Raw genomic sequence first — 71,897 nt, forward strand, 5'->3', positions numbered from 1 at the left:
GCTGGTGGTACAAAATCAAAGCTCCCTTCATGTGATGGAGTCACGAGGAGCTCTGCCTTCCTCTCTTCTTCAGCACCATTCCACAGAAGAAAGAAAGAACCCTTTTATAAAACAGGTTTTAGGCAGTAATTTTCAGGTAAAACAAGTTTTCAGTGAAAGGCTTTGTTTTTTCAGCTCTTAAATACTTTCTGAGAGCATTCCAGCCCTGCTGGAACATTTATGCTTGAATGAGAGGCAAAAATGTTTCTATGAAGTTAATACTTTATTTATTTATTTAAACAATAATTTCATTCAACTCTTGCTTTTTAGCCTGAAATAACTTGTTTCATGATGTCCTTTTCTTAGGTATGAAAATATTTAGGAAAAGTCTTTAATAAACTGAAAGAGATACATACATTTTTTTTAACTTCTGCCTATTAAACATATATTTAGGTTGATTAAAAACATAGTGGTCATGGGAAGTTTTTTTTAGTTTAACTTCCACAAAAAGCACCAAACAATGAGTTTGAACAGGGTTGGCCACAGTATGCTATTTGGAAAACTCCTGGGGATTTAGCATTTCAGAAAACAGGTAGGGAAGTCCCTAATTTCTGACTTATGAAGTCACTCCCAGGGCTGAGATAACATGAAGCAGGAGGCTGGCACAGAGATTTACAGCTCATGGCAGGAAGGAAGTTTGGAAAAAGGTGTTTCAGAATTTCTGTTAGTAAATCTGAGACAAGTCAGTCTTTTTAGCCTACAACCCAAGAGGTTGAGAGAATTGAGATTGTTCAGTCTGGAGAAGAGAAGCTTTGGGGTGACCTAACTGTGGCTTTGCAGTGCCTGAAGGAGCTACAAGAAAGATGGAGAGAGACTATTTACAGGGGCCTGGAGTGACAGGAAAATGGGGGATGGCTTCAAACTGACAGAGGCTGGGAATAGATTAGAGATTAGAAGGAAATTGTTCCCTGTGAGGGTGGGGAGGCCCTGGCACAGGCTGCCCAGAGAAGCTGTGGCTGCCCCATTCCTGGAAGTGTCCAAGGCCAGGTTGGACGGGGCTTGGAGCAACCTGGGCTAGTGGCAGGTGTCCCTGCCCATGGCAGGGGGTCCTTTCCAACCCAGAGCATTCTGTGATTCCATGAAAGCAGGTCAGGAGGACCCAGGTGGGAGTGGGACCAGCCTGGGGGGTCATGGCTGGTCAGTGATGGGCAGCAGCAGCCTCAGAGGGGTCAGGACAAGGCAAGTCACAGGCAAAAGGCCCTTGGCAGCAAACACACCTTGTACAAGTATTAAAGAAGAGGAAAAAGTAGCTACAAAGTCACGTCTGGCACCGGCTTCATTCCCTATTGTCAGAGTTCATGTTTTTCTGAAGAGAAACGTGCACTGCTGGTACAACACATTCCCCTCCTGTGCTGGTCAGACAATGCACAAAGTGCTCTTGTTCTTCCACAATGATTCCAAAACCCTTTCCCCCATACTTTGCATCTTCGTGATGTCGTTTATTGAGGAGAGTATTTTATTTCAGTTTATTCCAGCAGTGAATTTTCCCATGTGTTTGTTGCAGCACATGAGTCTGGCATATGTTTGGATCGATTGACTGAGAGGAGAAAAAGAAAATTACACCCCAGCTTTTATTAAAGGGAGGTGTAATTAACGACTTCAGATTAATTGAAAATGTTTGCTCTAAGAGTAGCAATTGAGCTCTATCCTGATTAACTGCTTTCTCTCAGGCTTTGTAACCTTGCAGAACGTGCTGTTCAGCAGGCAGTGGAGGGGAAAAGACCATGTAATATCTCTGCAGAACCTTTATAAAAGAAACCGGTCATTTTCCCAGTCTGAAATGTTCTGTGCTGCTATAATCACATTATAGAAAGGAGTTTCTTGGGATTGTTTAATTTAAAAAGAAAATCGTAGTTCCTTGAGGGCTGAGGACTCTAAGAGGGAATAGGTCAGTACTAGAAATCCGATTCTGAGTGAATTAGTTGCTATTTTATTTTAACCAAATGACTTGAGATAGGTGTCAAAGAAACATGTTTCTTATGATTTCTTTTTCCAGTTTATAAAAAATTTCCATCCTCTCATGCTGGACGTAGAATACTCTGAGAGCATTGAAAGACAATCTTTTATTAAATATTCCTGCAGAAGATCTGGGCTTAGCCAGGCCCTGTTACATTATTGACCTGTGTTAAGTTAACATTCTTTCCAAGAATAGGACTGAGTTTTTAATCAGTTAAAAGGATAAAAATCTGTTTATATTAGCACATAGTGACCTTCCATTTAATTTCTTTTGCCTTAAGTAATCTGAGAGAGTTAATTCCTAATCCTTTCTCTCCCACTTGTTTGCTGTTGGGGTCTCTCTTGGGTCCATTTGGTTCAGTGATTCTGAGTTTAAAAGCTCTTGACTGTGGGGCTGCCAGAACCAGCTCTGAGGCACAACTGAGCTCCGTGTCTGGGATGTTGGCAACCTGCTACAAGGTGAATGTGTTGGCCAGCTCTGCACTGTGATGTTTTCCTCAGCTTGCCTGTGCCTTCCAGCCTGAATTTGCCTCTTTTGGCAGGTAAATCAGTCCAGCTCCTCAGTGGGGGTCCATAACTACACCAGCTGAAAGAGCAGGTGGGATTTATAGCTGTGGGTGTGCTGGGCTGAGCCAGGGACCACCCTCAGCCCAGAGTGATCCATTGGCATCTCTTCTGCACTGAACTTCTCAACTTCCTGTGTTTTTATTAAAAAGCTGCCTCTAGACCAGCAGAGGAAGGAGACCCATCATCAAACCCAAATGTTTCAATTCCTGTCACCCCTTCAAACCTGTGCTTTGCAGGAGATACTTCATAGCTTTGGATTTTCCCTTTTGCCTCCGTTTGGAGGAAAAAGAAATGTCAAAATATGAAGAGTCCACCTTCCAGCCATGTCTATTCAGAACTTTTAGTCTCCAAATTGATTTCAATATGGGTTTGTGATGTAATAGAAGCCACCTTATTTCAGTGGGAAAACTGAGGCATATTTTCCCTGTAGCTGCTGAACAATTTTTGTCATAGCCAGGGTTAGATTTCAGGATTGTCTTACTGGAAATTCCCTCTTCTAATCACTAGACTCTCTTCTCCAGTACAAATAGCAAAGGCAAAGTTTAAAATGTTCCTTGTCTTTACAGGAATCTTGTACATTAAGCTGCAGGTGCCTTTGTGCTTTCATCCAATATGAACATATTCATGCTGGAGTTTGAAGACACGTTAAAGATTGTTGCTGTGTGTAAAAACACTACTGGGAAAATTGAGCACTGTGTTTGCAGTTCCTCAGGCAAACTTCATTATATTTAGCACAAAATTTGTTTGGGCAACTAACATGTTGGGTGTTCAGGTAGTTTCAATGTACAGTAATAAATCATATTTTCAATATTCATGGCTTGGTGATTTCAGGAAGTCCCAAGAACATAAATATCAGTTCAGGAAAAGCAAACAAACAACTTCTACTTTTTTTGTCTTTTCACAGAGCTGCCATAAGGAAGCAAAGCATCATTATTGTTTCTTTCAGTTCTCAGCATAAAAGGAAGTAACACCTAATAAAAGCCATTGGCTGCAAGATTTCATAAGAGAGAGAAGCAGAGAGAGAGAACGAGCAGCGTGGTGTGGAAAAGCAGGTGTGATTCATGAATAAACTGTACTTTGCAACCCTGTAGGATACTGATGAAACAAATAGAATTTGCACAGACATGGATAATACAAGAACACAAGACACTTTTTCACAGGTAAAGGCAGAAACTGTTATGGCTTGTGTGAAAGTGCTATTTGTTGTGTGTAACTGGAGAAGGCATTTCAGAACCTGAAAATGACTTTGTACTTTACTGGCAAGGAATTTGCAGTAGATTGTTTGATGTAATTGATTATTATGTGATGTGAGCGCAGATTGGTCGAATACTTCAGAAAGTGTTTGCAGAAGATGTGTATGAGACAATATTTTTCTGTGCTTTATTCTTAAGAAAGCTGAAACTTGTGAGGTTTTCCTGATACAAAAAAAGGGACAGAGAGATAAAATCAGTCTTTCTATTGCCATGCTAGAGAGGATTTATTAATACTATATTTTATCTGTGCTGAGAATTTCCATAAAGTAATTGGAGGGGAGAAAAAAAGTGGTTTATATTATAGGCAAAAGCAGTCTTTTGATAATCATAGTGGAATCTGAAGTGATTGATATGCCAGAATTGAATATACATCAGCTTACAGCACTACTGGATTTGTCTGAGTGCCTTCCAGACACAGTCTTGTAGCATTCTACTTGTTTCCAATACTTGGGTGTTTAGAAGTCTGTTATCTGGAGAACTGAGTAGTGGAAAGCTCCTAAGTCTAAATAAGACAGCTGATGGGATGTACTGGCAGAGGTTCCCTGGTGTGTGATTTGGAGGAAAGAGCAATTAGGAAAAAGGATGATTGTGATGCACGTGGGCTGAGAAGGTGATGGAGGGGTCTGAGTTATCCTGGGCAGCCACCAAGGGTGGGGGCTGGGGAGGATCCAACCCTGTTTGCATGATTCCCCTTCTTCCCTGAGTGTGGGATGTCAATTGGACAGGTTTTCTAGGCAAGAAAAATTGCTCTGGACAAACCCAGAGCAATTGAAGGGAGAAAATAAGTTTCTCCTATTTGTTGCTCTTCAGTTTGTCAAGGAGGAGGAAGGGACAGGTGGTCCCCTTTGGTTACCTCCACACAACATCAACCTCCTTGGCCTTGGAAGGTTTATGCAGGGCAGGGTAACAGGTGATGCAAACACTGAATCCTTGAGCCTGGTAGAAAGGAATTGCTGAACCTGAAGTAGCAATACCTGAAGTGTTGTAAAATTGCAGGTCCCACCTGGCTCTGTTCAGTGTAATGAGGTGCTGAGGTTCTGGGATCTATTTGGAGAAGCTGTTGATGACAGTGGGGTTGGAAAGGCACAAATCCAGCCTGGGAGTGTTTTCCATTTCTTTGCTCTCAGCAGCCTCTGTGTTTATTGCTTGGCACCAACACACAGGCACGAGTGGCAGTGATGAATCATTGCTCTTATTTCTTACCTCAGGTACTGCTGGGGAGGTTGGGGACAGCACAGATGTGGAAATAACCAAATGTTTGCTACCAGAAAGGGCTTTACATGAATGAGAATCTGCAAACAGGAAACCACAACCAGATGGTGCCACTTCTCGCTCTCTTTCACTCCCAAGGCCTGCAACAAAGCACATGTACAAAGGTCAGGTTGTACAATCACTAAAACATTTGCAAAGCTGAACTGTGCCTGAGAAAAACGTGTGTTTTAAACTTTTTGTGTACTCCTTTCAGAACTTGACTGTATGTCTTCCTGAGGTTTTTCATGTAAGTCTTCTGAGAGCCGGGAAGATCAAGGTGCAAGGTGGAATGGCTGTCAGACCTTTCACTTTCCACCCTGCCTTACTTTAATCAACTAAAATACTTTATCCCCATGGCTTTCCCCTACAATTTTAGTTAGACTTTTTTGTTAAAGGCCACCTCTCTTAGATGATTGATTTTTTTTTCCCCAATTTTTATTTCTGTGATCTCTTCCAAGGTACCTTAAAGCAGATTTTCACTGTATCCTTACCAAGGGATCAATTCCATTTAAATAAGGCCAAATGATCCCATATCTTCAGATATGTATATTCATGAGTGTGTAGCCAGCCTTGGGAGCAGCTCTTGTACCCTTTGAGATGGGCTATTTTTGAAGGACTACAAACCAGAAATGTGATGCTCTGCTGATCTCTTGGGGCTTCTGATGGTTTGACTGTCCAGAATCTGCTCCTTGCAGTTAACATCAAATGTCAAACAGTGTCTTTTTGTAGGCAAGTATTCAGAACATAACATTTATACAGACAAGGATCATACTCTGCTAAATCTGTTGGAGACTGGGAAAGAGAAATAGCCCATTTTACCTAAATATTTTGCTAGGATGATTTATTAACAAACCAGAATCCTGGGAAAAGAAAAAGTTAGGTCAGAGATGATACATGAGCAGGTGGATGCTCACTGGGGATTTTCCATGAGCTCTCAGACCGTGTTTTGATCAGAGCATAATGAAAGGTTTGTTCATTAAATGTTCCATCTAATTAATGTAAAATTCATGGAGACCCTGGATCCTCAGTTAAACGTGCATGAAATCAGTGTTACATTCTCTGTGTTGCACTTCACACATTTTGCTTAGCAGGTGTTAACTAAAATGATCTAATAAACCTCGAGTATAATGAAATGAGTCTTGTTCAGCATTTAATAATTTTATCAACCTGGTTTCTGCTTGATATGAATTTTCTTTTACAAGACATTAGGGCACGAGATGAGATTGTAAGCCTGTGAGCAGAAAGATGCATGTTTTCCTCCAAGATGATTAGATGTTGCTGTTAAATTGTCCAAGATTAATTTGACTATCACGCTAATAAGCAAATATGATAATCCTCAATAGTTCTTATCACTGTGGATTATTTTAATTACTGTGGCTAAAGGCATAGAACCTTATTATTTTAGTAACTAACTGAAATATTTCTATGTGATCCACCTTCTTTACTCTATTTCAGTGTATTTTGTAGCACAGCATTTGAATTATACCTCAATATACGTGCCTGCAGGCTGTGCCTGCCCCAGCCTTCTCTGGGCTCTGAAATCCAATCCTTCCTCTTTTCAATTGCAAATCACGTTTTCCCAAAGCTCTGATTATTCTCATTGTCCTGAGCTGGACTCCTCCAACTCTTTTCTGGGGGTACAGAAAACTTCACACCCCATTCCAGCAAAATCCTTTCTCAGTGCTAAGTGCTGCAGGATGACTCATGTTTTGGATGTGCTGCTGTCTGGAACCTCCCTGAGGGATATTCCCTTTTACTCCAACAGCATGACGTTGGTAACTGGTGTCACTTTGCAAGCTGCTCTAACTTCTGGGTCTTTTTCTGTAGAAAATATGTGCTTCAGCCAGTGCTCGTGAAGCTGGTAATTCCTGCTGAACATCAGGATGTTTTTTCCCCTGCTTGCTGAATTATATATTATTGCTTCTCTCATTTGTCAAGGTTGTTTTGGATTTGAATCCCCCTCGCAACCTGACTGCAATTCTTTTCCACCTTCGTGTCAAAGCCTGCGAATTTAACAACCAAAATCTCCAGTCAACCACTGGATCACTAATGAAATACTGAGTAGTACAAAACAGAGTCAGTCTCCTGTGCAACACCACTCAATCTATCCTCTGAGTTTCCACAGTGAAACTCCAGTAATTACTTTCTGAGTGTCATTTCCTGACAAGTTCTCAGCTCTGCTGGAGCAGGAGTGTCCATGCTGGTCTGTTAAGTGGTGATCGAGGGAGAATTCGAAGTGTTTTCTTTATGTGAGACCTATAAAACGTCAGTTTTTCAGGGGGGAAATGTTAAGGCTTTGAGATTCTTCAATATGGTGATGTTTACAATATTAAAAGTAGGTGAAGTAGTTGGTATTGTGCACTGTGCTGTGGACACCAGTTTACATTTTAAGTTCCTAAATATTTTCGAGAATAGCTCTTTGAGATTTCTTTATGTTGTTATAATCACTCTATACCTTTATACCAATAAGAAATGAATTACAGGAAAATGTCTTCAGGCTCCTCCAGCTCCTACTGGAAGTGACAGAATTTCCAGTGGTTTCAAGGAAATCAAGCCACTGTTTGATGAATACCTTCTTCTTTGGATAAATGTTGACAGATACTATTCAGCCAGATATAGACCTGAACAAATAATGCAAAACATTATTACAGATGGATAATTTATGTGATGAATAGCAGCTCTGCTTGACAAATAATTTTAGTCTATCTCTAGGACAGGCTACAAAAGATGGTATTGCCACATCAAAATATCACATCAGTCACCTGTACTGACATCTCATGTAAATGGCAAATTAAGACCTTTCAGATACCAAGTCATAGGGAACAGCCACTCCCCCCTAAATAAATGGGAGCACTCTGCACTCTGGGCCAAGTCCAAACCTGATGAAAGTGAATATATTAGGAGATGAAAGTTGGTAACACCAAACTGGAACTTTGAGACAATCCAAGTTGTGTCCATTGTTGTTACAATCACTTCAACATGTAGGCAGAGTGAGTTCAGCATAAACTATTTTAAACTAAGTCAGTGCCTTTGATTTAACAAAAAATAAAAAGTGTTTTCTTTGTAAGCACATCTTGGAAAAGGAAGTTGCTACTCTAAATTTCATCACAGGTCAATCACTGCATTACATCCCAACACTTACTTTTAAGCTTTTCTACTCTACTTGCTTTGCAGAAAGTGCTGTGCACTGTAGCTGGGAGGCACTGAGTCAACAGAAAATCCCCAGGAGGCTTTACCTCACAGACATTTTATCCTGCTATTCTGGATAGAAACCAAAATTTTCTATTATTGAAAGCTGTATTGAAAAAACAGACTCCAAAATGAATGAAAACATGACCTGGCGCTGGTTAAAAGATGTGAGGTGTGTATGCTAATCCAGGATATTTCTGGCTGTGTGGACAACGCTAGCATTCAGATCTATGCCCAGAAGTTCATGAGATCTCTGTAAAGCAACATGTAGCCACTACTTGACCTTTTTCTCTTGTATTGAGCCCCCTTGGAGCACTGACCCAAGAAGGGCTAAAAGGGAGATGCTGTGGAGCACAGAGCATGAGGAACAGGCTCCCTCAGTCCAGCCCTCCCTTCTGGGACCCTGCACAGCCAGGAGCTGCTGTGTCTGTTGCTCCTTGCAGCGAGCAGATGAGGATGTTCAACACTCTTAATGTTTAATCAGGACAAGTGTAAGGAATCCTTAACAGCAAAAAGCTTCACTAGACTTGAATAAAAATCACTCCTCATTTGTACAGGCAGCAGGATTTCTGCATGACTTGGTTTTGTTGTCACAGGAAATGATAGAGCTGGGTGCACATGAGCTGTGATCTTCTCCTAAGTGAAGCTGAAATAATGCCTCACGAGCTGTGCCGGTGTTTGCAATAACTGTGATCCTGTGCAGGGCTGACTGAACACCACAGTTCTGGCTTTACATCTCCATAGGTGCACGTGCACATCTTCCAGGAGTATTTTTGCTTTAGATTGCTGTCATATTATGATGATTCAGTCAGGCTGGTCCACAGAACAAGAATAAGCTGAGTAAAAGCCGTGTAGCTCAAATTCCTCCATAGGTAGCGAAGGGAAAGAGTCATCAGATAACAAGGCAGGTTGAATTGTCCCCCTGGAGAAGCGCAGGTGTCTCAGGTGAGTGCACAGGAGTCACAGCCATCCTGTGGTCACCTGGAGGGTGTGAACCAGGGTGTATTAAAGGCTGAGAGTCAGAAAGAAGAGGCAGAGGAACGTGTTTGCTGTCTTATCCTTGAGCAGTTACCCATGTGCCTTGCTCAATCAGCTGTGAATGGCTCAGATGACATGGCTTTAACCCTTCTTTCTTGATTTAGGCTCAGGAAGGTCAGGGGATCTTTGTGGAGTCATTACAGTGATGTTTCCACAGCGTGGAGACTACATGCAAAACCTTCCAGGATGTCCCCTGAGGGCTCCTGTGAGACTGTGCTGGGTAAATGGAGAGGGGCAGGAACCCTGGAAGGGCTCATGTGCAGTGCTGTGTTGGCAGCTGCCCAAGAACAAGCCAGAAATCTCCTGTCTCACCAGTAAACATGTTTTATACCATGTCTAGGCCAAAAATATAAAAACCTCACCTCTCATTCCAGAGAATGTCTGGAGCCCCACACTCTTCCTTCAATTGTGAGTGTTGATTTTTCTTTTGAACCACTTGCATGGCTGTGCTGAATTTTGGGTGGGTGATGAAAATGTAATCTGTGTTAAACAAGCTACTTTAACCTGGCAGGTAAATGAATGCATTATTAACACAATCTCATGAATTTCCTTAATGTGCCTGCTTTATAATAGAAGCTTTTAATTTTTTTCTAAGTTTTGTGAACCAGCCTTGTATAAAAACATTCTGCTTGGGTGGCCCAGTTACATTCTATCAGGCAACATAGCACAGACTTAGTGGCATTTTGGTGGATAATAGGACAAAAGTTTTTTTCTTTTAGGAAAAAAATATAACCAAAACAAACACAAGAATGAACACTACAAAAATCTTGTCATGCTGAGAGAAAAGCACCACAAATACACAGTGATAAAGGTCAGGATCTCTTACTCAAGTCTTGTTTGCAATTGAAAATACCATGTTAATGTCTGGCTGTCAAAAACCTAAGTGAGCCAAACAGACTTCTGACAAATAATTTTGACAGTTCTCATAAGCTGAAAAGTGCCTTTTTTGCCTCTCTTGTCTTTTGAAATGTTTCCCTCCTGCAGAGAGAAAGAGAGTTAACAGAGGTAGTAAAACAAGAGGGTGCTGTTAAAAACAACCTCCCCCAAGCACTGCCTTGTGTGCTGTCTGGGGAATTGACTCTCTCAGTTCATAACTACCCTCCCTGAATTTGAAATACATAGAACTATTTGTTTCTCTCCTGTAAACATTGTTTTCTTCATCCATTATTAAGGAAATTAAGAGATGTTCCCTGTTGCTTTCATGTCTTGGGCAGAATTTTATTCTAGTCTAAAGGAGACTTTGGTGAAGGTAAGGAGAATGAAGAGTTGAGTACCACATAGAACCAAACATGCCTTCCTTTCTGCAATTTTCTTAAAAGGAAAAATATATTAGAAATAAAATTTGAAAAAAATTGTCATCCTGCTGCAAAAATCTTTGAATCCTTCTCCATGCAAAAAGGCCTAACAGGCAAAAATACTTTACAACTTCCTCTCAAGAGCTGCTATTCTGAATAAACAGGATCTTGCATTTTAAAGCTGGCAGAGCTTAGCCTTAAGGAAACTATATTTTTCAATTCAAATATATCCATACTCCTGTTTACTCACCCAGAGCCTGCTCGGTGGGGAATTATCTTGTTAAGATCTAATCCTACACGGTGCAAGTGAGGTTGTAAATATATGGCCATTTAAAATTCAAATACTGAGTGTGGAGGTCATTGTAGGAGCCTCCTGTGCCTCTGCAAGTGTGAATGAATTATCAGGCTGCTTTCATTCTTCCCTCACTGTTCACATTACTGTTTGCAGCTGGGAGCTATGCCATAAGTTACCTTTAGATTAGCACTGAAAATTCCCAGGCTTTAAAACCAAAATATTTCTTTTACTCCCAGTTTTGTTTGTGGGCTGTAAAAACAGTGGGTCTGTTGGTCAGAAACTGGTTCAGATTTCAGAAATTTGGCAGGTTGTGTGGTTGGCTGCTTAGCAGAGGATGCTCCATCTGTGGAGCGACGTAGGCATAGGCAAAGCAGGGGCAGGTCCCTCACGAGTTCCATCTCTTTCCCAAACCTCCTGCCCTTCCTCTTGCTCCTGCACAGCCTGGGGTGGGCTGTTTGCCTGGATGTCCACCTGGAAGAGTTTGAAAAGAATGATTTGAAAGGAGGACTTTATGGCAGTAACTCTTCTCCTGGTGGTGAAGTCGTTCTCCCTGGGAAGGGAACGTTGGATGTTGTAGCTAATTGAGCAGTGGAGCTACTTGATAAAATATCATAAGTTTCTGAGCTCTGGTGGTAAAACCTACACACTCCTTTCCAATTCCCAGTTCTGCTGCTGTTGAGGAATGGCTGTCACACACGGGAGTCTGTCTCAAAGGAAGGTTTATTCCTGCTGCAAAGTCTGTGAAAGAGCTTTGCCAGTGGTGTGGCAGCTGTAGCTCTGGGTCTCTGGTGACTCCACCTGCCTTTTTAATTTGTTTGATTCCTGTTTGCCATTTGCCTGGTTCTCTCAAGAGTGACAGAAATTTGTGTGTAGGCTGATTGGCAGCACATGAAGCTGTTTTGGTAAAAGAAAGGGGAAGTGTAACACCGGCTTGTTAACGTGGTTCACTAAACTCACGTGACAGCTGCACCTCCTGCTACCAACAACAATTTACCTCCTCTTCACCCTGAAAATTTCAAAATGCTCCTGATTTTTCTTTCAGATTATCTTGTACACAGGACTTCACACTCTGGCTAAGACACAGGAGAGCATGTAAAATCGATGTTTTCACTTCTTGCCAGACTCTCTAACTAAAAAAGGTTTCCCCCTGGCAGTTTTTATCTCCAGGTGTTACCACCCCATCCCCTAAAATTGTAAAAAACCCTGTATATTTGCTATCTTGTGGGTTTTACCAGGTTTCAAAGGGAGATTCTATTTGCTGGGCAGGTTATCGATAGAACATAAAATATGAATGAAATTGTAATTTTATGGCAGACACTGGAGCTGTAACTCTGTGTCCTCCACAGCCTGATGAAAAAGCAGTCTCTAAAAACATTTAATTGACTTTTTATTTTCCAGTTAAGCCAGGAGAAGATCCTCAAAATTATGAACATGGTGAAAAATAAAGAAGTGAGCATTGAGGGGGCTCTGCATTTGGCACAGAAGGAGGTGTATGCTGAGAAGGTAAGGTCACTCCTCTGATCTATTTTGCAAGATATTCAAATGTATGAGCATTAGGAGCCTGTCTGTGTTGTTTTCAAAGATACAATCCCAGCTTGTGCAAACACATGCACTCAAGTTTCTAACAAAATAGGACAGGTACTAATGGCTAATGATACCTGTGTCCTATGTAATGGATATTCCATGTAGATGCTGCAAGAGGGGCAGGAACACCTTCCACTAGACCAGGTTCCTCAGAGCTTCTTCCAACCTGGCCTTGAACACTTCCAGGGATGGAGCAGCCACAGTTTCTCTGTTCCAGGGTCTCACCATGCTCATAGTGAAGAATTTCTTCCCAATATCCCATCTAACCCTACTTCTGTCAATTTGAAGCCATTTCCCCTTGTTCTGTCACTCCATGCCCTTGCAAATAGTCTCTCTCCATCTTTGTTAATGATGATTAAAAAGGCCAGGAGGATGCTGCCATGTATCTCCATGTGGAATTCTTCTCCAAAGCCTCCAGAGCTGTTTAAACACTGTCTACTGAGTGACATTTCACCTGAGAACGTGTTTGGATTTGTGCTGGATGTACTGCTGATTTCTGTTCTGTTTTACAGGATTCCCAAGATTTGTTAACTGGATCACAATTTAACTTCATTATCTACAAACACAAGCACTATCGGTGGCAGAAACGAATTTTGCAGGTAACTTGGAAAATTGTCCCTTTTGGAGCAATACATAAAAAGGTATCATGTTTAAGTTGATGGGTAAATGTTAGGAGATAGCTTAAAAAAATCTTGTGGTTCAGCAGCCCATCAGAGAGGTATAAGATAGTGAAAAAATTCTCTACTTTTTATACCAGAAGTGTTCTGGGGGTAATATCTGACATTCCCTGTACTGAGGCCCCTGGGAGGGCTGTGGAAGGGACCTGATGATCTAAGAGGTTATTTCACCTCTGCAAAACATGAGTTGTCCCCAGGCTGATGGATGATAGTGGGCTCTGCCTGGGAGTTGTTCTTATTAACTACCAAGAGTAAATGCACACAAGTGATGTAAACACACCTAAATATCTGTGCCTTTTGACAGGACATCGCTTCCACTGCACCCCCTAAAACCTTGGGAAGAAATGTTCCTGGGATACTCAGAAGGTGCATTTGGCAGACTGTGCAGCTTGTCTCTGGTTACTCTACCCTGTGAATCGTTTTTTTTGATATCATGAACCCTTAAGGCTTTATTGACTTGCATGATATTAAAGCAAAGTTGTGTTGACAACACCTGATGGTGATTTGATTTCATGAAGTCAGGGACAAAGGGTTCATGTTGTTTCCAGGAACCTGGATTTCACTGCATTTTCCTGGAGTTTTGACAAAATTTAAAAACAAGCAGGTCCAAATCATACATGCTAGAGGGTATTTTTTATTTACTACGTCCGAACTGTAAAAAAGTATAATCTCCTTATTTCCCTCAACATCCACCACATTTTGGAATTAAAAGATTGTTTCTTTAGGCATAAAACTGATGGAAAAAATAGAGAGAGCTGTAGTAGATGTCGAAGTTATCAGTCTGGAAATCGAGAGTCATTTAATTTCAGTTCTCTAGTTACCAGCAGCCTTCAAAAGTCAGAGATAATAATGAGAATGGTTCTGCTGTGAAGGTTTCCAGCTATAAACAGAAGGCAGGGAAAGGCCACAGTGTGGGCATTTGGTTGGTATGGTCAGCACATACAAGTTTTTAATCCTGCAAATACAGATTGTGCAGTGGAATAAGAATGATATCATCTTGAAGCAAACAATTTTTAATTGTTATAGCTATGAAACTGCACTGAAGTAATTTTATTGGCTATTATTACTCCCTTCATCTATTTGTACACATATATATGTATGTAAATAGAGAGAAAGGGATTTTTTTACTTGGGCAGGTAGTACCAGAACACAGGGGAATTGGTTTTAAACTAAAAGAGGAAATTATTTACTCAGAAGGTGATGAGGCCCTGGCACAGGTTGCCCAGAGAAGCTGTGGCTGCCCCATCCCTGCAAGTGTCCAAGGCCAGGTTGGACTGGGCTTGGAGCAACCTGGGATGGGGAAAGTTGTCCCTGTCCATGGCAGGGGGTGGAATGGGATGTTCTTTAAGCTCCTTTCAACCCAAACCATTCTGTGATTCTGTGGCAAAAAACTCTGCTTTAGGTAAGATCTAAATCAAAGCACAGTAATATTTATATCAGAAAGTAATCCCTCAACAGTCTCCTCTTCTCCTGGACTTGGAAGCTGCTGCTATAATCACCTTCACTGCATTTCAGTACTGGGGCAGAGGCTGAAGGAGTTAATTGAACCTCTGCTGAGATGATCCTGCCATTAGTTCGTGCTACCACTGCTGCTGAATGGGAAGATTCTGCACTGGGTTGTATGAAACAAGGGGAATTTAAAAAGAAGTAATATTTCAGAGTGATAAATCAATTCATATTCATCAGAAGACACAGGGAAACACAGCTACAATGAATATCTGTTTTGTAACTAAAGCAAATATTGTACAGTATCTTGATGATGGAATGTCATTTTTTTATCCTATTTATTCTGAGCTTGTCCTTTCCCTAAATGCCTTTGCATGGGGATATTGGGGTGTTTTCTTTGCCTTTCAATTACAAGAAGCGATGGAGTCAAGTAATGAAGAATCTTCTATTCCAGATTGATTTCAACACAAGGACCATTTTTAACATCGAAAAGGGAATTATTAAGAAACAGTTCCCTTTCTCTCAAGTCAAAGCCTGCGAAGACACTGAAAGGAGGCGCTTCAGCATTGTGTTTCATGGGAGACAAGATTACGAGCTGGAAGCTGTGTCTCTTGATGATAAAAGGAAGGTAAGTTTTTACAATGCCATAGACAGATTGCTATAAATAACAGTTGATGTGCTGGTGGTAGCCAGCAGCTCCCAATCATTGTTACACTGTGCTTTGTGCAAGCAAAAAAAAGGAGGAATGTCTTTATTCCGTGTGTGTTTGTGCACAGAACAAAGGGAATGGGAGTTCGAGATAAACTTTGGCCTTAGGATTTGGGCACAGTTCAGTAGGACTGGAGATGTAAAGCCAGCTCAAGACACGATGTGAAAGTGGATGCAGTTCTGCAACTACACCTTGAATGTAACCCCTCTGAGAGTGTATGAAAATAAGCAAAAAACCCCTGATGATGTGCACAGTTGAATCTTAATTGAAACTTTCTAAGCACTTTTTATTCTCTGTATAAGGTATTTCTTAAAATGCCTGCTTTTAAGAATGAACAAGGTCATCCTGATGCTGTGAAAAGAAGACCTAGTAATTCATCTTTTACCATCAAAAGAAACTGAAATGACACAATTAGCAGAGGAAGGAAGGCTAGGCACAACTAATTGCTTAATTAAATGATTCAGTGTTGCAAGATTTTGTATGAGCTACCTCACTTTGAGATTTCAGCTCCTTTTGAGTTCTACTGAAACATGAGAAAGTCAAGTCACGAGGTTTTTATCTGAATGCAGGTGTCCAGGGGAGGGCAGCTCTTGGAGTTTGTGTCATTGAAGCTACCTGCACAATTTAGGCTGAGGTACAAGCTTTAAACCTCATGGAAGAATTTGCATCCCAACTTCTGCTGTGACTCATTTTTATAGGGCTTTTTTTTTCAGAAGGATTAATTCCCTGTGAAACTCTGCCATTGACCCCACACGCAGAAACCTTTCTTCCAGATGAGCAGAACCTTGTGGCTGATTAGCTTAATTTTCAGTTTAATAATTCAAAGATTATTAAGCAGAAGAGTTCAAAAAGAAACGTATTTAGTCATAAGAAGATCATATATGGCCCTGTACAGCACAAAGAGCTCTTTAAATTCACACCCAACCTTAATCCATAATATTTTCCACTGGAGCCAAACCTTCATTTTTTACTGGGTTTGTCTGAGGCTTCCAGCTAAATCAATCAGGTGCTGCTTGGGTTTGAACTGATCTGAACAGACACTTTGTCCTAGGTTGCTTTGTGTATGAGTAAAGTTTTACAGTAATCCCTCCAAAATAAAATTGCATTCTCCTTACAATGATGGGTTTAGAATTGTGGGCATAAAGCCAAATTGCAATTAAGTAGTTTAGCATCAATTATTTATTTTATGTTCATTTATTTTACCTATTTGGCTGCAGCTTAGAGTTTTGCCTGTTATCTTTGTACTTGAAAAATCCAGCTACTGATGTCTTATTCAATGGAATTAACATGGAAAGTATTCTCTCTCTGCTGCCACTTTTTATCTAGATAATATACCTCCTGAGCAGAGTTTTACAGAGCAATTCATGCAAGAGACCAGTGGAGTCCTGCTCTGGGAGACCTGCAGAATGTGATGTGATACATGAAGGGCTGCTGGATTTACAGCAAAACACTTTTGCATCCACTGAATGGGTGAAGTATGAACTCAGGGCTGTGGATTTTGTTAAAATTTCCGATAAATGCATTAAGACTCTAATTTGCTGATAATAAGTTAATTATTTAATTGCTTTTGAAAGTTAAAAGGTGGATGGCAAATCTGCATGAGATGGAAACGTTGAAATGAACTTCCAGTGCAATATTGGTCCCAACAAACCAAAGTTCTGGTGTGTGCTGGGTCCATTAGCAACACAAATCTGTAACGGTGATGGTGCTCAGAGGGATTTTAATGGTGGGACTTAGAGAGGGGAGAAAAAAAATCTGTCTAGCAAAATCCAATGAAAAAATGAGCATTGTAATTATCTGCACGGGGCAATTATCTCAATACCCTTCACAGAAAATGATTTTAATTGTTTTTAAAAGGCTACGCCTGTATGTCTTGTAAACACCAGCCTCAAGTGTGTCCAGGATTTGTTACCTTGCAACACTTAACAAGTTTGTTAACAAACAAAAATTGATTTTTATTTATCTTGTGAAGCAAAGCCCTTGTTGTTTTCTTCTTTATTTTAATCCTATCTCTTTTTTTTTCCTTTTTTCTTTTATTTCAAAGTAAATAATGGTGGAAACATCCGGAGATCCGATTAAACTATAAGTCTCTGACTTAAAGAAAGAAGAGATCAATATAAATGCCAGCTCCATTAAACAATTCTTATCACTTTGACTGTTTATGTGGGAATAGATGCAATTTATATTTTATGTTTAATTCTTCTGGAGCAGCTAAACTTATTTAAATTCCTCATAGAATACCTTAATCAACCAGCCACACCTTGAAGAGAGAGTGGAGGAAAAGGAAGGTTTGATAGAACTGTCAGAATGATAAAGAAAGGCAGAAATCCTCAAGAAAAATGAGAACACAAATGCTTAAATAAGAATAAAACCCACATACAGTAAAACCCTGCCTGTTGTTGAATGGGGGACCTTTGTTCTGAGCAGCAGAACAGAATCCCAGAGGGGAGACTAAAGCAGAAGGTTCTGCTGTGATACAAGCTGTGTGTGGTCAAGGCAGTGTTTTTCCAGGATTAATTTATCATTTAAATAGGTTTTACCCAAATTTTGGCACAGTAGTTTCTGATGGAAGCCCTTGAGCCTTGTCCATTTCCTGCCAAGTGACTTGTGGGACCAGCATGAGCTTCCCTGGAGTAACAAGGATTTCCAAGAGGGAGGGATATTGGACTGTATGACTGAGAACTAAATTTGGTGACTTGTTTATGGCTTGGGGGCAGTGAAACCTGGAAGACAAAGAAGCTCTGAAGCCTTGTCATATTATGCACTGCTCAGACACACAGTGGGTTCCTTTAGGAGCTCATAGTCCAAATGATCCACTCTCCTAAACAAACAAGAGGAATAAGTGGAGTGGGAGGGACAGAGCATGGCAAAAAAATTAACAGGACTTGGGTGATTTTTAGTTGATGGTCAGATCTCAGTTTTAGCTCTCACAGGGCATGGCAGGCTGTTCACAGTTGCTGTCAGTTTACTCATGTGTCAGATGAGAATAAGAAGCCCTCCAATAAGAATAAGAATATCTCAAAGGTTTTATGCTTTAGCATTGATACTTTTTGCCTGTTCCGGGGAAGATGCTATAAAAATCTGGAGATTTATTGATTTTAGGAAGTGCCCTAACAAAAGCAGGGCTTGTGTAACTAAGTAGTCAATGAAGAATGAGCTGTATGTCCATTCCTTGTCCTTCAGGTGCTTGGTGCAACTACGTGAAGGAGAATTGACTTTATATTGCATAACTCTGGGAGGAAAGCACAGGACTGCAGACCCTGGAGCAAACACAATTCATCTGTCAGGTGGTGATGTGAGTGTCAGCAAGGAGAATGGATGCAGCACCTTTTCAGTTCAGACCAAAGATCACAATTATTTGTGAGTATAGTTGGTAATTAATAATTTATTAAAGCAGAAGTACTGAAAACAAGGTCAAGCAGCTGAGGATCTCAGTGTCTCAGAATAAAATAACAATATTGGAGAAATGAGGCCATCAGAATTATATAGATTCCTGCTCCTATTGCTCTGCAGTGATTTGATGAGGATTTTAATGAGGAATTAAAAGGACCACATCATGGAACTGAGAAGACAAGCTGAAATACAGCCCACAGCAACTTCTCTAGGTGTCACGTCAGGAGCCAGGGAAGAGGAGGTGCACGTTCAGCTTGGTAGGACAGATGTGTGAGCAGGTTCTGCTTGTGCAACAAGCACAGCAAGGTGTAACAAGTTGTTCACCTTCCCCCAGGGTAGAGAGGAGGAATTATGAGGTAACTGCACTGCAAAGTCAATATATGGCAAAACTTCAGCTCTCTAACCTTAGACACAAAAGCAATTAACTCTCTCTGAAAAGGTCAGAGTCAGCAGCACTGGGCTGCTTTGACAAGTAAAGCTGCTGAACATCATTCTGCTTAAATCAGAACCATCTGTGGCTGTGTTATTCAGCATGTTATTTACACTGCCTCGTGTTTATATATGACATTCTTAAATTTCAGGTTTCGAATACCCTTTACTGTCCAAAACAGCAGACCAGAGGATGTTGGCAAGCTCCAAAATGAATGGGTGTCTCTCCTAGAAAGGTACTGTCAGCTGGGCCAGGAGGCCTCCCTGCCTCAGGAGGGATCTCAAGGATGCACCTCCCCTGAAGCTGATTATGAAGAATTTATTGTACCCCTGAATGAAGAGAAAGAGGAGACTTTGCACTTTGGTGTGAGTTCTGCAAGGACCAGTCTGAACAAGTCTCCAAGACCTCAGACAAAGCCTGCAGAGGGGGAAGCAGCCCCAGCATCATCATCTCTTCCACTTCCCATAAGTAAGGCAGAGGTACCCCCAGCCCCTCCTGCCCTTCCACAGCCCTGCAGCCTCTCTCCAGCAGCAAAGAGAACCAAAGCCTTTCACTGGGATGTCGTTCCTTGTGATAAGGTGAGGATGAAACTGATGGTGGCTGTTAAAGAAAAGCAAAAATGATGTACTGTATTACATCTATAGTTATAAAAGTACAGCTGTGCCACAAAATGACCTGCATGCCCTTCTCTGTGTTTGGATGGAACAAAGTGCCTCTGCTCTGGCTTTCTGTTTACCCTCTGTCACTCCTATATTTTTAGATTCACAAATCTGTCTGGGGATCATGTGACCCATGCAAGAAGAAAATTGATGTATCCAGACTCTGTGAACAGTTCCAGATCCAGGACACAGCAGTATTTTTGGGCAATGAGCCCTCAGTGAATCAGCACATCATGTTAGACCGAAAAGTCGCGCATAACTTCAGTAAGTGTGTTAATAAGAACTGTGTCCTCCTCTATGAGCTGGGCTGAACACTGCATACATCTTCTGTTTGTACTTCCTGCCATTCAGCAGGCAGTGAGACAAACTTCTGGATCACGTTTTAATTCAATGCCCCTCTGGTGATTTATAAAAGAAGACCTCATGGCTGAGTTGCTCCAAATGTGGTCCCTAATGATGTAGAGGTGAAGCCCAAAGCTTTGTCTCTTCTTGTACAAAACATGTGGTTGTGCCATTGAGCTGTGATGTTGTTGTCTTAGGGCAGACATGTGAAATCATGTATGTCACCTGTGAAATCAAGGTAAGACTGACTTCAGAGGCTTTTCAAATTCTGTGGGTTGTTCAGGTGAAGAAAAGTCAACAGGAGCAGGTTGGGAGCCAGAACTTTGAGTGCTGTGCTCAGTCTCTCTCCTGCATTGTGGTCAAGAAATTTGTTTAGGTGGGTTGGTATAAGAGGCCTTTGAGGCAGCTCCAAGCCAGGTTTCAGGAATTCTTGGCCTTTTTCTGGCTGAGGGCTCAGGCTGTGAATGACTGTCTTGAACAGGACCCTTTTGTCTCATATCCCAGGTAGGATTCTACCAAGGACCTGACCTAGAAGAGTCTTTCACAACTAAGGAAGGAGTTCAGCACATAGTTCTGCTCTTCCGAATAAAATGATATAAAGGTCTTTCCATCCCTTTAATGAGAAGTGGTAGATATTAAAGGAGCAAGAGTAATTGTTCTTCAAAGACCACTCTGATTTCTGTTACAGAAATGGCTTTCCCAAAAAGTTCTATAACCTAGAGATGTTTTAAGAAGTGTTACATGTGTAAAGAATTTGGGGCAGTTAATTTTGAAGTTTTAATGATTTCTTCTCTATGAATATTAATGAGCAAGAATGTATTGTGGAGATCCTGTAAAGTTTTAATTGGGAACTTTAAATGGGGATAACTTGGAATTATTGCATCCCTTGACTAACAATTTGAAGGGTTAAAAGGAAGAGAGAGATACAGAAGTGCTGTTGCAGATAAGAGGATCTTGTAATAGCACTTTTATCTACTAAATTATTGGAGTTTCTTTGAGGAAATTTTTTTCTTTTGGTTTGCAAATAGCACCATTCCTCCTTTTGATCCAGTTCCTCTTACAACTATTTTTTCAACGGGACGTTTTACATCCGTTTCTTAATCTTATCCTTAAAAGTTCCATCAGTGAGATTTTTGACATACACTTATGATAATGGATGTTACTTAGATCAAAAGTTAATTTGATCCTGAGAATTCTGATTAATCTTCCTGCAAGTGCTGCAAACTGCAGTTCTTAAATTAATGAATAAAAGGATGAAGCTCCAAAATTGCCAGTTGGTTAAAATTTCTCGAGAATTTGAGGGGGTTTCTGAGCACAAGAGAGAAATGAGAGTTCTGAGAGTAGATCTACACACTAAATTCAAGTCCAGTGTGTGAGAAAATACAAATAAAATAAAATAAAAATTCTCCTTCACAATCACCTTTTGCTGCTCAGAGGATTTCTGATGTAGAGACTCCAGGGCAAGTCTCGTGCCAGCAATGGGAAGCCTTTAAAGATTGTCCCTTTCTCTGCTGCTGCCCTTTGTTCACTTCCTTGTGATTCCTTTTTTTACCTGCATCCTTCAGCATCATTGAGGGAGAGATACAGTAATTAAAGAATAACTGGCAAGGCAAAGTGGTCTTTTTGGGAGCTACATCCTTACAAATTTGTACTTGCCTAAATAATGACCTTCACCTCTTCGGGGAAGAGGCATTTTATTTGCATTTTCCTGTCATAATGCATGTTATGAGCCAGCCCTGTATCAGCACAGAAGTCTTAAACATTACAAAAACTCTTAATCAGATTTTAGGATTTCAAGAAGAAGTGAGCACTTCTGTTTCCCAGTCTGCCTTCATTTTGGGAGTAAGTTTTCCTGCTGGAAATTAAACAGAACAAGTAAACAAAGTCAAAACAAATGGAAGATGTAATTCCTTTAACCTTCAAAATACTATGCCAATGTATTGCACTGTTATTTGGAAAAGAATGATTTAAACTGTTGAGCTGAATACAAGAGAAATATATATGAGAAAGTACTGAGTACCTTCCAAAAATGGTATCTTGGTAGTTCTGTCTTAAGCACTGACTATCTCATGAAAGAAATTTGGTTTTCCTTGACTAATGTTATGTGAATTTAAAGAAAATACAAAGACTGACTGACTGACTGACTTATTGCTTTAATGACAGCAGCTGTGAAATGTTTTGGGTTTTCTTTTCCTGTTTGTTTGTTATGGTTTTTTTCTTTCTCTCTCTCTTTTTTTTTTTTTTTTTTTTTTAAATTTTAAATCTGATAAGTATAGATGAAATATTTTGGTGGTTTTCCTTCCAAGTAATCTAAGAATCCTTTTCCTCCAGACATTTTTCTTAAAAGTTTCCGTATCAAACCAAGTGAGCTGAAAGAAAAACTGTACATCATCCATGAAGAGAGTGGTGGACTCACAGATGAGCAGATTACAGCACTAAGGAGGTAATTTGGGGAGTTTAATTGTTTGTTTATGTTTTATGTCACCTTTTTGGAGAAGGCAGAACCTTCTGCAAATAATGTGCAGTTCGGGGATGGACTGAGACATTGGATTTCTCCTGACTGTGGATATTGATTTACACACAGAAATCAGTCCTTGCGACTGAGATTTTGAGTACAGCCCCAAAATATCACTTTTCCCCATGTTTGTAGGAAAGGTGATTGCAAAGTGATGGCAAATCCACTATGATTTTGTGAACTAGTTACAAAGAGCAGAGTTAGGAAAATAATAAGTTGTGTCAGTGAGCAGGTGTTAACTGGAGAAGACTTTGCATCTTCTCTTGCTACAGCCTTACAACCTATTGTGGGATGAGAAATGAAAGATTTAAGACTGGTTTGGAGACAAGGAGGGCAGACAAGTGTTAAAGGAACTTTATGAGGTGATGGGGTGTTAAGAATATCAGTATGGCAGAGATTTGTGGGTTTAAAACAGAATGCAAATTTCTGTATCTGTAGCAAAACCGAACAGATTTCAGGGTTGTAATCAAACTATATGAAACTCATAGGAACTGCATTGTGTCTTTTTGAATAGTTTAAGACATAGAAAGAAAGGAAAGAAGGGGGATCCTAGAGTAGTATCTGTTATAACATTCTAGGGCCCATGTGCTATTTGGGCCACTTTAATAAACATATTCACACATGAAAACTTGATGTGAAACTGTTTCTTGCTTCAAAATGAGAAAAGATTTGAGTGTTTTGCTAAAGTGAACTGGAAAAAAGATGAGGCAGACAAAGAAAGCGAGGATGTAAATAATTAACATTTCTACTTCTCATGGAATCAGTTTAACTTTGGCCTTAAAATCCTGATCCAAATCAGTACATCAGGAGTAATTTTAAAGTCTGCAGGATCATGTGTGCACTTAGGAAGTGTGAGCAGGAAGAAGAGGCAGGTAACATAGAATTAATGTAGTTCTGTGACATGGCTTGTGCAGAGCTTGTCTCAGGTGTGAAGGGACATGGGCAGGATGCTGAATATTTACATGTTTTTTATGTCCCAGTGTTCTGGAGGAAGTTTCCTTGCTGCCCCAGTGCTTTGCCAGTTATACCCCACACTGAGCCATGATTATGGGCTGGGGAAAGATGCATGGCCCCACTGAGGGTGATGGAGCTCTGCTGCCATTCAAAAACTGGTCTGAAAGGCTCCTTCAAAAAGAGAAACATCTTCCTGCAGTGCTGCAGGTTCAGTCCAGGATCTCCACACTCCTGAAACCAGTGTGATAGCACTGAGATCCCTGATTTACAGCATCTGGGCTCCTTGCCATCAGACAATGACAGCAATAATGATGGCAACGAAGCTTGAAAGATCCTATTTTTTTCCTTGAAGTCTTTCTTTGAGAGCAATAATGCTGAGGAAATTCCTCCAGCAATGGACTGTGTAAGAGATATTGGATGCTGTATTTGCTGTGTGTTATATAGCTTCAAGGATTCAAGCTATGGGTTCAAGGATTCTGTCCCTGGGATTCTTATTTATTGCCAAAATCTAGGAATGCATGTACAAATCTTGCAGTGAAAGGGAGATAATTTTTTTCCAACCTGGCAGTTTTAAGTGTGAGTGAAGTAGATGAGATGCATCTCAGAATTAAGGCTCGGATTTCCAAGTGGAAAATCAGAGGAGCAGGCAGACATTCTCATGGAACATCAGCACTCCCAAGTCTCTCTGGTACAAAGCACTGTGGTGGATTTAGCAGGACAGTTAGCACTTCTGAAGACCTTTCCACTTGATTTAGTTGTCATTTAGGTGTCAGTTTTACCTTTGAAAGCTGTGGCCTCCAGTCAGTGGAGAACCTGTGGTCAGGATGGGAGTTCAAACAGGATAGTCCAGGGCTGGAAAATCCCTCTCTGTGCAGATTGTTCCTGTCAGACTGTCTGAGCCTGAGCAGGAAGTTGAAATTCTACTATTATAGAATAAAAAATATTTAAAGTCAAACCCAAGATTACATTTTCAAGACAGTGACCAGAATGCTCTGCTCATGTATCCAGTGGTGGGATATTATTAGAAACTTCAGGACTTAATTTGATACGGAAAACTTTCCATAATTCTCTGAATGATTCTTTATCCTGATGTCTGAAAATCAATAACAAAGCACTCCTTGTCTCTTTAAATTTAATTTTTTCAGAGCAATGGGATTTTTTTCATTGTGCAAATTCCATTAGAGTTGCATTCATGTACAAAGATATTTCTGGAATACATTCACATATTCTTGTGCTTCCTTTTTCATGGCTTCCATTGTTCAGTGCTTTAAGCTTTAAACCTCCTAGATAATCTACTGGTTTCATTTTATATACATAATACATATAAACAATTTTATGGAATATCAGACATTTGATTAAATGAAGATATTTGCTGTCAGCTTTTAAAAATATGCTCTTTGAATTTGCTTAAAAAGTCAAACTATTTTTCAGTGATAAACACCCTTTCATTTGCCAAAAGTTAACTTATTTTTAAATGAGGATTCAATTATTGCTTGATGATAAAGGGTGACAAAAGTACTATTTTGTAATCTGCTTTAATATAGATTTAATAATTCAAACCCCAGCAATTATTGAATTGAAATGTCAAATTACTGACAACAGTAAAAAAAAAAAATCTTACTTTTTGCCCTGTATTTAACATACTAAAATATTTGCTTTATTTTTTCCATCTCTGAATAAATTTCCTTCCTTTTAATGAAAATGTAGAGCTATCCCCATGAATGTTTAATCACACTTGCTACAAATTTAGTAGGTTTCTTGAAGAGAAAAAAAGAGAAGATAGACCTGAATACTTATTTAAGATTCTTTACACTCCTTCTCATATGTTTGCTATAACATCGATTTCATTTTGCTGATGATATGCTGTGAATTCCCATAGTGAGCACTCAGACAGGCAGGAAGATCTCCAAAGGAGAACTGTGGTGATGTGTTTGTTTTTCCAAGTGGAGTCAATATTTGAAGACATCAATTTTCTAAAAATCTGTGGCCCTGGAGTTCCGACCCTGGAGAATATTCTGTGGCCTCGTGCAGAAGGAGGGAAGTTGTGGGTCTGTGTTATGTGCTGTTATTATTTAAGCAAGTAAAAAATCCTGCAAAAATAGTGGTAAAGAAGATGACTGTTCCCAAACACAGGGAAGGATTACTAGGGTGTCTGTGCAGGGCCAAGAGTTGGACTGGATCATCCTTGTCAGTCCCTTCCAGCTCAGGGTATTCTGTGATTCTGTAATAACAGAGGTGAGAAATGGATCTTGGATGTGATGCAGCACTTAGAGAGACAGAAATGCCCTGGGTCACTCCTATTTCATGGGCAATTAAAAGAGTTTTAGAGGTAGGAGTCAGTCAGACTGTGCAGGGGTGCACTGGTTAATCACGCCATAACATGAGACTGCTCTGCTTCCATGCTAATTTTTCAAAGTCCATGCTAGAGATAAACTGAACCAGCATGGCCTAAACTCCTCAAAAAGTGTGTATTGTTTCTATGTGCTTTGGAAAGGTTGTTCATCCAATCAATGAAAACCAGGCACATGAGTATCAAGCACAGAATTAATGAACCTCTTTAGAAATTAAGGCCTAAACTCCTCTGTCACATGGTTTTACCTATTCTAAAATATTTTGTGTCCTTGTAAATCACCTGTAGATCTGTAGGATCACTACTGACTGTTATTTTCAAGCCTTGGGTACGTACAAGCATTTCCAGGTATGCAGATGTATCTGCAAATTTTTTGCTTTCCATCACATAGTTGGTTCAAACACCTGCAAAGTTCCACTGATTAAAGAATTAATATGCAACACATAAACAATACTAAAAGTAAGAAATTCCAGTGCATGGAATGGAATGATTGTTTTATGTTATAACAGTATAGAATGAAGAGGAAGAGGACATTCAGTTTTAATTTCTGTTTTACAGGTACATGCCAACAGCAAAAGATGCAGAAAGGTACCAGTCATTCAAGGGGTTGTGCTCAGAGCTGCACGTGGTTGACCAGTTTATGTTAGAGGTAAGAGGCATTAAAAGACACCACACCTAGAAATGGGCCATTTCTAGGGCATTCTCTGAGGTAAAACCACTGTTGTTTGGAATTTACATTTACAATCTCACCCAGAATCAGCATAAAAGGTTTATTCTGATAAATAATCAGAAGAGAGTATTACGGATTGCTTTGCTTCTCCAAGTCACGCCCCCTCCCCTTCCTCCAAAGTAGGAGCTGATTTATTCTGAGCTGAGTTTCCAAAATATACAAGCAGAAAATTGTGTGTAATTAAGCACTCTTGTTCACAAGAAAGGAGTGTCATTGATTTTAATAAAGTCTGGCCCTACCAGCACATTTGAATTTGCATATGCAAATGTGCACAGTCAAGTGTGCGCCACAGTAAATCCACAGACCTCGAATAAAATCAATAAATGAGCACAGAAATTAGGGAAACTATGGTGTAGCTGAATTGCTCAATAAATTACAATGTATATATGCATGTTTTGGTACAAACATGACTTTTGATTCCGTTTCTGTTCAATTCTGTGCAGATGTGTAAAATCCCTCACTTAGGCCAGAGGTTGGATCTCCTGCTCACTGTCCGTGAGCTCCCTGAGAGCATGAGAGATTTGGAGCCTGTGAGTAACATGAGTCCTTTGTCATCAGAATCTACCACTTTGATAATAGAGGGCCAAATAACCTCAATGCAGATCCTTTTTTTTCTAATATGTATATAAAGAATTTTCAAGTTTTTTATTTAGTGGTGTGAAACTTTCCTCTTTCTTTGACCAGTGAGAAACGAATTTCACCATTAAAATTTAATTTCCTTGGTGGGGAGGTCCTTGCACAAGCTGAAAGAATCAAGCTGAAAGACATAGAGCAAGTTTATTTCACCAGCATCTCACAGAGAATTTCCTCTTTTCAGAAGAATGGAGGAGACTGTTCCTCCTAAGGAGTAGAGGACTGAACTAAAATATCAGGAACCAGAGCTCAAGTCCCTCTCTGCCTTCTTTCAGGATGACCTAAGGGTGGGGGGAGGCAAATAAACAGTCTCATGACTGGACCTTCCTGTTCCAAGCCACTGCCTTCCCTGCCAGGTTTTGTCTATGGTTCAAAACGAGTATTTTGACATGATCCTGTTTATATGAAAATATTTCAGAGGTTTTGCTCTCCTTCTGCATGGGAATGAAAACAAAATTTGAAAGTTCTGCAAGACCAAATTGTTACCCTTTGTCTGGCTGTGATTAAAATCATAGTAACAGTGGATGAAGTTCAGAAGAGGAGTAGATGGAAAACACAGGGGAGATGCCCAGATTTCTGGCCCTGCCTGGTGCACTGGTACACCTTTGCTGTCCTCCACTGAAGCCAAATACTTGAATGTTTAGAAGTTATTATATGTATTATTTGATTTGACTGATATTTAATCTTCATTCAATGTTCACTTATCGGTTGTACAAGTATTTTCTTACTTAGGCTCACTAATACCTGTTTTTTAATCATAGAATATACACCTAAAATTCTATGGGGCAACCTGAATATTGGCTTTCAGCCCCCTCTGGCCCTGAGATGTGCTATAAATGTTTTAACAACAGCTTTCAGCTCTCCCATGTGTTTCCACCTTTCCCTGTTTTTAAGTTTGTGTGTTGGTGACTGACGAAAAGAGGTGTGGTGCTAAAAAAAATATAAACTTCCTAGTGGAGAACAAAACCACCTCTTGTGTCCATAGCCCTAGAAGGGAGGTGGCTTCCCTGGGAAAACAGAATTATATTGAGTTTGATTACAGGAAATCATTATTCTTCCTTGTGGGGAAACTGTGCTAAGAATTTTGATAACAGTTTTCGGCTGGTATAAACAGAAGGGAGGGAGGGGGAGGCTGGAGAGCCCCACACTGAGCTCCAGGCTCTGTTTCCCCTGGTACCTGACATTTGGTGCAATCTGGTGCATTCCAACAGCAAAACACTTCTTCTGCAGAGGCATTTTGAGAGATGAGGTTGAAGTTGTTTTGGCAGCCAGCGAGGATGTGACCTCCTTTTGGGCAGAGTAACTGTGCCAACACAGCGTTGTCTTGGGAGACTTTTAACTGGTCCCACCTGAAAACCCCTGGCCTGTTTCCTTGGGGGAGCTGGGTAGGAAGATGTCATTGGTGAGGTGTGACTTTGCTTCAGGTGGGGGCAGTGAGGCTTTGGCACAGGGGCCCCGTGGATTTACCCACATTTTCAATCTGAACTGAGGGAGGATCTGTCTGTGTTGCAGCTGATAAATCAGAAGATCCAGGCCAGTAAGCAGCTGCAATCCAGCCAGAAGTTTGTTGCTGTCTTGGAGTACATTTTAGCCATTGGGAACCACCTAAATGAGAAGGCTGGAAAAGAGGTGGCGAAAGGATTTCGACTGTCGTCTTTGGCCAAAGTGAGTAAATATTTTCTTGCCGTTAAAAATCCTGTTTAACGTTATATTCTTGAATGTCTGTGATAAAAAGATGAGTTTCCCCATTTCAGACAGCAGCACTGGCTGGGTTGGGACTTGGTGGCCTTCAAGTACCTGAAAGGGAACTACATGAAAGATGGAGAGAGACTTTTTCCAAGGGCCTGGAGTAACAGGACAAGGGGGAATGGCTTCACACTGACAGAGAGTAGGGTTAGATGGGATATTACAAAGAAATTCTTCCCTGTGAGGGTGATGAGGCCCTGGTGGGGAGGTTGGTCCCTTCCAACCCAAACCACTCTACGAATCCATGAATCTAAGTGTCTTTTGCAACAAGTGGTACATGGCCATTTTAAGGTAAAGTTTCAAAAGCAGAATTTGAACAAATTAATAAATAGAAAGGGAGTGAAATTTCTTGCAATGCTTTTAACCCCTCATCATTGCTCTGCTGGATGATTTAATAGGGGATGAAGGTGGGAGTTGTGATCTTCACTCTTTCCTGACAGAGATCTGCTGTACAACAAGCATCATCCAGTTCTTAATTCTCTAATTGTCTCTTCACTGACTTAATACTTGTGTGACATTAGCCTGAGTTTTCCATCAGTTTTAAGAAACCTACTTTCCACTCTTCATCAGAATTTGCCATCAGAAAATGCTACCGCTGAAAATAGGGGTTTTTTCCCCTTCCTCCATCCAGCAGTTGCAGAGCATAATATTCTTATCCTAAAATGTAAGAAACAGATACAAATTTCCTAAGCTGCCTTATGCCTTTAATAGTATTGTAAAATTATGCCTCATCTGTAAATAGAAGAGAGAAGGATTTTTATTTTGTTTTTATAAGATATCTTTCCCATCTGGAGACTTTAATATATGAGTGAATGATTTATAACTCTAGTGACAATTCTGAAGCACAACTTGCATCCTTTTTTAAATTATTTTTATATATATAATGCCTGTAATAGACATCTATCATAATGAAAAATGCCTACAAAATCATTTTCTGCCACAGAGCATCTTCCCAGATTCAATTAAGGAACTTTGCTCTCTTCCATGAAGACAGCACACTACTTCTAAGTGGAAAGGAATAATGACTATGGTTGTTTGGAGGTCCAAAATCTCAATTAGGAGACCTTAAGTATAAAAAGATCTGTGTGAATAAGACACAGAAGAACAAGGAAGGTCAAGGGATATGGAAGTGGAAAGCTGATCTTAATCAAGAATGTGTGTGAAACGGCAGATTGAAAAGGAGAAGTTTAATTTTATTGTTTTCTATTCTTGTTAAACTTACCTGGGAGCTATCAACAGCCTTGCTGTTCCTTTATTTAATTATTTTTTTTAAGGTGTAACAGCTCAGCCTGTCAATCACTGCTCTGCTTTGTTTGCAGTTACCTCTGCTGAGGGGTAAAGAGAGGACGTTCACTTTGCTTCACGCCCTTGTGGAACAGATCCTCTTACATGAGCCTGATCTGGCCACATTTTCTCAGGAGTTGACAGAATTTGAAGCTGTTCCTGATGGTAAGAGGAGAGAGAGGGGGGAAATAGTCAACCAATAAAAAATGAAGTCCTTCAACTTCTGTGGAAACTCCCATCCTCACCATATGAATGATATTTATTAACATGTTTTCCCCCCTCTCTCCCTTTCCAGCTTCCATGAAGGGCCTCAGTGCTGAAGTTGATGGTATGTAAATGTGGGCTATACATTCAGAGAAAGGCTTTCATACCTTGTGCAGTCATTTGGAACAGGCTTTCATTGCACTTCTGTAGTTTGTAAAGAGAGGTAAAGGTTCAAATCGTTGAGGTGAAGTGTTACTATGGTGATACTTGAGCTGTCATGTTACCTAGAAGAATTAAAAAAAAATAAATAGTGTCCAGGTGGTTTAAAAATTAAAAAAAAAAAAAGAATAGACTACCCATGGTAAATAGAATTTATCATAAAGTACAAATGTTAAGTGGTACAAGTGCTCCATCAGAGTTACAGCTGTAGTAGATTCCCTGGGAGCTGGGAATGCACCAGGAGAAAACTTCCTGCAGCTCAGCCCTGGACTTCAAGAACTTCTTTGAACCAAACTGGTTTCCTTCTCTAGAAAGGAGTCCAGCACCAGTGAGGTCAAGAGGAGGGAACAGAATAAGGTTGTTCAAGTGTAAGATAGGTTTGGGGAGATATTTACAACTCACTGTTGAACAGTGTCATGAGATGCCAGTGAGCTCAATGGATTTCAGGCTGAACTCTTGAAAGCTGACAGGAATGGTATCTGAGTTGGATGCTAATGACTGTGTATTGTCTGGAAAGTTTATAAAAATCTGTCTTTTGAAGATGTGGAATGTGTGTTGACTGTAACTACAGATCAATATATCCCATTCCAGCCTTTGCTAGTATATCTGTATTTATATGTCAGGCTTTGGGTCGAAAAACCCTCGCACCCCTTCTGCTGGGCTTTGGGAGTCAGCCAGGCGTGTATCTTGAGGCTACTGAAGTGTGTTTTATTCTGCTCCCAGAAATTCCAATCAGCTTTTTAGGAGACATAAGTGACTAAAAATAATGCTATCTACCTTCAGTCACTTGTGATCTTCAGGGACAATGTTGGTAGCAATTCAAATTCATGAGATATTTTAAAGACAGTTTTGGAAAGTCAGGGCTAAAGTGGTAAAATGGGCACGGAACCAGAAACCAATTGTCAAAGGAAGTGGTTCCTGGGAGCTGGAGGAGGTTCACTGGCTTCTTCTCTTCCTGGATTCCTGATGGGCCCAGCTTAGTCACTCCTCTGGGTCCCATTCACCAGGGCAGAGAGGGAAGGAGATGGACCAAATGCCACTGCACCAGCCTTTCTCACTGTGTCGTTCAAGGCACGTGCTGGAGCTCCTCTGCTGCAAGTCCTGCACGAGCACAGGGGCAGGAAGATGCCACACTACAGCCTGGGTCAGTTCAGGATCAAGCCACCAGAGCCAAGGCTTTATTCTCTTTTCCCCCATTTCCCAGTGTGGGAGCTCCCAGGGTAACAGCCCAATGTTGTGCTCGGTGCCAACTGACAACATTTTTCACTGTTGCATAGAAGAGAATTTTTGTTCTCTTATCTTCAAAGGAACCCTGAACTTTCTACAGAAAACCATAGGTTTGAACAGTGTTATTTTCACAGCTAATTTCAATGCCCAGAGCTAGGGAAGGTCAGATTTATGACCGCTGCATTACCATGCTATCAACCTCTTCATTATTCTGCAGCGATGTGATGTGATCACATACTACTTTTTCCATAATAAAATGCCCCTTTCAGGGTTTCTACTTCAAAATAGAAAGTTAATATTCCTGGATGAACATATTATAGGCCCATATTCTCTTAAATTTTCTTTGTGTCCTAAATTAGACATTTGCAGTCCTTTGGTCACATCTGCATGCTGGTGAAATTTCCTCTTTTCTTTCTCTTTTGTTAGTTTTAAGAAAGGAATTGGAAAACATTATTCAGTTCAGGAGGCTTATTAAACCCAAGACAATCAAGGCAACACCCCAGGAATTACAGTTCTGCAAGGAATTAAAGGTAAAATTACCACAACTTTCTTGGGGATGGAGGTAAATGATGAGTCACTTGTTAGTTTGTCTGAGACCTGCCCTGACAAGGGAATCAGGAGCATTTGAGGGAAAGTGGTTTTTTATTCCCCTCTGACAGTGTCTCATAGTATAACCTGCAGCATGGGAAGGGTTTTCAGAGTTCTGCATCTCCTACTTTTGCTTCACCAGATAAATGGGATGGAGTGGATGAGGAACAGCAGGCCCTATAGTGGCCCATGACAAGCACTTTGGAATAAGAGGAATTTTTGAGCATCTATGAATTTGTAATGATTTCTTCTGCCTTCAGATAAAAGGGGAGACAGCACAGACAATCAGAATCATTTACGATTAGAAAAGACCTTTGAGAGCATTGAGTCCACCCCTAAACCTAACACTACCCAGGCCACCACTAAACAATGTCCCCAGGTCTCCCACCTACACGTCTTTTGAATCCCTCCAGGGATGGTGACTCTACCACTTCCCTGGGCAACCTGTTCCAATGCTTGATACCCCCTTCACTGAAGCCATTTGTCCTAATATCCAATCTCAACCATCCCTGGTGCAACTTGAGGCTGTTTCCTCTTGTCCTATCAATGTTACTTGGTTAAAGAGACCATCCAAGAAACACCATCCAAGGCCATGCCTAAAGTGTGATTATAGGATGATCTAAGTTTATTCTGCCCTTGCCAGTGACAGAACAAGATGGGTTGGAGGACACAAGGGAGAGGAAGCTGAGCAGGCTGTGGGAAGCCCAGCTTTGGCCAGGAGTCAGCAGAGGGGTTGATATCTCAACTACAGAGAATTAATAACTCAAGAGCAGAGTTGTGTTGGTTGTGAACTGGGCTAATGCCAGTTCAGGGGTTCCCCACCCTGGTGTGGGCACGTCCATCTCTGCTGTCCCTGGTATCTCTGTGCTGAACTTCACTGGGCAGTGCCAGCATCTGCTCAATCCACGTGTCTCCTTCTCCTTTGGAACAGCTTGGCAGGTGCTTCTTCCATACATATTCAGCTGTCAAAAATACCTATGTTACAAAGGAACCATAATTAAGAAATTTAACTCCCAAACTTAAGTTTCTAAGGTCCTATTTCTGCCTCCTTAAGAACCAGCAACTGGGAGCATTTGCTTCACATGCAGAAAGGCCAAATGTGGTGGAAATGAGGACCTTCTGATGCTTATCTAGTTCTGCCAGTTTTAATAAATTTAGGTAATGTCATTGGATAATACAGTTAAAATTCTCTAACCTTGATGTTTCTTTTTTTTTCTATCTTTGATGTCTTAATACTTGCAAGGAAATGCGTGTGCTTGATGTAGGCTTCTCTTTTGTGAAATGTGAAATTTTTGTGACATGAAAATTTTTACTTGAATTATCTTGTTTTCACTGCTGTTTAATTCCTGCTTTAATATTATGCTCCTATAGTAAATTAAGAAGTTTTATTTTATTACAGGATTTAATTCAGAAATATGAAGGGGATCTATCCCAGCTGTCAAAAAGATGTGATGAAATGAAGAAGCTTTATAGCAACGTACTGGTACATATCATATTAAAATGCAATGAAAATAAATCTACTTTTTTTTTTTTTTTTTTTTTTTAAAGAGGGTGAAGAAAGAAGTGGAAAGAAACACAAGAAATTCCTATGTGCTTGATAGTTATACAGTCTATAGAAACAGAAACAAAACCCCCCATCTAACAATGGTCAGAGGCTTTAAGGAAGAGGGTTGCTGAAATGCAGTGCTGACTTCTGAAACTGGAGTAATGTTCTGGTTTTGGGATTGGAACATGATGACTTTAAGTGTGGTGGTGGGTTTTGTGTTTGTTTTTTTTGTTTGTTTGGTGTTTTTTTTTTGTTTGTTTTTTGGTTTGGTTTGGTTTGGTTTTTTTTGTCAGGGGGAAGGATTAAAAGTAGAGAAGTTCAATAATAAGCAAATGTTACACAGAAGATGCAGCCAGGAAGACCTTTGGGGACCTACCTGAACAGACATTGCAGATTAGCGAGATGTTTGACCAAGGAAATTTAATTAGTGATGTTTTACTAAAAGTAATATTGTAAGAATGTACAGGGGTTTCCTTGTGGCTCTTGCAAACTGGAATAATGCCACAGTTTAGGGCAGCAAGCCAGATTGGTCTGCAGCACATGGAGAACTCAGTCCCAACCCTTCAAAGGAGTTGAAAACCAAGAAGAACATCTGAGACTCCTTTTGTATCTCAAGAGGATTTCATTTTCCATGTAGCTGGACGTTTCCTCAACCTTTAAGCCAGCTGCTTTTTGCCTTCCTTTCCCTGTTATTCTCTAAATAACTTTTTTGATGGATTTCTCTCCCTTAGAATGGATTTTTTTTTTCTTCTGAACAGTGTTATTGCCAAGCATGTTTATAAAATTTTTTACATGTTTACAAAGCGGCAACAAATGTAAAGCAAATATAAAATAGGATGGGTGAGCAAAGATCAACTTATCATCCCATTGGCACTAGGAAGGTACAGTCCAGCTCACCTGGAATAGCTGATCTAGAATTGTGTTGGAGTAGCCATGGAAATCATGTTGCACATAACCCAAAACTCCACAGGCCTACCTTGATGCTTTTATATCCTCCTTACAAAATCAGTAGTGACCTTGGCATGTGACATTTCTATGGGATGAGCAATAAATTGGGGATAACTGCCTGTGGCATAGCTGTGGGCTGTCAACTCCTCACAGATGGTCATTAGCTCCAGGAAATGCCTCTTTCTTTACTCTTTAACTGATGACACACCATGGGCCAGATGTGCCAGAGATGAAGGGCTTGGAGCACCCAAGAGTGCAATTAGGAACATACAGGCAAAACTGTTAATCAGGTGTCAGTGCTTAATGTTAAAGTTTTTGTGACTGGATTATATTTGAGTGGTTTCTGGTGCTGTGTTTCTGGTTTCCAGACAGAGGGTTTGCTCCTAAGAGCTGTTAGATGGTGTCTAGGTGGACAGGTTTAGGAAATGACAGATCTGCCCAAACCTCCCCTGTATTGCAGCTGCAATTTGAAGCCCTGGAATACAATTTCATTGCTGTTCTGCCTTGGGAGAGCTGATCCCACAATTACAGGGGAGCTCTCAATTACAGCCAAGATCAGAACTTGGAGTCTCTTTTTGATGAAGCCTTTGGAGCATGTTCTTTGGATTTCATAGAATCAAAGAATGGTTTGGGTTGGAAGGACCTGGGCAGGGACACCTTCCACTAGCCCAGGTTGCTCCAAGCCCTATCCAACTGTCCTTGGACACTTGCAGGGATGGGGCAGCCACAGCTTCTGTGGGCAACCTGAGCCAGGGCCTCCCCACCCTCACAGTGAGAAATTTATTCTTTTTTTTTGCCAATATCATTCACATCTTTTTAAAAACTTTCTATCTGTTCACCTTTTTCAGGTGACAGAAAGAAGAGAAACAGGGAAAGGCTCTTTGATAAATTACTTTCTCTCCCAAAAATGTTTGCTTCCCTATGAAGAATTTTAGTTTGTTTGCAAAGCAAAATGACAGAAAAGGGAAACTTTTTGGCCTGCCATGAAATATAAACCATATTTAGGATGTCAGTTCCCTGGAGATTTCAGACAGCTCAAAGGTTTCTTCCTCCTCCTCTTCCCCTTCTTCTTCCACCTTTTCTTCCTTTTTATATTAACATTAACAGTAATGAAGGTATTTAACTTTTCCCTTGCTTTTAAAAATTTCATTAAGATCCTGGACATGGTTTAGATTACTTGGATATACTAATATTAAATATTTTTGTCTTTCAAATTTACAGGTAAAGTTTGGGGAGCCACAAGACCTGGACTCCCAGGAACTCTTTGGATGGATATCTTCCTTCATTTGTGAGTTTAGGAAGGCCTGTGCTGAAGTCACACCATAAAGAGAACACAGATCTTATAGAGAACTGAGGGAAAGAGGAGTCCAGGAAACAAGATTTATTTGGTTTTTTACTTACTGATGAAAAGCACATAACCAGTATCTGCACAGCAGAACACCCTGATTTTGAGAGACTTTCAATCTATAATGTGTAATTTGTAAGTGGTATTTGATCTGTAGAATCCCAGATCACTTAAGAGCCTCTCAAATTTTCTGATGTACCTTGAGATTCCTGTATATTTAGAGAGGAAACACTTCTGACATTTTATAACTTCTCTTTTCAATCTTCTCCTTTGATACTCGGCCTTCTGACTCAGTTTTAACTGTTATTTTCAATGAGTAAGTTTCTGTATGGTGATCTAATTTCTAAAAGAATACTTTCCCAAGTTTAATAATGAAATGGGAAGATGTTACCCATAGAGGAGAATATTTAACAAAAATTCTTGTTTCTTTTTCTGCTATTAAAGCACTGCAGCCTTAGTATGGAATGGAGAAAGTATCTAGCCGGGGGTTTTGGTTTGTAGTACAATAAAATAGTGCTTTTCATGGCTAATGTCATGTATTGGAGTAAAATGCTACAGAAATCAATCAATATGTGAGATTTGCATTTGCAGGAAGACAAAAATGTCAGAGAAGCAAAATAAAAAGTTGTCACAAAGCATCTAAGTAATGGATATGGGAGATAATTACCCAAGGTTTTCAAAAGAGAAAATACTTCTCTTGCATTTGTTGGCTTTTACATGTTTTTAATTAGAATAATTATCTAGAGCTCCAATAAATGAGAGGAAAAGGAGGCCTCTAAATGCAAAGACAAAATGGATGTGTTTAACATTAAAAGCAGAAAATAGCTTAAAAGGTCATTGAAAAAAAAAAAAAAAGTGGCATTTTCTCTACCAGTTCTGCAAATATTGTTTGGGAAAAAGTGCTTTACCTGATTTATTTCAGGTCTGACTGCCCAGGTCTTTGCAGTGTTTGGGCTTTGATGGAAATGCTGAACACTCTCCCTGACTTCAGTGCTAAAAGGAGTTGGGCCTAATCCCTCTGAAAGGGTTAGATGCACTTACATCCAAAAACTACATTATCACAGCTCTCTCTCAGCTGGCAGATAACATTGCTCCATATCCAGCATGTCCTTGGCTGTTCCAGGTGGGACCGCTGAACGTCCAGGAGTTTAGGAAAAGGGCCAGGATGGAGCTGGGCACCCACCAGTTGGGTGCTGCAATCCGCAGATTCTTGGTGCTGGTGTCAGACAGGTAAAGGACAATCACCAGCAGTGCAGAGACACCTGGACACTGGAAGGTGGAGATAGAAAAACACCAAGATTGTCTTTCTTGTCTTGGCCTCAGTGCTTCAAAGAGCAGCACAGGCTGCAGTTCCTGGGCAGTTACAGCCCTGACTGCCAGCCCAGCCCACTGGGAAAAGGCAGAAAAGTGTTCTTGCAGCTAATTAGGAAGAAATCCTGCCCTGTGAGGGTGGGCAGGCCCTGGCACAGGCTGCCCAGAGAAGCTGTGGCTGCCCCATCCCTGGAAGTGTCCAAGGCCAGGTTGGATGGGGCTTGGAGCAACCTGGGCTTGTGGAAGGTGTCCCTGCCCTGGCAGGGGGTGGGACTGGATGAGCTTTAAGGTCCTCTCAACCCAAACCATTCTGTGATTCCATGATTGCAGCAGCAGCCCAGTAACCAGTGGGATCCCTCAGCTTTGCTCCCCTCCGTCAGCTCTTCCATGTCTGCACTTGCAAAGGGCACAATTTTGGCTTTTCAAAGCCTTGTCAGGACTCTTCTCCCGGTTAACCACATGCAGTCACCTTTCTCAGAAGCAAAAGAGTAAAAAGAAAGCAAAATTAGTACCTCTGATACTTATTTTATATAAAAATATTTACCGAAGCGAATAAAGGGATTTAATTTTACTGATGTCTTGGTGATATGTGCTTCAGATCAGCATCAGAGCAGTGAGATCTGGTTGACACTGAAGTCAGTGGCATGTATCTGTGTATCAGGAGCTGCAGCTTGCACCCCTCATTTCTGGCTGAAAGGGGAAAGTGAAATTCCCTTTCAATTTCTTGCCTCTCTATCCCACAGTGCCGTGTACAGGACATGGACCTGCACTGTAAACACTTGCAGGTTTTGATGTGTGTCATTACTGCTCCAAAATCTGAACTATCTTCATTTGTATGTGAATCATGTAAGATAATCCTGAATACAAGAGCCATTTCCATGGTATCAAGATCCCTGCATCCCTGAACAGTGTTCGTGATGGTCATGATAAGTTCCAGGTTTTTTCTACCTTGGCTCCAGAGTCCTGGGAAGTCTTTTTTAACTAAATAGATTTTTTTTTCTTTTCTTTTTCACAACTCCCTTTTTTCCTCCCAGTCTTTTTTTCTCTATTATTACATCTAACAGCCTGTACTTGTTTTATAGCTCAGCTGGCATGGCCTCTTCCAATTAAAAATATATCCTACATGGGAGTCAATATCTGTGTCTTTGTGTGAATATCCTGGAGCATTAATTAACAAAATTAATGTCCAAATATCTTCTCATCAAGAAGTTCTCTCCCCTTCAGAGAGGGAACTTTCCTCTGGAGTGGGATCTTCCTGAGGAGAAATTTTTCCAAATAAAGCTGTGAGTTTCAGAGACCTTCTGATTTATATGTAAAATAAATACACCCTGTTCTCTACCTCGTTCTTTATTTCTTTAGTGTTATTTAGCATAAGGCTGGGTTTTCCAAGTCTTAGAGTCAATGGTATCACTAAGTCTTAGTGGTATAAAGAATAACAGGTTTTATGCCTTAACATTTATTTGAAATTATTTAGGCATTACTTAGACATATTTAGAGAATTATTTCAAACCAAAAATATAAAGAGCAGAGATTATCCAACACTAGACTCAGTGGAAAAAAATGAACTCCCATAAATGGACAATTATATCCTAGGGCAGTGGTTCAACTTTGCTTTCTAGTTTTCCTCTTTTTTTTCCCCTTTCCTATTTGAATTACCAGGCAACAGGCAGAGTGCTCCTGATAATTTGTATAAATGAACAGTCAAAATGAAAACTGTGGTCACTTGGAAGGTGTTCTGTGCATAAAGGCCTTGATGTCACTTATGTGTGCTGGTTATAGTTTAAATGTAATGCTTTTCAATTCCAAACAGCGATTTTAGGAGAAGGGAAAAAATGGTGTTAAGACAAAGAGAATAAAAACGTGGGGTCTCTAAAAAGGAGCCTGTTGGGCACTCGCTGTACAACAACTAAAGCCTCAAAGTGTTCTTAGAAAATGCTCCTTTGCTTAAGAAGTTGCTGCTAATGATGATGCTCTGAAAAACCACAAACAGGTTTCAAGCTGCTCGTCTTAAAGAAGAACTTATTAAGAGTTTCAAGCCAAGGGGCTGCTTAAAGAGCCCTTGGAGAGATCCTTCCCTGCCTCACCCACAGATGTTTGGATTTGGATATTCACAGAACCAAGATTTGAATCCCTGATTTTAAAGATGTTTTCAAGCTGCCAGAATGCTCAGGTAGTAAGTTTTCTCACCAAACTAAATGTAAATATTCATTTTTTCACCCTTGCTGCTCACTGCCCAAGGAGAATATTCCAAAAGTTGAACTAACTACTTTCTTCCCAGAGTAAAAAAGTAAAGGAGAGCCTTTGAAAGCTCTCAGACTTATGCAGGTATGAATATTTTGTGCAAATAATAATTTTATTTAGCATTAACTTGAATATTTTGTGTCATAGCATGTTATTGCACCTGACATGAGATGTTTAAGCAGAACAGTGGGGGTTTTTTTGGGTGCACATTGAACTAATTGCAGGGAATGCTAAATGGCTTAAGCCTTTACATTTGATGCCTATTTACTAAGGGATGAATTTTTCCCGTTGAAAATATTTTAGTCAAGGGCAGTCAGCAGTAATTTAACAACAAAACCCCACAAAATATTGCTTTAAGCTCATTTTACAAATGAGACACTTGAAACAAAAGGTTTCAGATGTAAACTTGAAGTCTCTGGATGCAATTTAAAAATGCTGCAGTGTGTTTTGAAACATCAATAACTGACACTCTCTTGCTTGCACAAGGGTAAATAACTGGTGATCTGTGCTCTGGTGATGTCACTTGCCCATAAGCATTGACTTTAAACCCCAAACCCCAAAGGTTATTGTCCATATAGATCAAGTACTGAGGAGCAGATTTATACCAAAATTCTTCTTGTAGCTCCTAGAAATTTTCCTGAACAACCTCTATAGGACGTGACCTGAAATGAAGAAATTATAAATAGAAATTTGCTCAACTCTTTTTCAAACCAGGAACTTTTCTCAGTCAGTAAATGATTCCCAGACAATATCCCAAGTTGCTGGCATTAATGCTTACATTGAAGTTTGTTGCTTGGAATGCTGCCACTTAAAACAATCTGATCTCTCACTTTGTTGTCAGGAATTAAGCTGATTAGGAAAATTAAACCCCATCCAAATCCCTTAGATTATGGATTTACTGAACTTGCCCTGTGAAAGGACAACGTGGCTGTGATGACTCTGCTCTCCAAGCCTTGGGTGCAGCTGATGAAGCAACTCCCCAGTTCTCAGACCAAATGCCCCAAAGTCATGCAGAGCCTGGTTTTAGGTACATAAATTCTTTCTATCCATTTGTCTCTCTCTTTTTGGAAGCAGCGAGGCCGTGCTGACACCCTCCCCAAAGGGCTGGAATACATGCAAAAATTAACTTCTGTCTTAAAGCTTTTTAATCTGAATCCTCGGAGACTCAGCTAAGTGCTCATTAGCTTTTATCTTGATGAACCATCCTGAGGAAGAACTTGGAGCAGCCATAGAGAAAGCTCAGTGCAAAGCAGTCAGTGAAATTTTGTTATCTCCTGAAAGCCAGCCAGTGTTTCCAGCTGAAAATTCCACGGGCTGGGATTGGTGTAACGCTGGGAAGCACGTCAGGAAATGACACGTGGAATGGAGGTCTCGGGGAAGGACACCCTGGTCAGGTACTTGGAGCTCACAGTGATTACTGAACACAAGCAGCTCTTCAGAAGTTTTGACTGTCTGGATGGCTTTTAATTTTTTCTTTCTGTTTTGCCTAGTATTTCTTCTATGTATTTTGATATTATTAAAGGAGTTTTGGCAGAATCACGGAAAGCAGGAGGCTGGAAGGCACCACTTGGGAAAGACACCAAGCAGCTAAAGGAGAAAAATAGGGGGGCCTGATGGAACTGGTTCCTTAGCTGTGAAATATATGTATTGTTTTCTTCCCTGCATCTTCTTAAAGTGTTAACTATGACAAAGATATATAACAAATATTTCTTGTTCTTGACATCTTTGCTTGGGCAGAATCAAAAAGGTCTGGTTAAGAATTCCTCAGTGACACCTCCAGGAAATTATTCAAACTTAAAGGAAAATTACTCTTAAAAGACTTGATCTTTTTCCATCCCAGAGGTGGCTGCAGTTTATCTATAAGGAGTTCTTGGTTACATTTAATTACATAATGTTGGGGTCCTTTGGGGTGAATTTGCTTCCCGTAGGGAGTTCGGAGGGGATTTTGAGGACTTCTAATTCAGCTCTTGCAGTGCTGTGCTCCCCATGCACATCATCATCTTCAATGGAATTGTCTTTGTCCTTATCCACATGTGATATTTCAACAGGAATATTTGAAGGAGTCTGATATCAACATCTGGGGAATGACTTCTTATGTATGGCTGTGTCTCACAGAAAACCCAAACAACAAAAGAAACAAACACTAGCATTGTGCTTTTCTTGACACAGAATTTCTGTGGCAAGAGCAGTTTTAAACATTTCTAGGGACACACAAACAGAAAGCTGAAATGTGAAATCACTTAAACTATGTATTAAATACCCAACCAAGGAGAAAAATGGGTTTCTGTCAGGATTCCATTTTAAAGAGATGCAGGAGAAGTACTACTTGGGCTTGCTGGAGGCAAGTAAACCTTGGAAGAAAGTCTTGCATTGCTTTGCTTTGATTAAAAATCATCACAATATTTACCCAGATTCATCAATTCCCATCTGCTGCAAAGGTTGGGTTGCTCATACTTTTTGTTTATCTCTAAATATGTTGCTAAATTATAGCTGAAAGTTACGACACCAACTAAGAAAGTAGAAATATTTCCTGGAAATATTTTGAATAAAGATAAACACAAGACATACTAAGCTATTTGTGGATAACTTAGTGAAAATTAAAGATAAAATTTACTGGCCTGTAGATGTTGCAAACAACTGAATCATATTGAGGATCCATGAAGGAGCAAAAAGAATCTACAGGGTCACATTTTGCTCTCATTTTCACAGCGATGTAAACCCAGACTGAGTTGCTTTGAGTCAGTGTAACAATATAACTGTGGAATATTTCCAGACATCCCTCAAGGAGTAACTGCAGGACGCGCTGCTGGGAGGACTCGCAGCATCTGCCCAGGAGTGTTTCAGACCCTGACTTGCACTTGGGCCTTAAGTGTGCTCAGCTTTGCAGTGTTGGTCAAATAAAAAGTCTGGCTGCATAAGAAATGCTGAATAAAGACCTCAAATGCCAATGCTGTCAGCATTTCTGAACAGTTTTACCTTTAAACATGCAGGCATCCTGCTGACTCGTTTTCTTAATCACCTCTAAAATTCACAGGGAATTTTAAAATTCCATTTCCTGAGAAGGCCATCAAAACACAAATTTATCATAGCAGAGTGTCAGAGAAACTAAAGCAGCCCAAGAAGTATAAGTAGACAATTGTTTTTCATTGTTTTCTCTGTTCTGCTGCTGCAGAATGTTTAAAAAATACTTGAAGATGGTTTGGATTGAGGAGAGATACATTAAAATAGGCAAACATACAGAAAAAGCTTACTTAAAACTTCAGGAAAGGTGGACTTCAGGATGAAAATAAAGCAAGGAAAAAATCTAGGCTTGATTCTGTGTCTGTCTGAATTAAAGGCCAAAAACTTCTGTTCACTGCAGAAATTCCACACTCACATGAAGATTTTATTATATTGCTGTAGGATCTCTTTACATTTTATGCTTATATAAATGAAGTGAAATTTACTTTCTAAAATGTTTAGGGAATATTCTTAAGAGCCTCTAAGCTCATTAGGCAGGTGAATTTGTCTTGGATTTGGCCAACAAAGTGTTTAACCAGGGGAGAACCACCGGCCCAGCTGTCTGGAAGAGGAGCTGGTCTGTATGGGAGCCAACAGCCAGATGGAGACGACAGCCAGCTCAGGAATTGCAATACCCACCCTGAAAGGATGTCAAAAGATGGGAAAAACTCTGACCAGCTGATAAACACAGACTTGAACTGCCATCAGTATTCTGGCTTTGAATCCCCCCTGTGCCCCCTCATCCCTCATTAGGGTGAGCTCAGCACAACGCGGAGCTGGGGGTTAAATCCTGGGAGGAGCTGGGGGTGCTCACCCTGCTCCCTGCAAAAGCCTGCTCCCCACTCAGCAAACACAGAGCTCAGCCTGACAGAAGGGAAATATAATTAGGATAAAGAAGAAAGAGAAGCAGAGGAAGGAGGGCTCCTGTTACCGAGGGGTTGTAGAATTCATGAGGCCTCTAGACACCAGCAATGAGCTCAAAAGCAGCAGAGGAAGTGTGAGGCAGATTATTTCTCCCTTTGGTAAGGCAAATGACTAATTACACAAAGCAATTTTTGTTTTTTGTTTTTTGGTTTTTTTTTTTTTTCAAAAGAGATTTGAAAGGTATCATGCAATATTGATACAGAAATTGTAGTTGATGCAGGTTTACAAGCAAGTGGTAAAAGAAAATGTAAATGCAAGCGTCGTGTTTTTTCATTATTTTCCCTGTGGCTCTTCCTTTTGTCAGAAGCTGCCTCAGTGCAGAAAGTTCTCTGTGAAAAAGCAAAATTCTTCCAACTGGAGACAGTTTTAGGCTTCTACAATATGTGTCCAGAAAGGGGAAGAAGCCATGAGCTTAATCCAACTGAATTTCCACTGTTGAGTATTGTTGCTAATTATTTTAGTCGTTTTTCTTTCTAAGGAAGAAGGAAAAAATAATCCCTGTTAGAGGGAGCTGGATCAATACTAAGAAATTCTTTGTCAGATAAAATAAGAACAATAATTAACCTTGTTGATTATGAATGTAATGCTAACTCCTGTTTTCAGCTCACCTTGCCCACAGCATCCCCAGCAAATTTACCTCATTTTGCTCAGCAGTTAAATCCCAGCTCAACCACCCAAACAAACACTGTTAATAACCTTGGAGCTCTCTTCCTGCTGGGTGGGTGGGAAAAAAAGGAGGAGATGTTTCATGATATGGCTCAGGTATTTTGGCGATAGATTTTCAGTTTGTTAGGCCTGGATGTGAGGCTGGATTATGGATATTATTTGTAGATCCAGCCTCTCTGGGAGCAACACATGGAGATAGTTCACAGCCATTCCAGCAGAATATCTATAGAGACACTTGATGTCATTGTCCACAACAAAAGGAAATTAGAACCAAGTTGTCTGAAATGACTGTAAAGTTTTTAATCTCTGGCAAATGATTGATCTCTCAAAATTATCAGAAGTTTCCAATTCCAATTGAAATCTATGTGCATGTTATAAACAGATTTGCTGCTACTTGTGCAGAGTTAAAAGGCCACTCAGCAGCTTGAGGTGCAGAAGAGTTTTTAAGCACAAGATAGTGTGAAAGTATTTATACATTTGTATTTATTCACAAATACTGTGGCACAAGATCTTTTCCTGCTTTCACACAGCTTTATTTTATAGGAGTCCTTCAAAGGGGTTTTCCATCTTTTAATCTGCAGATCCAATTTCTACAAAAGTTGTGCTCCAAGTATTTGCTTTATTTCTTATTTCCTTTCCTTGCAGTGAGTGGTACTTCTCAATAGGAGTCTTCTATTCATCTTTATTGGTGTCACTAAGAGAGTATTGATGCATTCCTAGAAAACAGTAGTATATTTTTTTGCTTCTTGCCTGATCAATGGGATTCCTCAAAACTTTGAGTCTAACCTTCTGAATTTTAGAGAGTAATGCATTTGATGCTTTCTAAGAGGAATTTTGCCTGCTTTATGGCTTCTCAAAGACTTTGCTGAGTTCTGTAAACTTAATGCTTCACCCTCAGTTCTCCACATCAGCTGAAAAAGTTCCAGCCCATTTGCCCGCAGGAAGACTTGGTGTTCAGTAGGAAGTGGATTTTGGTGCTTTTTATTGCTCCTGTTACCCTCCTGTTGCTTCTTCAATTTGTTTTGTCTGCTAGTGCCCAGATTTATAGTCAGCATTAGTTAGTGCACAGAGCTGAGGTGCTGGGTCTGAATCCCAAGCCTCTTCCTCGACAGAATGGGAGGCAGCAAGATGCTGGATTTCTAAAAATCATTTGCTTGTTTTCTTATAAACTATTGGCCCTTTGCTGGTGATTTGGATGGAACCTGTTTGGCCAGTTCTGCTTCTGGGAGGACTTGGTCACTTCTGCCAGTCCCTGAAGTGGGTTGAGGTTTCACCATGAGACTATTTCAAATGGGACCAGCTGATGTAGGAAAGATCCTCTCTGGAAGACATCAAGGAGCACCAAACCAGTCATGGTTTTAATAATGTTGAAATATATGGGAGTACTAAGCAAGGTACCTGCTCCAATCCTGCCAGCACACATCAAAAAAAAAAAAAAATTAACAGTAGACAGAGGTTTAATCAAACCACTACCAGAAGCTGCCATGTGGCAGCACCATGAGGTGGTACCTGGCCATGTTAATGCTCAAAGAGCAGATAGCAAAGTCCTGATGGTGATGTCAATGTGTGTGATGGGATTTAGGAAAGCTGATTCCCTCCTGGCTGTGACGGGGAACCAGCAACAGAGCGCACGGGGTGGGGGTGTCACACCCAAATTCAACCTGCAAATCCTTGCACAAGAGATCTGTGTCCTGGAGGCTCCTCCAGGTTTAGGGGCTGCCTTTCACTCAGGTTGCAGTTCTTTCCCACTCCTCCTTCTGAAAATAGGGGACGTTGCAATGCTCTGGTGCTTTCCCTTCAGTTTTGTAGCTGCTTAAAAAGTTGCCTAGGAGGACTGCAGTGTGTGTGTGTGAATAGGGGGCAATTCCAAGGGGAGGGTCTCTAGTAAGGAAGCGTCGTATGTGCCCAGCTAGGTGAGAGCTGGGCAGGTTTGTTATGACATAACTGCTGGAAGAAGGAGGGTGGAATTTGTGGCAGAGAGAGCGGGGGAAGAGAGAGAGAGAGAAGTGGAGTCTGCAGCACCCTGTCAGTGCTATCAGAGACAGGATCTGGCAGCTTTGGGGTGAGGTACCACCTCTCCGCTCCACCACTCCGAGCATCCTGAATCTCCAGCTAGAAGGGGAGAGAGAGCCTAGCGGCGGCGATCATGGCAACGCCAAATGGCTTTATTTCTTCGCGACCTCTCTTTTCTGTCTCTCATCAGTAATTCACCTGAGGGCTTTTGTTTTCCCCACTGCCCCTTCTCACTCTCTTTCTGATGCGGAAAGGGGGCCCCGGCCAGCGTGTATTTTGTCCGGCAGCTTTTTGCGGCGTTTTTAAAAGAGCTCGCGAAAGGACCTGGGAAGAGAAAAAAGAAGAGAAGGAGGGGAAAAAAAAAAGAGAAGGAAGAAAAAAAAAAGAAAGAACGGCACAAAGTGGTGGCGGGGGGAGGAGGAGGCGAAGAGCGGGAGAGGAGAGAAGAGACGGAGGGGAGAAGGCGGCGGAGAGAAGACTTTGAGCGCGGCGTGCGCGGTGCGGTGCCGGGCGCGGTGCCGGGCGCGGTGGCCGGAGCGGGGCGCGGAGCGGCGGCGCGGGCGGCCGCGGGTGCGGACCATGGGCTGGCGGCTGCTGCCCGCCCTCCTGCTCGCCCTGGCGCTGGGCGGCCCCGCCGCGTGGGCGCAGAACGACACGGAGCCCATCGTGCTGGAGGGCAAGTGCCTGGTGGTCTGCGACTCCAACCCGACCACCGACCCCAAGGGCTCGTCCACGTCCCCGCTGGGCATCTCCGTGCGCGCCGCCAACTCCAAGGTCGCCTTCTCGGCCGTGCGGAGCACCAACCACGAGCCCTCCGAGATGAGCAACAAGACGCGCATCATCTACTTCGACCAGGTGAGCGGCGGCCGCCCCGGGGGATCCCCGCGGGGCCGGTGCCTCCCCCGCGAACCTCAACAGGTGCCGCCGCTTCCCTAAATTCCCGCACAAAGTTGGGGTGCAGGGGCGGCTGCTGCAGGGACAAGGGGCCGGGCAGGGGGGAGCTGGAGGGGCTGCAGCAGTGCCCAGGTTGCCCCCCGGGGATGGGGAGAATGCAGGGGGCGGTACCGACCCCTCCGCACCTGCAGCCCCCAGTACCTGTCGGATAGACCCCAGTAAGTTCCCGGGGTGACGCGGGGACCGAGCACCGGGAGATGCCGCGGCCGTAGCGCTCGGGGGGACGCGGCCCCAGCGGGCTTGGGGACAGGGGGTTCTCAGGTGTGTAGGTTTTAGACAGCTTGTTCACCCTTTGAGCGGGGAAAGAAGAAGGAATTTCAAGGGAAAATCTTTAAACTTTCCCGGAACACTTCCAGGTTCACGGCACAGCCCCTCTCAGCTCAGCACTAGTATTAAAGGGCAGGTGCCAGCACTCGTTTCAACACCGGCTCCCGTCCTGGGGCAGGTCCAAAGTAATCGAGACTGATGGTTATTCTTCTTCCTACACCCTGTTGTAATGAGCAATAAATTGTGACAGCTGGAGGCAGATATGTCACACAGCCTAATGGTGGGAGTGTGAAAGGGTCATAACTCCATGGACATTCCTAGTGGCTTTCTAGGGCTGTGCCTGGCATAAAGGAGCCTGAAAATATCAAGTAAAAATAAAGCATATCTAAGCGGAAAGAAAGCACAATCTAGTCATTAGAGAAGATGAGCAGCATATGGATGATGCACTCATTTAATATGTTCCCCTCTGTTACTCGTCTCTGATCAAACTCAAATTATTATTAGTGCTTACAAAAACAACTGAAGCAGGAAAGGCTCACAGCCAGTTTTTGCTGGGATGTGCCAGGTATTTCAGTAACTCTGGCTGTAAACTGGGAAATGAACTATTTCATTCATGTGTGTCCTTCCTCACAGCTTGACGCTAGGAGGAAGACAGTGTTGGCTTGACCACTGCTTTTAAAAACCATTTGCCACTCCCAGAATTAGTGTTTTGATGTCATTTTTGGGGAACAATGAACAAAAATGCTTTTTCTTAATCTCCTCTGAACATGTATAGAAGAAAGGACTTGAAGGTATGACACAGTAGCAAAGTAGGAAACAATTTCCACCATAGTTTGTTTGTAGCAGAGTTGTACTATGAATACAACTAAATATCCATAGTGTGAGCTATTCCAACTCAATTGAGAGAACATGAATAAACCAGCTTAGATGTAGATTAAAAATTTTCCATGGGTGAATGGTTTCTAAAGTTATAATCTGTGGTTTTATTTAGCACTCCATACCAGTACTAATTCCCATGCTCTGTTTTTCTGTTTGTAGATCCTAGTAAATGTGGGCAATTTTTTCACATTGGAGTCTGTCTTTGTAGCACCAAGGAAAGGAATTTACAGTTTCAATTTTCACGTAATTAAAGTCTACCAGAGTCAAACAATTCAGGTACGTCAATCAAGTATGATTGTAAAATCTTTTACCTAAATTGTTTGTTTGGAATGGAGTCTTGACTGAACACAGGAGTATTTAATACTCTTTCAAGGAAAAATTGCTTAGTTTACAGCAACCTGTGGTGTAGACTTCCTAGCAGCAGGCTGAATTAATTTAAACTGAATAGCTGAGATAATGCAGGATCCTCACCTCAGATAAACTGCCACAGCTTCACTTCTGTCTCCTAAAACTGGGGTGATATAAAGAATTCAATAGAATAAATGATCCAAGAGCAAAAGAGAGCTCTGAATTTCACTTAATTGCATAAATACTATTGAAGAGTCATATTTTCCTACAGGTTAAACTGTCTGGAACACAGGAATTCTGGGGATTCACACCAGATCTGACTATTTTTGTAACATTTTGACCTGGCTGATGCCAGGTTATGCCCTCAGTCTGCTGTGGGTCAAGGTTAGTCTGCGTGGTCTACTTGTTCTGTAACCACACCAAAATGCTGTATCTCTATAGGGATGTCTTCTAAGGAACCTTTATAGCAGTTTAAACTTTTTCTTTTTTTTTCCCCACCATATAGTGTATAAAAGATGTGTCATATATTAGAAAAAAAAGGAGTAATTTTGTACTTTCTTCTGTAGCTTAATAGCAGCTGAACTGCCTAATTAAATATAAATATGTACTAGCTTAGAGGAAAAGCCTCTAAGTTCCTGAACATCCCTTTGCTGAGCCAACAGCCAATTCCTTAAAGTGTATTCATTAATCTTCATGCCAGGTCCCACATTTTCTGTGACATACATCCTGGCTTTCTAGATCTGGAATAAAATCTGTGGCTTCCTTTGTTTCCACCCATGAGACCACCAGATTCAGAGAGGTATCTGATGCTTTTCGCTGCTCTGTCTTGCTCCTGGATATGGTTTTCAGTGAGCAAGGCTGAGATGAGAGAGATTTCTGCAGGAGGAGTGGTCAGACATTTCTTTGTGGCAGCTCTGGCTTCTGGGAAAAGTGTAAATGGTGAGGATGGCAGAAAACTGGTGCAGGACACAGTCACATCCCTGGTGAAATTCTCCTTCAGTTTACAGTGGGAAATCCCAACTCCCTTCAGGGCAATGGCAAAAGCCTTAAGTGAAATACTGACCTCGTGAAAATCTCTATAATGAACTTATGAACTGTTTAATGTGCCCAGACTTTGTTCTTTTCATTCTCTTAAATGCTGAAGGTTGAAATGGCCTTGAATAACTGTTTGCCAGCCACTTCATTGGATTTAAAATGCATATTGCCAAGGAAGATGCCAAGGCTTGGTTTCTGGAAGTCCAGCACAGGCTGGTGTTTCACATACCAGGGACTCAGACCTGGGAGTTTGGGGCTGGTGGCAGGGAATGTTACAACCTGTGACATGGCCTGAAATATTTAATACATCAGGAGTTTCTAAAGTATAATGGAAGTTTTGGCACAGTTAATGTGGGACCATCGGGTGCAAACCTGTGATGTGTCTTCTGCTGTGACTAAAATTGCTGTGAGATGCCCTGCAGGGGACCCCAACCTAGAGAGATGGTACAGAAGGAGTGGGATAAATCAAACCCAAGCAATGAGAACCAAACCCTTGATGCCCTTTTTCTGCATGTTTGATACATAGGAAGGAGAACCAGAAACCATTGCAGTGGAACAAACTGGCTTGAGCCTCATGCAGACTTTAAACACCACTAAATCACCTGCAGGCTTCCTACACAAGTGATATTACTGTGCTCCTGGAACATCTGTTAGTGCCATTAAATATCACTAAACTGCAATTTGTTCCCTAGGGACATCTGATTAAGTGGATTTCCCAGATAGGTGAATCCCAAATAAGGGCCAGATTCTGCAGCCCTGGCTTCTGCTGAGCAGTGATTTATTCCGTGGTGACTCCCATTAAAATTAATGGGAGCATATGCAAGGCCAGCACACTCCATATGAATGAGCATTTCACAATTCAGCCCTGTGAGACTGCACTAGAGCTATTTAACAAAAAAAAGCAGAGCTCATAGTTTGCCATGGGGGAAATAAGAAATGCCTGGATCTGTCCATTCCCTCAGCCCTGCCCATCTTTGTTTGCAGAGTGTCTGTGATGCTGCTTTCAGAGTAGGGGCTGTGTTGACTTTCAGAAGGGTTTTACAGAAAATTGGAGCCAGTACCATGGCTTATAAAGCTAAAGATTGGTTCTAGACTTTAAAACTAAGCTGTCATCAGTGATGGGAGGGACAGAGCTTTTGCTACCAGTGAAGTGTGAGCTCCCAGCCCACTGTGGTGCCTCTGACACCTCATTAGGTGCCTGTATCACATCTCTGGGTGCCCAAGTTTCTTGAAAATGTCGTCTTTTTTTGCTCCTGAGTGACTAAATAACCCCTGACATAGGTAAAGTGACACAAACGGAGGTGATACCTCCCTCAGCTGCAAGTCCAGCCCATGGAACACTGATGCACTTGTACACACCAATTAAATGTAATTATTAGTTTAAAACAACCCAAAACCCAGTGAAGACTGGGACCTTAGCAGGGCTCTTACTCTATAGTTAATATTTAGGAGTAGTTCTTGGAGTTTTGCTGTTAATTGGAGCTTTTCAGTGGTTGTTCTCTTGCAGGTTAATTTGATGCTGAATGGAAAGCCAGTCATTTCTGCTTTTGCTGGGGACAAGGATGTCACACGTGAAGCTGCCACTAATGGAGTCCTGCTGTATCTGGACAAGGAGGATAAGGTTTACCTGAAGCTGGAGAAAGGTAATCTGGTTCGGTGGATGGCAGTATTCTACGTTTTCTGGCTTTCTGGTCTTTCCCCTGTAAAGTCAATTTTCCTGTGACATTCATCCAGGTATGGACTCATCATTGCCTCTGTTACATGAAGATAATTTTATCATCATGGGATTGATGTTTTGTTATTGGTTTTTCATGGGTGAATATGGATTCTCCCTGTGGATTTTGGCCCCATCTGAACTACTCACAAGTTTCACAGAATTCTGTGTGTTTAAATACAATATATTTGGACTGAGACTAAAGCAGACAATAAATATCTATGCTTAACATTACAGTCTAAAGCTGCCTGCAAGATTTATTCCAATCACATTTTCTGGACTTACTGGATTCATGGGAGAAGTGGATTTTCTTTAATTATGAACAGACTGGCAACCAGGTCTTTAATGTAGGAGAGTTGGAGTTCAGACTTCAATCAAGAGTTAGTGTGTTGCTGCCAAAGAACTGTATATTGATATATAGGTCATACATGTTTTTGTCACTGGGACTTTACTGCCATGATCTATTCCATTGTCTTGAGAGAGGTAATTATCATTGATAATTGACTTTAATTCTCCTCTGAGTGTTATGTGTTGGATGGTTCACCCAGGTATTTAAGCTCTGTCACTGCTCACATCAAGTGTAGCCCACATAAACTAAAGGGTTGTGGATGTATTTTAGTCGGATATAAAAGATATTCCTCTTTTCCACGTGCTGATTTCTAAAAAGAATAGCAGGTTATAACCATTAAGACAAAACTTACCGGGGTTAAAGGTGATCATTCAGGCACAACGTCACAAAGCAGCTTTGCCCTGCAGGAAGTCTCACACTTTTTCTTCAATTTTAATTAACATGAATGATAAAAACTGCTTTATTAAAACCCTAAGGGATTCCTTCCTCAGCCACAATCACTTTGTTATGGAGATGAGATCCCCCTTGTTTGTATTTATGTGTCTTTTTCAAACCTTCTGTTGTGTTAAAGGTATCATCTGGTTTTGCCTTAACTCCACAACTGTATATAATTTTAGATCATATGTTTAACAAATATTAAATCCAAATAGCTGGTACCTAACTTGGTACAGAAGCTTTTCAGCTTTTTGTACAGGTCACATGAATTCATAAAGTTATTTATTATGTCATTGTTACACAATAAAGATTAATATATGTTAGCTGAATTTTTGACCTTTGGATTTTGGAAGTTGCTTCATGCTATTTTTTTATTGGATATAATTATTATATGCAAAATGTAAGCTTTTAGGATTCTCAGAAACTATCCCAGGAGGCAGGAAAACTGCCATAAGTTAGTCTGACAGAATCCTAGAGGTAACCAGAGGCATCTAGAAATAACCTATGCATTTTATTTTAAGAAACTAAAAGATTTAGGCAGAAACCCTGGCCTCACTGAAGTTAGTGTTAAGAATCATATTGATTCCAAAGGGTTTTGGATGAAACCTGTGCTTTAGGTTTTTACCATCAACATGAAACTCCACTGCCATCAAATTGAATATTAAATAAACTGATTTTCACAGGAGCTGCTAATGAAACCTTCATCCCTCGTGCCCAGAATAGACACTGAATTAGTGGATCTTTGTGCCTTGCGTACCATGAAGGAAATGGTTCTAAATTAAAAAATACTGTGTACTTGAAAATGTTTCTGGATGGAAGCACTTGCAGCAACTGGGACCTTCCTAAGAGCCTGTTTAGGCTGGGATTTGCTGCTTTAGGTGACCTGGTTCCAATTTGTTCGCTTGTTAGTCAAGTGCAGTGTCAAGTGCATGTTGGTCTAACTGCTGTAAATGGATATTTCATTGACTTAAAGTCAGTTGGTTGATTTAAAGTTGGTTGGTTGATGCTCCTGATTAAAACACCAGGGAATCAGTGGCACAAGATTGTGCCCAAACTCCTTATTGTTCAGCACCCAACATACAGGATTTTTTGGGCCATTTCAGGAGGGTAGGTGGGAATATTTCCCATCTGTAAGTCAGATGAGGAGGTGATTTTTTTAGACACAATATTGAGCACTGTAGTTTGGGAGGAAGTGGAAATACATGTCAATGAATGATATATATAAAAAAGTTATTATGACCAATCAAAATGTGTTACTGCTGTACCCCCAAAATGTCTGTATAAATAAATATATATATATATGTATATCTGAACCCCCTGGGATTGCAGCACACAGTATGCATGATGTTATAAAGAGGTTATTTGTCATAAGAGTCTATTTCAGAGGGGAACATCAATATTTTGTATAAGGTTGGTAAAATCTGAAATCTCACCCATTGAAATATATGTAATGTAAAAGACTTGCTGCTACACGGACAGAAGAAAAATGGCATTAAAGGTGTCAGTATACTTTCAGAATGTTCAAATGTATCTAACTTCTTTAATTTGTAAACATGTGATCTTTAAAAGCTGCCTTCAGCATTCAGCAGTAGCCTAAACTGCTTTAATATAGTGGTGATTTCCCCTTGGCAAAATATTTGTGGTTGCTTCAGTCCTTAACAGTTACTTAAACTTTAGCTAGAGAGGCTTGGAAGTTATTCAATTAAGGAGCTACATTTTGATGGAAATATCCTAAATTTTTGCCATCAGCTTCTAAAATCATTATTTTGCCAGTTTAAGGAGTAATTTCATTGGAGTCCCTGGAAAGCAGCTCCTGTCATTGTCACACAGTGCTGAGCACTCAGAGGTGGCCCTGGGGATGGGCAGGGCTCTCAGCTCCCATGTAAATGTTTAAATAAAAACAAGCTATGGGGTTTAGATCATAACTTGAGCTACTCTGCAGATCTTGCACTGCTTTTTATTGTGTTGCCCCAGAGTTAGGTCAGGAGGAGCTGCTCCCAGAAGAGAGGGATGAGCCAGGTCTGGAAAATCCCATTTCTCTTCTCTCTCCTCATTCCTTTTTTTCCCCCCTCTGCCTTCCCATGTTACTTTTACAGCAGTTTTCCTGTTCAGCAGCAACAGCTCAGGAGACACTTCACATTTCAAAAGGTATTTAAGATTAGAGGTTTGATTTTTTTTTAAAGGACTAAAACCTGCATTGAGCTGCACTGTAAAGGTTGGAGCTGCTTTTTAGATCCTGTTCACTTCCATGATCCAGCCCTATTGGTTCTGGTGAGGGCAGAATTCCTCCCTCTGTGTGTGTCCCTGCTGCAGAATGTGCTGAGGATCTACACCCACAGCCTTGAGCATAAATCCACTTTGCAGTGAACTTTGTAGCTTCCAAAGGTTGACTGTGCAGGAAAACCTTTCAGCCACGTGCGGTAAGGACAAAAAAGAAAGAAATTACTTTCTGAAAATAACAGATATATTGTTATCTGTGATCTCTTTAATTTTTTATCTGTTTTATTTATATTTTATCCCTATTTTATTGTAAAACTAAGGGAAAAAACCCTCTCTATTTTCCTTTCTTTCACTCCTGAGTGATGTAAATGCTGTTGGTAGAGCTGGGTCTCCCTGTTCCCCTGGGTTCACCCAGTGCAGAAACCTGCTCTGTTCTGTGGAATCCTGTGTGCTATGAAGAGTTTAGGATGCACATGGCAAATGCCTGCAAGTACTGTTCAAAAGAGCCTGGGAGTAGAAGTGTTTTTGGAAAAGGCACTGAGGTAGCTTTGAAATTTTCACAAGCTCTTTTGTCTCTACATAAAAAGGAAAAAGTAACTTTGAAGCACAGAGAAAGGAAAAAATTCCTTTTTTATTTTTTTTATTTTTTCTTAATGCAACATTTTGTATTTGTTTAGTGTTACATCATTTTCTAGTAGTGTCTGAACATTTTCTGAGTGTTAATTAAATTACTTTGGCCAGGTCATGGCAGAGTAAGTATTGAAACCTCGGTGTTACTACTGAGAAAATGGAGAAAGGGTTTGGGAAATGACAATTCTCGGGGTGTCAACACATCCAGTACTAGCGATTGGCTCCGTTCACTTTGCTGGATCAATCCTCTTTCTGATATGAGGCATTTTTAAAAAACAAATTACTGTTTTGGAGCAAATGGCATTCCGCTGTATTTCCCCTTTCATATTATATCTAAATAATATTCCTAGAAAGATGAATGCAGTGAAACAGTTTTAAACGCCCCAAGAATGTCACAATTAACTCTCAATTCTCTCTTTTTTTTTTTTTTTTAAGACTCCAAAGCAACACATCTGCACATACAGTATCTTTACAAACAGAGAGAGAAATACAAGAAGCTGTTTGTTCATAACCACAACAAGGAAGCCAAACCATTAACATGAAATATGGGCTGAAGCACAGAAACACATAAACGTTCTGCTCCTTTGAGAAAGGGTTCTGAGTTGGAAACACGTTCTACCTTAACAATTCATTGCCCTTCATATTGTAAGAGCTCTTTGTATTCTAAAATATTTCTCTAAAAATATTCAAGCTCTTTGTATTCTAAAGACAACATTGACCAGCTGACTCAGTGTAAATAAGTGAAGATCCCCAGTGACAGAATTTACTGGCTGGCACATGCCACAACAATATATTTTTTGTGCTCTTGCTGGCCAGACAGAAAAGGCCTTTGAGAAAAGAAATTGCCTTAGACACTGAGCTAAAAGTTATTTATCTGTTGCTGTTTAGGAATGGGAAGGGGAAAAAACCCCTCTTTCCTACCCTGAAGCACTAAGGAGAATGCATACAAAGAATAATGATAAAATCAGTCCCTGTTATATAACTGATGATGAGAATAATGGGGAAGTGGCTTGAATAGTCTGTTTAGTGAGAGCTGTGATCTGAGTCGTTTGATGGAAGTGATCACTATTTTAATCTTCACAGTTTGGGGGGAAGGGAAGAGCCAGCTGAATCATTTTTAACAGGCTCTTTTCCTTTTTTTTTATTTCTCCCTCCCCCCCATTTCCCTTCTGTCTCGTGGTTCTGCTTGGCTGCAAAGGAAAAAAGTGATCAGGAATGGTCTAAGAAAAGTTCATTTCTGAAGAGGGATTGGAGGCTGTTTGGGGTGGTTTTTTTGCTGGTATCTGATGTGGGGGGAAAACACAAAGAGGAGAGGAGGGTAAAACAACAAAATTAGCCTAAATACGTTCCTGACCCAGCATCCAGTTCAGTGAAATACCTGAATATGTTCTACTTATACATGTAATACTTTTCTACAGTGCATGATCCTGACCTGTGCCACTACAGCCCCCATTTGTCATCTGATGGCTTTTGGTCCTGCTGGAGGAAACTGGATGTAGAGGAGTAGTGCAGAGCACTGGAGATGATCAAATAAAACAGCTTTATGTGTGTGTCTGTGCCTGGATTTACTCCTGCACAGCAGGTCCCTCACCCCTGGGGCATTTCAGTGCCAAGGGCAAACGTGCAGATGAACACTGACACACTTGAAAACCAGCTGTGAGTGTGGATATGTTGGAATTGCTGCTGACACAAGGAAAACACCGTATCCTAATCTCTGAGTGAGGAGTTTTAGTGGTGCTGTATAGTCCTAATGCTGAAAGGTGGGAGATCTCCATGGCACCTGGACAGAGCGACCAGAGACGAGACCTGCCCAGGTGGAGGGTCTGTATTGGCCCAAGTGGAGTCTGAGCAGTGCTGTGGCAGCCAGACAGGCTGTTGGCTGTCCTGGAGTTCCACTCAATTTAAAAACCATTGTTTGGGGTACTTATTTTATCTCTTTCTTTGTAAAGCAAGGTCTATTTGCAGTGAACGTGTGGTTTCTCGAACACGGGCCGTCTTTAACACTGACTGAAAATAAATGTTAAAAAAAGGTCTACAGCAAGGCTACGTTTCTCTGAAGTTGAAGCCATGCAATTAAGTAGCAAAATGAATTAAAATAAAGATATGTCTGTGCTCTACTACACAACTAAATATATAGAAGCAATATTGATTCTGGCCTCTTTGCCATGTCCCTACAAACCAGCTTGGAAGCTCAATATAACAGAGAAAGAGCTCATTATTCCACCTTTTCCCACTGCCCAGGTGTAGGAACAACTGCAGGGCAGCATTTTCATGAGAGGTAAGTTAGTGCCAATGCTGGAGCATTTTGCTGGGACAACAGGGCTCAATGGAATTCCTCCAGAGCCTCCAAAGCATCTGAGCAGCCTTCACAAGGCTCCCACCTACTGCAGGTTGGAAAATTTTACTCAAAACCATTCTCAACCAGGAAACACCCTTGGGACTCAATTAATATTAGTATAAAGCAGATGTATTAGAAGAAATTAAAAAAAAAAAAAAAAAAGAAAAAAAAAAGAGAGAATTATTTTGGATCCAAAAGCTTTTACATTTAATTTTATAATTTTATACTCACTTTTAATTTGAAAAATTACGTTGGTTCAAAGAGAAAAGGGCAAGAATTGAAACCGAAATAAAACATTTGAACATTCAAAATAAATATTCGCAAATAAAACATTCAAACATTTAAACTGCTCTAAAGTGGGGGTTTTTTGGTAATTTTTTTTGGGAAGGGGTGTTGTGGGGTATTTTGGTGCTTTATTTGTTTGTTTGTTCTAACTTTTAATTTTGGGGTTTTTTTGTTTGGTTGGTTTGGTTGGTTTGTTTTTTTGTCACCAGAATTTAATATAGGGAAAAATTATAAAGTTTTGGAAGTTTGTTCAGATTTCTTTGATGATTGTATTTCCAAATCTCTCTCTTTTTTTTATTTTTTTTTCATTTTAACATAAAGCAAATGTTTTCCCACAATCATTATTTCCATCCTACTCATTGATTTTCTAAAGCACACAAAACTGGCCACTGAAAAGGCTGCACAAAGATTCCATAAACTTCTTTTTTAATTTCAGAAGATACCTTTAATGTCCTGGGGAGGGCTGTTTTCATCCTCAGGGAGGAGCAAACACTTCAGATTTCTCTTGTTGAGAAAACCATGATCACGTTAACTCACTTGGACTGAGGATTTCACTGGGGGCTCAGATCAGAATCATGCTCAGTGGAATTTCCATGGACACTTTGGATACTTTGGGGTCAGGGTAGAAGGGTGCCAGCTTACACAGGAAAGGGGATTTTCTTTGTGCCTCTGACCTGACTCCACCTTCCCCCACAGTCACTGCTACCTAATATGATGTTGGTGACTAGTTTATTTTATTTGTTTATTTAAGATTTCTCCTAAATTCTAATTCTGGGAGTCTTGTGGGACACTCAGAACTGGCCAGGCAGTGTCTGGCCAAGAATTGTAATCAGTCCCTTCAAAACTGAGGAGAAGGGATATTTAAATCAATATTGAAATATTGATAATCATGTTGGCTTAATTCAACAGTTATTGGTACAGGTATTAACTCAGTTAAGCAACACTATGGGATTTGGTCCTGTTGGGCAATTTTTAATCCTTATTTTTATTAATAAGGTAATTATAAAGCTCTATGGGCACTGAAGAGAGACAGTAACCAGCTGCCTGAGAAGGCTTTCAACACCAGGCTTGGAAACTCCAAAAAGTTGTAGAGAGCAGTTGCAGCCATCACTGCCCAGGTGGAACTGCTCAAACAACACAGATTTACAGCCAGAACAGCAGGTGATAACCTGAGTTCCATATCTGTTTTAGGAACTCATTTCTCATGTCTTTGGGAGACATAAAATAGAAGATTGCTAGAAATAGTTCACTTCTAGAAAGCAATATTGTGATCCAAATAATGAAAAGACTTGAAGAATGAATGCCTAAACCACAGGAATATTAAGGAATGTCATGGCTGCGTAAGAGAAACAAATTCTCCAGTGGCATCATGTGTTTCAGTTTTTGTGGACTGTTTAAATGGATTCCTGCAAAAATGATAGAGGCTTCTGAAGGAGAGAACTCCAAGAGTATCTATCTTAGTTGCCTTGAATTCAACAGCAGTTCAGTGAGGTGGTCTGGGTTTAGTCTGCTGCAAACAGTGATTCACTGGGCATGATTCAGCTGTCATGTACTTAGGACAGGAATTACTTCACTGGTTGAGGATGGAAGACACTTTTCTTCTGGTCTCTGAGAGAAGAGGCAGCTGAGGGTGTGTAACTGTGATTGTACAACAAAGCCAGAAACAGAAAATATGTTGAGTTTAAAATTCTGACTTGTAGGCTGCAGACAAGTCCCCAATTTTTATTAGTCATATTCAATATTATACCCGTAAATCTGGTGGAAAAGGCTGTGGGGGTTTTCTTGTGCTTGTCATTGTCAGTCCTGGCTAAGGCACAGACTTGGCTTAAATGAGGTTTCCAGGAAGGATGACATGCAGGATGCCAACCATGAGCATTTCTAAACTTGATGATTTGTCAGCAACTCACCCTGAGATGAGAGATTTTGCTGAGCACATGGTCCAAGTGTTTCAAGATGAAAGGCTGCTCAGTAGAGCTGGACAAACTGTAGCAAGTACATTTTATGGAGAAAAAAAAGATGATGCCTCACAATATTGATTTTTTTCAGATGCAGGAAAAAACTCCACAAAGCCTGGTGTGCAACAGCACCTGCAACACTTGTAAAAATAACATTCAAAAAGCCTTTTGAAGAACCTCTCAGAATATGATGATATTGCCTGCAGTTAGGGCTGCTCAACTGAGGCATGGAAGAGTCAGGTCAAAGTTTCTGCTTTGCTCTGGGTTTGCATCTTCCAGACCCCAAATGTACCCTTAAAGCCAGTGGGTTATTTGGTGGTAATTGCCAAGGAGAAAATCTGCAGAGCAGTGATGTCCATCTAGATGAGTGGAGCAATCACTCCAGCATGATATGAAATAAAAACCAGCCTCTCCTGGTGCTCCTCTCAGCTGTTGGAGCTTTCTGCTGGAAGTGGCTGAACTTCCTGCCCCTGTTTTGGGTGATGGTCAATAGAAACATCCTCAGCTCACACATTCTGAGTGACACTTTAAGCAGTAAATAAATCAGTAACTGTTTAAGCACTGCAGTTGTGCAACTTCAGGGACAAGCCACGGTTGACTATAAGCTTAGTTTTTTCTCTATAGTAAATCTGAGTTGAAGGTGTTCAAAAGGCATTGTTAGATTTTTTTCCCCCCTGTTTTCTTCTGGAAAGCTCAGCTAAGGAATTTGGTTTTCATGATGCCCCTTAGGGTCCCCACAAAGTAATAAGTCAGCATCATTTTCTAGCTGCAGCTAATAACATTTATTGCTAATTCTTTAAACCCTTCTTTAAGAGAAAACAAGTCTGCAACCTGCATTGCACCCACAGGAATAATCTTTCTTTTCCTCAGTTTGGTAATTCAATTGTGACTTGTAAACTTGTGCAGTTGTAGCAAAAAAAGTATACAGTCAACTCTAATATATCTTGAGGAAAGTAAAAAGTGCTTACCAGCACTAGTGTGGTAAATCCTGACTGCTTTATTAAATAAATGTAGAATTTCTCTCAGAAGCCTTAAGAAAGAGGAGTTTTAAAATATCTGAACAATTTAGCACGTTTGGAAGCTGAATAAACATTGATTGAATTTTGGAGTGAGATTTAAACTGATGACATCCCAAATCCAATTTAAATTAGCTTGAAAAGTACAGGCATTATTGACACCTTGAATGGTGAAGGACAAACCATCTACTGGAGAAATTCTGGAGGATCATAATCTTTCTGGTACTGGCAAAATAAAGACTCTAAAAAAGATCCCAAAGCTATTTATAACTGTAAGGCAGGCCCTGAAGAGTCTTTACATAATCACTACACACGCAAGCAGGACAAGATCCAGCAGACAGTTAAGCACATGTTTAATGCTCAAATCTGAGGCGATTTCATGGATATTGGTGCACTTGCTTCCATGTCTGAAGTTATGCATCTGCTTAGTTCTTTGTTGCACCAACAGAAGAGATTTTCAATGCTTTCAAAAGGAATTTGATGTGCAGGAGGCCAAGCAAATTCCTCTTGCTGTGCTAAGCCCGGGGCATCGCTCACAGATGAAATCTCCGCCCCTCTTCCAGGAGGCTCCAACTGAACTGGAACACTGTGGGTGGATTTGGGCACCTTCAGACAAGGACAAAATCAGAAAGAGTCACATTAGTATTCATAAATAAATAGATAAATCTGTTTTCTGGTAAAGGAAGGGATATGACAAGATAATAAATATTAGAACCACCCCCCCCCCCATTAGCCCAGGTGGGGTTATGGGAACAGATGTTGCTTTAACTGCTGTGCTACAGCCCTTCCACCTCCCACCCTCATTTTGGGGTACTCCTCATTGCCCACCCAGTGGCAAGATGGGCCCCCATGATTTTATATTTTCTTTATCTTGAGGCCTCTTTCAGTTTTCAAGAAAACTATAGTGAGACTTTTTTCCAAAGCACTTGGTCTCTTGGATGTATCAGAACTGGAGCCTTCTCCTGGGATGCTCCTAAATCACTTTGGATGCTCCTGAACAAACCTGTGTCAAGGTGGTCTAAGAGTTGGGTTTAATGCTGGTGGATGTTCCTGCATATTTTTAATACCTTTTGCTGATGGAACATGATGCAGGTGATGAAGCAGAGTGTTGTCACACACCTACTGGGATTGACTGGACCCTGCAAGAGTGGGAGGCTGCAATTCAATCCTTCCCCCAGTCTAGTCCTGTATTTTACAGAGAGAGACACAGTAGATTTCATACATCTAAGTCATTATATAGGTTTTGGAAATCTAAACTTGTTTATCATCTCTTACATTTCATGTATTTTTAGTTCCCCAAATAACCAAGAGCAGAGGTGCCAGCATGGAGTGGGTTACAAAATACATTACCCTCTAATGTATTAAAGATGCTTTCTCAAAATTCATACTGGCATTAGAAATACTCACATTCCCCTTGGCATTTCCTCTGATGTTGTCTACACAGATTGAGGAGAGTGGTTAGTATTCATCTTTGAAATGGTTAGGAACTGGATTAGTTATGTATTTATGCATTTCTAGATGCCCATTCTTTACCAAGAGATAAGGAGCTCTCCCTTAGACTTAGAAATATTAGTTTGAGTGAAGTTGTAATACTGCAGAATATGACTACACTACTAGGAACTGGTTACAGCAAGATTAATCTATGTGTCAATGAGCTCCCAGGTAACTGGCCTTGAACACAACACTGTCATTAAAATGTGGTTAAAACAGTAGCTTAGAGACAACTATGAAAGGCTTTCAATATTGGCCATATGACTGCTTTTAATTCACCTGCAACATGAATTTTCAATGGGAGGAGGCTGGAGATCCTGGTTAGTTACAAAACTGAGGACCTTAAATGTAACAGCGTTAAATCACCTTAATTTAAGGCCAGACTCTAAATTCAAATCTCACACCTGTAGGAGAGGGAGTGAAATAACTCCCACCCTTTAAAAACTGAGTAAGGTGCTCAAAGGCAACGCAAAATATAACACACCAACAGTGTATATTTTTCACTTTGAAACTGGAGATTTTTGGAATTGGTCACAGAGGAAGTGAGCACCAGACAGCACAGGGATGTTTCTTTGCTCCCAGCTCTTTTCCAGCTGCTATTTAACAAAAATATTACAGATTCCAACAGCGCACTTTAGCACAGTTTTCCTGAGCTCTGTGCTCATTACTGTGTTTCTGTAGGCTGCAGAAATACCTGTGAGCCACATAAATGCATTAATGCACTAAGTGAGGGTCAGGGCTCAAAGTGCTTAAAACCTGGGTCTAGTTCAGCCCATCAGTTTGGGGACTGGTGGCTACAAAGGGGGAACTGGAAAAGGCTCAAGCTGAGCCCAGAGGGACACACTCACAATCACCTTGAGGACTTAATTTGCAAGCCTTGGGGAATTTTTGGCTGTGAAAGGAGCACAACTGACTGCAGAGTCTGGAATTCAAAATACAGAGAGCTAAAGAGTGTTTATAAGGTGACAAGACCCTCTGCTACTGTTCCTTTTTTTTTTTTTTCCCTAATACAGCCTCAAGCACACAAAAATAAGAAAACTTAGTGCTTATTGCAGTGGTCTCGCCAGAGTTGAGCTACTCAACAGATGATATGTGTGCCCAACAGATCCTTAAAATACAAAGTTCTTACCTGATATATGAAACTCCCTTCAAAAAGTGGTATGAATTGCAGAGTGATGTGAGAAGAGAGTTCTAAGTTGCAGTCTTGAATTTCAGATTTCTAAGGATGGGGGAACTGAACTCAACACACAGAGTTCTAATTCATCCCGGAGATTTTAGTAAAAGTCACATCCAAATGTAAAATGGAATTACTTCTACAGAAATTATGGGAGAAAATCAGACATATTTCATACTGGGACTTGAGCTTGTTTCAGTGTGAATTTTCAGTTTAGAGGTAAAACAACCTTAGAAGAGCAGTGTAGATGGAAGTAGCTGATCAACCCTTTCAAATGCAGGATGTATTTGCAAATACAAAGAAGGGGTCACAAGAATTGAACTTGCTGACCTGTGAACTGGGCCAGCTCTGCCTTGTTTCCACTTTCCACTGGAGATGGTTAAAATTGTCTCACTCCCTTTTGAGAGGCTTTGACTAAACCCTTTCATTCACTGTGTCTGCAATTGCTCAGGAAGAGTGTGAGATACTTTCTACTGAATTTGGATCTGAAACCTGTACAGACTCAGCTCATCCCTAACCTGGAGCTGAACTGTATATTCTATCTCCAAACCTAGATTTGATGACATTTCAGCATCATAGATACGAACTTTTCTTAATGAGAAGGACTGCAGAGCCTACACAATGGAAGTCAGGCTTAAAAACATGGAAACAGAGAATTATCTCCTAATGGGACATTCCTGTCTAGGGGCACTGGCACTTCCCTTCCTTGCATGGTGATAACAAAGCTCTTTGCTTTGTCCTTTTTGGATACTTCAGGCATTTACTGTGACCACAACTCAGAAAGGCCTCTTTTCAAGGAACTCAGTTGATAATTCTTCTGTTAATAAAGATATATAGAGTCAGTGATGAGCTCAGCATTCCCCTCACAGCCTGCTGACTGTTCTCATGAACTCCTACTCACTCTCTTTTGCCAAGATTTTCTGGATGTGTTGTGTAGACACAGGTAACACAATCTTAAATAAATAGCACATTACTGTGATAATTTACAGCCTATTTACTAAGCCCACCCTCCTTCAGATCTACACAATGAGGAAGGAGTGGGGATAAAGGGTAGGAGAAAGCAAAGAGTGTGATGTACAGGGAAGGAAAGCAGTTACAGAAAATGGGATATATCTGGGAATCTGGCTTGTTTCCCTATTTCCATCAGCTCAGTGATGGCCAAAGCCAAACCACAGGTTTGAGCTCTTGTTTTAATTCAGTCAAACTTGAGTTCAGTCAGCAGAGCCACAACTACCACGTGCCAGACAGAAAGGAATTGAGGCTGAGGCAGCTTATGAATGATCCCACTGACTTATGGGATAGACATTTTGTTATTTGAGAGGGATTGTAAGTGCCATAAGGACTGTGAACAGAGAGGGATCACATGTGACAATGAAAGTCAGTGCTGATACAGGAAAAATAGCACTACTACTAACGGAAATCTTAGTGTTGGATCATACTCTGCCTGCAGCCTGGATCTAAACAGGCAGATTAAAGGTCAAAATAGGAGACTGAAAGTGAAAAAACCCCATTTCTGGATAAGCTGCTAAAAACCTTTATGAAGAGCAGCTCAAGGTTGTTCCTATAAAAACCTCTGGTAGAATCCAGATTGCTGGAAATCTTCAAGCTGATGTTTGAAAAATACCAGTCCGTGAGAATCTGGAAATCTGAGTGCTTTTGAAGGAATTTGTTGAAAGCTGAAGTTCTCACCCCTGTTCTCCCCATCCTCACCCACATCATGGATTTACTGCATCAGGTCTTTAGGATTCATCCCCCTGTTCGAAGCCGCAGCCTGTCTCGATTTGGGTAAAAATAAACCAACTTATTGTCTTTTATGAAGCAGCAACATCTGGCAGAACAGACACTGCCGTGTGTTATGCTGCAGCTTTCTCACGTGGTGCTGTCTCACCTTCCCTGAGCTGCAGAGAAGTTTGGTCACACAGAAGCTCCCCCCTGAAACTCTGATGAGACCCTTCTGAGCTGTGCCCAGTCGGTCCCTGCAGCTGCCTAATGACATCGAATTGCTTTAGAACTCAGAAGAAAATTGTGTTCACTGTGTTGTAAAAGAAGACTTTTCAAAGTGCAGAAGCCTGACTTGCTTTCTGCAGCATTTACTGTCTTTTTTAAATTTCAAGTGAAGAGCTCTCCTGACAAACGTGAAAGAAATGTGTTTATGACATGATGATCTCAGTTCTTAGATACCTCAGTCCTGGAATGTGTCATCACTTCTTAGTCAAGTGTAGCTTTTGTTATAAGTTTCCCTCATTCTAGTTTTAATGAAAATTTAAGAATGGAAGGAAAATATAATCCAGATACTTAATTATGGCATAAGCCTAATCAAGTTTAGGCATAACAAAAATGTCAAGGCTTGTATATTCTGCTAGAAACCCTCACTTTTAAGCAATGCAACTAATTATACTTGAATATCCCAGAGGTTTATTGCTTCAGATAAAAGCATTCCCAGCACCTTCTTTACTATTATTTCTAGAAGAAAAACAATGTAAAATAAAGATAATTGAAGTATCTCTGACAGACAGGTTGGGGTTTTTTTTAAGGAACTGTGTGGCTTTAACAAAGAAACTCCTTAAAGAAATTTATGAATAACTACTTTGCACACAACATTTTGGTTTATGTCAGCCTAAGTCATAATTTACTTTATTCTGTGCCTTTAAATATAACATTGTGCATTTACACTGGCGATCTGGATGCCAGTTTAATTATCCAACGTCAGCTTCCATAAGACTGATAAAACCATTAAAACAGAAATTCAGTACTAGGGTGGAATAGTGCTACTAAAATTGAGAAACAGCCCTTTAGTTCTGTCAGCAAAAATGGCACAGCTGAATTTCCTTCCTCTGTGGAAGGTGTTCGGTGCAAGGATTGCTGGATTGCCACATTGTGAACACACACAGAGCCAAATCTGAGGGCTGTGCCTTCGAGAATTGTACTAAGCTGGCTATTCTGTTATGATTAGGATATGGCACTAATTTGATTGACTGTTCTATGCATCTTGTGGAAGAGCAAAAAAAATCCATTAAAATGTTACACTTAAATAAAAGCCCCCAGCAAATTGCTTTGCTCACAGAGCTCTTTGTATGAGAAAGGAGCAAGGACGTAGAAAGCTTTTTCAGACTCCTGGCATATGTTTTCTTGATAAAATGTGTAATTCCCTGTTACTCATTGTGCATTTTCAGCATCGTGTCTGGTTGTAAGAAACTCACCTTGATTTTTATCAGATTTTAAAACAATGGGTTTTTCCAACAGCCAGATTTAGCAATAGTTTCTTATGGAGCAGCTTTTATTTTGTTTAGTCAATGATATTGATTTCCCTTTAAATATAAAGATTGCACAGTTCAACACTGGATGCAACAATAGTATTTTAAAGATGAAGTGACTGCCTGATTTGTTAAGGTCTCCCCTCAATAAATCCCCCTTTGTTTAACAATTTTATAGAATTAGGTGGTTTTGATCCTTAATAGTGAAAGGTTTCTTATGTCCTGCAACAAAGGTTTTATCAGTGTTCAAGATCTCCTGCATACATTCTGGATTATTTTTTCTAATTGCTCTTTATTTAAGTAAAATACCATTGTATAGGTTTATTTTTATGTGTTCATCAGCAGTTCCTAATCCTCACCTCTTTACCCTGAGTTGCAATTTGTTGTATTCGTGGGCTCGTGGGGTGTACAAACACTTCTCAGAGTGATTTAGGTCATGGAATCTGGCTCATTTCTCCCTGTATAAATAAAGATATTGGGATGAGGATTGTGGCTCCTGCCAGGTCAGGCTGGACCAAGTGTATGTGTTGCTTTCATTTGTGGCATTCTTTATTTTTTTTTTTGTTTTATTTTCTACAATCTCTGTGCTGCTTTGGATTTGCTTCTCCTATTCTTTTAAAATATTCCCTCTTTCCTTCTTTCCAGTCTTGAGGGAATGACAAACACTTAAGAGCCTAGGAACAAAGAACAATTCAAAGCTTCTCCTTGCTCACTTTTCTCAGTCTTCTCCTTGAAAATTTTGCAGGAAAAGTCTAAAGCAAGGAAGCTCCAAAAATCTCCAAACCTGTCCTCTAACTATGTGTTAAGTGTTTCCATTCAGAGTATTTAAAATTATTAATAAGTAAGAATGCATTCTGATCCACCCCATTTCTCATCTATTTCTTGCTTTCCATGAAGCTTTTCCCTGCAGTAAAAGAAGCCAAAAATGAGAAAAATATCTTTACACTCTCCTGGTTTCACTTTGTTACAACTTTCTTCAAAAGAATTTAAGAAATGTTGGACAGTGGGAGTGACAAGGGGAATCTGTTCCCCAAATAACTCCTATTTTCCTATGGAAGAAATGAAAAAGACCCAAGTGTTTTTATTTCAAATTGTTAGGCTGGAATCCAGCTGAAAGAAGAATGGCTGCTTCATTCTGAAGCGAAACTTTTGAGAAACCTTTAATGGAAAATTCCTGAATGGATTTTGAACACCAAAAAAGAAAGATAAGAAAGAGAAGGCAAAGCATTTGACCATCTGCAGCATGAAATGTTGAAGCCTGATCTTTTTATCCTCTCTGTAAAGGCTGATGTCTCCTGGGGTGAGGGGTTTCTCAGCTTCTCACTGCTCCCCTGTGCTGCTTTTGGCTGAGCACAGAAGGCTGGAAAGCAGCTGAAGAGCCTTCTTAAAAACATTAATATTTCTTCAGTGCAATTAATGCTTTCACACACTGTTCACACCTAATAGAAAAGATTTGCAAGCTTGCCACAGTAGGTGAGATGCATCTATTTGTGGCAGACAAAAATATCCCCGTTTCTTTCTCAGCTACTCAACAGAACTAAAAAAAAATAAAGCATCTTTAAGAAACCAAAAAGCCCCTTTCCAAACACTTGAATGAATCCCTCCTGCACAGAGGAGTGGTTTAACTGGGGGATCAGAGACACAGAATCCTTGTTCTGGTGCCATGCAAAGGGGTAGAATTCAGGATGGGAGAATTGAGGAAAACAACTTGAACTAACAGAAAGGGAATTATGCTGCTACATAACATGGAACATTTTAACTCCAAATGATACTTCCAGTTTAAAGAAATTTAAAAAAAAAATCTCTTTCTGACTGAGTAAGATACTAAGAAATTATCCTGATAACATGAATTCCTGCCTATTTTTGCTGAGATAAGGCAGGACAGGTCCAGGCCCACAGGTTATCACCCTTTCCCTTGGAGATATTTGTCTTTGCTCAAGAGGCTTCCTCCCAGTCCCTCTGCTCCATGTTGTCCTATTTAGAGCTGATTATACTCAGCTGAGAATCACTAAAAAAACTGTCAGCAAGACATGAAGTGGGAGTTGGAAATGTTGTCTCTGCACTCTCCATGAGCTGGGAATATCTTGGAGTGTGACCATGAGTGAGGGCTGAGCGATCCATCCCGGGGATCACGAGTTCCAGGCAGAGCCGCACATCCTGATGAGAACAACTCAACTTCTCTCCTCTCACACTGAGTGTTCTGCCTGTTTTTCACGATTTCAGTGAAGCTACAGGGATTTTCCCCACCTGGGAATACAGACTGTTGTACAGTGTCAGGAGAGAGCAAGATCCCAGAGCTCTAGGATCGTTCGTTCACGTCCTTCCACTTTGTCCTGAGACCCTCAAAGTTGCCTTTCCAACACATCAAACCCTATTAATGTTGTCTCTGTAGCATAACACCCTTGATATCCTATAATGCAATAAAAGTCAGCTGCTCTGCATTTGACATCTGAATTGTATTAAGAAAGGAAAATCATTATAAAATGGATATGGTGAGACTCCAGTGCTCTGGATGATTCCCCACTGAAAGCTGCCCATGTGCCACTGAAGCCAAGGAGAAAGAAAGGACATCACAAATGCCATAAAGGGATTATTTTTTTCCCACGGTCACAGTGTTGAAATATAAGCAAATTCTTATTTATTTTTTTCAATGCCACAATTAGTGAAAATCAAAGCGTCTGCAACTGTATTTTATACTGGAAATTATTGGGTAATTAACCTTAATGCACTCTGCTCACAATCTCCAGCTTTCCAACATAGCTGGGAACATCCTTCAAATGCAACAATACATAGGACTGCATCACTGCTTAATTATAAATAAAATGAGCCTCTAATGAAGTGTGAGGGATTTGGATGATGCTAGTGGAGAGTGTACATGAGGAAGAGAGAAAAAGATAGAATGAAATCATCTTTCTTCAGAATAGAAAGACAAAGATTTATACCATAAGGATGCAAATAAAACAGTATCCAACCAAAGGATGATTTACTTGCAAACTGTTTTATTTTATTACATTTATTGTCTTCCACGAGGGATTGTGTTTGTTCTCTTTCACAGTCAAAACTGTTTTATGTTTATAAAAATAGGGACAATAAATGAACAAACTAGATTACCTATCAATAAAATTGATACTGTTGGAATTACATCAGGACTGCTCATTTCTGTCTTTATGGCAGAAGTGGATCCCAGCAATGTGAGAGACCATAAGACCAAAACTGGTGCTTTCTCTCGTATTTTCAGAGTGAAGTGGGATGATCTTGAAGGCTCCACAGAGGTTCCTGCTTCCCAACAGATGGAGTTTGCACGAAGCAACTGGGACTGCTTAGACTTCCCACAGAGTGCTGATGTACCCCTGGGAGCTCTAAATATTTTCCACCTAAGAATACCAACTGTGTTCAACAGGAGAAAGAGAATATTGATTCTAACTACTAGATTCTGTAGGTACATGTATTAAATAAAACTCTATTTAATGTTTTATATTAAATATCATTGTTATTATTGAGGACACGAAGGGGAAGGAGTTCTAAAATTGCTGCTACCTGTAGAAACCTGATGTAGGTTTGAGGCTCTGAAGTTGCAGAACACAATTCCCCACCAGAACACACAGGCAGGACAGCTCAAAGCAGCTTCACTGGCAGCAAATGTCCCCCTCCTGCAACAAGATGGGGCTTTTCCCATAGAATATTTCCCTTTGCATTCTCCATCTGTGATATTTGGAGCACTAGACAGCCTGGTGATGCAGAATATCCCAGAAGAGATGACATCCATAGGACAAAAGTGCTGCAAATGAGGTGGGACAAACTCTAGATTAGGTAGCAGGTCCCTGCCACAGGCAGAGTCCAGGAGAGCAGACCCCAGTTCTTTCATCTTAAGCACCTGCTCCACCCTATCCATGAAAAATCTCCTCCAGCCTTGTCAAAAATGAGCATGTTGCCTTTTGGCTTCAGCCTTGCAGCTGTTAGCAGAAAATAGCTAAATTATAACTTAGTCCCTAAATAACATTAATATGAGAGCAGCATTATTTTCACAGCAAGGGAAATTGCTGTGACATTGTATTTGTGTGCAGAAAAGAAAGGAAAAAGCAAAAGGACACATCTAGGAGCATATTGCTGGTTATATGTGAGTGTTTCAAAAAGCAGCTCTGGGTTGTTTTTGTCGTCTGAAAGGGAAGAAGGAGGAACAGGTCTGATGACACAAATGAGATCTGTCATTAAATTGACGCATTAAAATAATACTTCAAGATTTCTGTGTGCATGAAAAGAACTGAAAGGGCTATTTGTCTCTTCATGGGTGTGAATAACTACTGTTGACATTAATGTGATGGGTCTGATTTATGTTGAGCACAGCTCACGGGATGAGGTTCGTTTATGCTGAGTAAAAGTGGTGAAGCTCATTGGAGGAATAGGAATGATCTGAGAGAAGCTTTTAAATTCAGCACAAACCCCCAGCTCCTGCGTGGTGTTAACACTGATGTGCTGTATTAGCTCTCCAAAGGCAGGAGAGGATTCAGACTTCTTAAAACAAAGGACTTGTGGCTTCAGTTCCCCCCCGTGAGAGCGTGTTCATATGCAAGGAGTGCAGCGTACAAGAAAATAGAGGGAAACAAGCCTTTATAAGGCAGATTATTCATCTCCTGTATTGCAGTTTTCTGTCCTTTGCTGGCATAAAACATGACTGCAGATATGGCACAGCCCATGCTTGGAAAATAGACTAAATAACTTTTATGAGAGTCAGCACTGAGAAACAGAAAGGATTAGGGATAAGACTCAGGGCTGTTGGGTGTGGATCTGCTCTGCACACGGATGATGTTGCTCTACACAGCAAGAAGAGGAATGTGGGCTGGTGCTCCAGTACCAAATGGCAGAAGGGAAGAAGGCTCCCATTTTCAGTGGAAATTTTGTCTGAAGTTCCATGAATCTTCCAGTTTCCAGGAGGAGGAAAGGTGGGGTGAAGGAGTTTTGCCCCTCTATCCAGGCTAAGCAAAGTGG

General features: G+C 40.7%; 2 protein-coding genes across 2 annotated transcripts; both read left to right on the forward strand.

Moving 5' to 3' along the window:
- Positions 1–3,619: 3,619 nt before the first annotated feature.
- LOC126639336 (disheveled-associated activator of morphogenesis 2-like) lies at positions 3,620–36,996 on the forward strand. Its single transcript, XM_050314040.1, has 17 exons — positions 3,620–3,722; positions 12,282–12,386; positions 12,980–13,066; positions 15,045–15,218; positions 16,626–16,774; positions 18,483–18,659; positions 19,274–19,700; positions 19,883–20,045; positions 22,455–22,566; positions 26,501–26,591; positions 27,116–27,202; positions 28,818–28,970; positions 30,371–30,500; positions 30,631–30,663; positions 32,412–32,515; positions 33,973–34,056; positions 36,289–36,996. Exons 1-17 carry the CDS (start codon positions 3,687–3,689, stop codon positions 36,391–36,393), a joined length of 2,217 nt encoding a protein of 738 aa, XP_050169997.1. The 5' UTR covers positions 3,620–3,686; the 3' UTR covers positions 36,394–36,996.
- A 10,150-nt stretch (positions 36,997–47,146) lies between these two features.
- Positions 47,147–52,875, forward strand: CBLN4 (cerebellin 4 precursor). The gene is given in 4 exon segments (XM_050314133.1): positions 47,147–47,422; positions 48,827–48,943; positions 51,558–51,704; positions 51,706–52,875. Coding segments are annotated over 4 exon segments (591 nt in total). The 3' UTR covers positions 51,757–52,875.
- Positions 52,876–71,897: the final 19,022 nt, after the last annotated feature.

Source organism: Myiozetetes cayanensis, unplaced genomic scaffold (assembly GCF_022539395.1).
Source record: "Myiozetetes cayanensis isolate MyiCay16 unplaced genomic scaffold, myiCay2020 scf19, whole genome shotgun sequence".
NCBI lineage: Eukaryota > Metazoa > Chordata > Aves > Passeriformes > Tyrannidae > Myiozetetes > Myiozetetes cayanensis.

What these genes read in the sequence shown, in the direction of transcription:
- LOC126639336 (XM_050314040.1), top strand. Translation starts at nt 3,687, where the DNA reads ATGGATAATACAAGAACACAAGACACTTTTTCACAG. An exon ending in AAAAGTCGCGCATAACTTCA is followed by an intron (nt 20,046 to 22,454) that starts GTAAGTGTGTTA and finishes CTTTTCCTCCAG; the next exon opens with ACATTTTTCTTAAAAGTTTC. An exon ending in ATTTGAAGCTGTTCCTGATG is followed by an intron (nt 30,501 to 30,630) that starts GTAAGAGGAGAG and finishes CTCCCTTTCCAG; the next exon opens with CTTCCATGAAGGGCCTCAGT.